Source organism: Tetrao urogallus, assembly GCF_951394365.1.
Source record: "Tetrao urogallus genome assembly, chromosome: 23".
Classification (NCBI taxonomy): domain Eukaryota; kingdom Metazoa; phylum Chordata; class Aves; order Galliformes; family Phasianidae; genus Tetrao; species Tetrao urogallus.
Window position 1 is genome coordinate 231,558 of NC_136836.1, and position 70,588 is coordinate 302,145.

Below are 70,588 nucleotides of genomic sequence, written 5' to 3' on the forward strand. Positions count from 1 at the left end.
AAATCAAACAGAGGCACCCTGCATTCTCCCCGGTCCACACAGAACGTCAAATGCAGAAGAGTTCGTATGTTTTTCCTCTTTTTTTTTGTTTCCCCCCTAAAAGAAAAGCACTTTTTAAAGCACATTGAAATCTTATTTTTACTTTTTAGGTTTCCTCTTCCTTCTTCTATCAGAGATGACCTAAATTTTGGGCTGAAGCATTCACAAGATGCTTGCTGGGAATATAAAACAACAACAAAAACATCAGGCTGCAAAAGAAGCAAAATAATAGGAGGGAAAATTACAGTGAAGACCTCCCTGAATAACAGGAGGTCACAAATACTGCAGAAATAGATGCTGAAGTAGTACTATCTAGAGACAGCAGACACCAAGTGATTGCATTTACAGAAACGAAGTTGAAGACAGGTGGGAAGGATGCAAAGCTGGACTGAGTGAACGGCGACGGTTCTGGGAACACCCGACATTTCTCAAAATTTCCCCTCAAATACATCACTCTACTCCTTGTACAAAAACATCAGAGACAACACAGGCATCCAACAGGCTGCTGGTGAAGAAAACAAAAAAACAAACCCCACAAAATTTGAAAGCTCACTGGAAAAGTAATGGAATTAACCAACTACAGACGGGGGCGGAAGCCACACATCTGTATGTCATAAGCCAAGGAGAAAAATGTACAGAATGAACACACGCAGCCAGGTAATCAGCACTGCAGGCTGTGGAAGATTCATGCTGCTCACTATTTAAAAAAAAAAAAAAAAAAAAAAAAAAAAAAGGCCATTGCATCTTTGTTTTTTGTACTTTGTTTTTGTCAATTCCAGCCTAAACAGACAACAGAAACTAAGATTATAATCTGTGCCTTTTTAAAATTACATTCAACAGATGTTCATAAACAGACTCAAGCCAAATTTCAGTTCCCCAAAAGGATATTCAGCTGGAGAACTTTTACAAATGGATGATAGTCCTGCTTTTTCCCTTGTAATAATCACTTTTCTGAGATCTCAAATCCTCTCTCAGCCTCATTACAAAGTTCCCATCAGCATAAAATGTATTTTTAATTTCCATTTCCTACAATATTTTTTTTCCAAAAGCAGCACTAACTTTCCCAGCACAAGACAACTCTCCTTCAGTCCCTTTCTATGTCACATCCTCAATCCAGTATGAAGAGACTGTCTCAGCAATAAGGCTCTCTTCTTTAGAAAAAAAAAATCCAACTGATACCAATAAATATTTAACTTAATCTAAGGAAAGAAGAATTCAACAATTAAATACAAAAATTCCATTGGGAGGAATAAAAAGGGGGGTGGGGGTAGAAGACAAAGCTGTAAAAATTCAGTCTTCTTCTCCTTTTTTTTTTTTTTTTTTTTTTTTTTTTTTTTTTTTTAAGAGAGTGAGTGCTCAGTAGCTCCTTTTGGGACACAGTGAGATGATTTCCTTAAAAGTATTGTCTAGAAATACCCCCAAATCACGCCAATTATAAGCCTCTGGAGGTCTGAAGATGCAGTACAAAATTAAGAAATATCAGAACACATAATGAAAACAGTTGCATTTTCTTGCTTACATTAAAAACGATAGAGAGGGCTGAAGTGAAAGGTTTTATTTTTTACTTAATTACCCTCCGTGTTCATCGGGGACTGCTTAGAAAGGGGATCTTACATTTGGACCAAAATGCAAGCAAGATTCAGCCTTGATCTTTTTTCTTCTGGCAATGTGTTTCTTAAATTAGAAGTCCCACAACTAGAATGTTGATATTACAGCACTGTGTTCCTCCACCACCTGAGAGTCTCTTATGTATGACCGATTTATTCATCCAGGAAGCAGTTAGCATAGGGAAAAAAATAAAAAAAAAGCACCAGAACAACATCCCAACAAACAAAGGCATTGTTTAAAATGAAAAACCAAGCCAGAAAATACTGCTTTGTAGGTTTGTAGCGTCCTTCATCCAAGGATTTAAATATATTTTGAAATATGCCACCTTACAAACATTTGAGAAAAACAAAAAACCAAACCCCCCAACTTTCACGTATTGTGAAGATGCTAACATTAATTGAGTGAGCATCCACCTGTGATGCAATTACAGGAGTCTCCTACTGCAGCATTTCACACATCCAATCCACCTTCTGGTTACAGCTGACAAGTTTGTGCTATGTACAAGGAACAGCAGAGCTGGTTAAAGATTTTCTCTTGCTTCACATACTCTGCAAGCTTCTCATTAACTCATACATGACTTTAATCAGTGCTGAAGCACACACTTCTTCCAGCACGCATCAGGACTTATCTGGGGGGAAAAAAAACAACTCTCACTCAATGAAATGCGATCATAAACATAAATCAGTGAAGAATAAAGCAACCTTTTTGTACAGTGACCACCGATTTTCATACGTGAAGGGTTAAACTGACCTCCACTGATTCACAAAAGGCAATAAAATAGAACTTTAAGGACAAAAATGGAGCACTTGAAGTGGTTATTATCAAGAACGACGATAGAAGACAAAACCTTATTCTTAAAGCGCAGATGCTTCTAAAAGGAGAGATCACACGTTTATAAAAAGCACACTGACAAGCCCTTATAATGAACAAGCAAAACAAGGGGAATCGGCTCAGAGGAAAGCAGGCATTCAGCCGACGCGCTCAGAGCCAGATGCGCGCTCTGCACTTCTGCAGGGCCGGTATCGGTTGGTAGGGGGGAGAAAACAGCCTGAGAAAAACCCATCAGAGCCGCCGTCCTCCCCTTTCAGCGTTAATGGGAGGGAGAGGCGGCTGTGGGAGCTGCAGTGGGGGATGGGGCTGCGGAGGGGGTGGGGAGAGCAGCGCGAGGCCCGGCGATCGGCGCAGCCCTCGTGGTGCCGCCTTGCGCCCGGCGGGGCTCCGCTTGGTTTTTGTCCGCTCCGCAAGGCTCGCGGGGCCGGGGGGCGGTAACGGGACGGTGCGGAGCTCGGCGGGGCCCGACCAAACCCGACAGCGGGGAGTTCCGGGCCGAACTTCCCTCGCGCCGCCACCGAGCCACGGCGGGACCCAACGGCGGGGCGGGCGGGGCCGCGAGCGCTGATGGAAGCGGGGCGCCTCGCACACAGGGCGGCGGGGCAGGAGGTGGAGGACCGCTCCGGGGCCGCTCACCTGCCGCCACGGGCCGCGTCCTATCGGGCGGGGCCGAGCCGCGACCCCAGGCCCTCCACCTCGAGGCGGGGGAAAAACTCTTCCCTAAACTTCGCCTTTTGCGGCTGCCCCATCCGCTTGAGAAGGGGGAGGCGGCGACCGCCCCTCAGCGCCGCTCCCCCGGGCAGGGGTTGGGGCGCACTTCCCGGCTCCGCACCGCATTTTCCCGCTCACCCCTCCCTCGCGCACAGCGCCCTGCAGCCGCCTCACTCTCCGCGCCTGCGGATCCCTCCGCCGCAGCCGGCGCTTTTTTTTCTAATCTCCCTTCCCCCTCCCCCCCTTCTCCTACTTCCTCACTTTTTCCGCGCAAATCCACGGGATGAGAAGAAGGGATAAACGCTTTTCTCCCTCCGCTTCTGTAATAATCTTCCGCGAGAGCAGAGCGGGACGGCACTTTATAGCGGTTGAGAGAGAGAGGTGCCGGGACTACTTCGCGTTCCTGCCACGGCTTCGGCGGAAGAGGCGCGCTGTGCGAGAGCTAAGCGGTGCTGCGGCTCCCCTCAGCGCTTCCTGGAAACTCCCGCTCAGGCGGAGGAGGGGGGAGGGGGGGGAGAGCGGCAGAGAAAGAGTCCCAGGCCGGCTGCGAGAGGGGGGGCGCTCCCTCTTCACCGCCGCGCCCGTGAGGCGCGCACGGAGCCCGGGCGGCCCCCAGCGCCATTTCCCTTTGTGGAAAGTGAGGGATGAACTCCACAGACACCCTCCTCCACCTTCGAGGGGGCCCTTTTCCCCTCATTACGCACGGAACCCCGCCATGAGGGAGAGCCCCTGAGAGAGCCCTTCCCGAGGCCGTGGAGTTACCGCTCGGGAGGAGGGGAGCGGAGTTTGTAAATGGAAATACGGTACGGGACTGCACAGCACGGCCGGGCTCGGGCTGCGAAGCTCTGGCTGCAAAGGGCTGAGAACAAAAAAAAAAAAAAAAAAAAAAAAAAAAAAAAGTGAAATCCCTCCCTCTGCTGCCCTCTGGCTGCCGAGTGGGAAAATGGGACGGAAATAGGAGGTGGGAGAGAGTCCTGGGGAGGGACCTGGGCAGGCTGGCCGGGCTGAAGCCAGTGGGATGAGCTTGAACAAGCGCAAGTGTCAGGTCCGGCACTACGACCACAACAGCCCCAGTGCTGCTGTGCACCTGCAGTGCTGAAGGCGTGGGGCAGAGCAGCCGAGAGCTGTGTGGAGGAGCAGGATCCTGGTAACTGCTGAACATGAGCCAGCAGGGTGCCCAGGGGGACGAGGAGCCCAACGACATCCTGGTTGTGTCAGCAGCGGTGCAGCCAGCAGGAGTAGGAGGTGTCCATCCGTCTGCATGGCACCTCAGTGCTGTGCTCAGTGCTGGGCCCCTCACTACAAGAAAGACCCTGGAGTGCGTCCAGAGAAAGGAACGGAGCTGTGAGGGCTCTGGAGCACAGTGCTGTGGGGAGAGGCTGAGGGAGATGGGATGGTTCCATGTGGGGAGGAGGAGGATCAGGGGAGACCGCATCACTCTCTACAGCTACCTGAAGAGAGGTTGTGGCAAAAGTGGGGTCAGCCGGTCTTCAGATAACAGCAATAGGGCTTGAGGTAGTGGCCTTAAGTTGCACCGGGGAGGTTCAGTTCGGATATTAGAAAAAACATATTTTCAGAAAGAATGGTAATACATTGGAACAGGCTGCCTGGGGAGGAGGAGGTGCAGTCATCATCCATAGAGGTGTTCATGAAAAGGGTGGATGTGGCACTGAGTGACATTGTCTTGGTTGGTGGCTGGACTTGATGATCTTAGTGGTCTTTCTGACCTTAATGATACTATTCTCCTCTTCCTGCTCTGCCTTGACATGGGGCTGTGGTTTACTCAGACATCAGAACTATTCCTGCACTGAATCCGTGGCTCCATCAGCATTGGGGCTGCACTCAGGAAAAGCAGGTGATGTGTAATAGAATGATGTGAGAGAAAAAGATTAATGACAGTAAGTAGGTGCCCGTAAATCCTGTTAACCATCAAGCATTTCCATAGAAATATTCCGATTCCCAATATCCCACACCTTTCATGAGCTTCCATTTCCTTATTGCCGTTCCTAAAATTTGTATGTGGCTTCATAAAATCCAAATGTAAATCTAGGGTGAAGGGTTTTCAACCTTGTGTCCCTGATCTGTGGGTCTCGTGAAGTTCTGTCTCATTTATTGGTCAGCCTCAACCTTCGTGGTGCAGGGAGATGGGTATCCTGGTCTTGGGAATCTTTAGGACAGAGAGAGGATGTCCAATGACTCTGAGCTACTCCAATCCTGACCAATTACAGATGATCTGTTCTCTGCTTTAGGCCTCAGGTCCCTCTTAGCATCTAGCTTTTGGTTGCTCTCTTTGTGACGCTTTCATTATTTTGGTCTCTGTACTCTAGTCAATTCCGAATGTTTTGTAGATATCTGTTTTTTTTCTGTCAGCCTTGTACCGCTTCTGCCATCAAAATATTAAAACATTGCTTGCTGATTATTCATCAGCAGACCTTCGGATTTGCACACGGGCTGCTTTCTTGGAGCAAGTCAGCAAATTAAAATCAAATTCCCCCAAAAAACCTTTTTCTGGGAATAAATTGCTTCCAAATCCTTTTGCCCCTCAGTAAAAAAAGCAGGCCCTGGGGAAGGCCAACAGCCACTGCTGAAAAGCAAATAGCACGCCAGATTCTGGTGCTGGTTATGTTTGAGAAATTGCCATTCTCTGTTTAGCTAGCAGGAGATTGGAAAATGTCACTTTGTTTGCATGTCCCGTTAGAGTAAATCTTCCTAGATACTTCAGGGGGATAAAGTCTGCTAGCAAAGAATTGACTGAGGGATCTGGACTGAAAAGCTTTGCGTTGCTTGGTAGATACTTTATCATGGGAGGATTGTCAAAAGCCTAAAAAAACCAAACACATCAAAATGAAGTACAGAAATTTGTAGTGTCCAACTGAATAAATACAAGTATTGGAAAAGGGAAAAATAAAACCCACGTCTCCTGGATTTTGTGAGCTCTTAATCAAGGAAAAATGCTTTATTCTAAACATCCTCTTTTTTGTGCTCTGGTGTAAGTTATTGCTTCTCTTTTTGTTTTTATAGAAACAGTATGGACCATGCTAATATTTGTGGTCTGAGTGGTTCTGGTGGTTCCTGAGGGCTGTTTCATGAAGCCATTCATGCCTGTAGCCCAACAGAGCAGCCCTCAGCATGCCCATGAAGTGGGAAGGTGCTTCTGGCAAAGGTTCAGGCTCTGTCATTAAGTATAAACCAATGATTCTGGCTGAAGTTTGTTCAATTAATGATGCTGACGGCTTGGCCAGCGGACAGCTTAGGGTTTGGAACTGTTTCACAGCTGAGAGGTAAAGGCTTTGCTTAGAAGTAAGAGATGTAAAAGCACTATTGATAATAGATGCAATATGAATCCCTCTCCTGCTGTCATGTTAGCTTTCAGCACTAGGTAGAATCACAGAATCACCTGATTAAGTAAAAAAAAAAAAAAAAAAGAAAAAAAGAAAGGAAAAGATGATATAATTTTCATACCTGTATTCCTAATGTTCAGGCTTACATTTTTATGGGTGAGCAAAGATCGCTCTGGACCTGAACTGGCAGCATCCAGCAAAGCAGAAGGCTGCTGCTCCCATGCTGCGTGCGCTGAGCAGGGGAAGCTGCGGGTACCAGCGATGGCAGTGCTCCCCTGGAACACGGCTGGGTGACGTCACTGAACCGCTGAGCAGGAAGCTCTGCTCGTCAGCTCTCGAGCCTCCCACTAGGCCTCTGGCAGAGGATGAGGGGAATTAAAGGAGCTTCCCAAATGGGAAAGTCAGTTAAATGATTTATTTGTGAGTCAGCAGCTGAAGCAACATTAGCATGGGAAGGGAATCCCACTATTAATGAAAGAAGCATTTTTGTGTCTGCACGCTTAAGTGAAATCCCATGCAATACTGCAGCCCAGTCACAGCTCCTAAAACGTGCAAAATCACACAATTTCCATACTCTGGGTGTAGACAGCACAAACCTGGGGGAGTCAAAAGGAGGTGGCATTGTTTGCTCCCATTTGCTGCAGCTGAGGCCCTTTCCTCTTCCCCGGCTCCTCACTGCAGAGTGCACCATGCGGCACAGAGATGTGTAGCGGCAGCGCAGTGTGTACCGGCTGTGGGGCGAGCCAGGCTGATTGCAGAGCCGTGGAGAAGAAGAGGTCTGCAGGTGAGTGGTGGCAGTGACAATGAATGGTGAGAGCAAAGCTGAGCAAACCTTGCCTGGGACAAACTCAGATCATGGCACACCTTTGTGCTGCAAATGATTATTGCAGACAGCGAGGATCCAGAGCACAGCATAGTCATGTGCAGGTCACAGCCAAGGAAATATAAAGTTTCAGCTTCTCCGAGTTGTGGAGTTAAAGAAATATAAATGTCCTTGCTGTAAATGCAAGGTAAATTATTCATTCTCTCTCACCCCCCGTTCTCTCTCTCTAGTTCAGTTTTTTCTTTTCATGCTTTAATCGTTTTGACACCAAGCTGTACAAAAGTAATTTAAAATTAATATAACTGACACTTGGTAGATAGCAGGACCGGAGCAGAACTCCACCTCCTGCTCAGGACTGCTGTGCAGGGAATGGGATTGGCTCAGGCAGCTGATGGGGACGAAGGAAAAACACGACAAACAATTAATTTGCTAATTTAGTTTTCTATTTAATTTGAAACCAGAAAATTGTCAGCCCACAAGTGAATGGACATAGGGCAGCACTGCGCTCCTGGTAGCAAAGAGGGGACACAGTAGATTAGATGGCAGAACAATTTCTTACACAAATTCCAATGGCAGTTAGGACTTGCCATCTTGCAGGACTTGCAGTTAGGACGTGTCTTAGCATTTAAGTTCAGGAACACTGCATTTTTGTGCATGCGGTAACTGTCTCTTTGATGGGAAGGAGGCAACACACACATGTTGCAAAGAATCCCAGAGCCTCTGCCAACGCGGCAGTGCCGCGGCTGTGTGGCAGAGTGCAGGGAGAGCTCCAGAGCTCGCGCAGCACTGGTGAAGCATAACAAGCTGCATAGAGGCTAATGTGCTCTGATGGAGAAATGCTCTAATCTGATTTCCTCCCTTCAGCTGTGAAGGAGAATATGTAATTTCAGATCTGCTTGGAGTGGGTCTTTTGAGCTCATGCGCCCTTTATGCTTGATTTTAGGCCTGGTTTTGATGCAATCATTGAACTGTGTCTATTTATTTTGTGTGTCCAGTTCCAGATTTCACTCCTGCCTCATCAGAACTGGTTCATCAGGACCAAAAATTTGAGCTGCAGCTCAAATTTCCATCTCACGCATCTGCCTGGATTTGCAGCTGTGCTTGTGGGTGAAGTTGTGAACACATTAAGTAAATTGGTTCATTACCAGCAGAGGGAGCGTGGGTCAGGCTGGGTTCAGCGGGGAGTCAAGAGGCCAAAGCGGGGATCGTCTCCCAAGGAAGTGTTGTTTTGCTTTGCTGCCCAGATGGTTCCCTAAACCCAAATGAACCCAGAGATAATGCACATGCAAGGCTAGGGCCACTCCTGGGCTCCTCAGCCCACTGATCTCCTCATCCCCTTCTTAGAAGATGCTCCGTAAGTCAGAGTCACTAGATGGTACTGTTGCTGTTTAATATTTATGCCTCTGTGGACTGGCTGCTTGAGGAACCCGCATTTCTGCTAAGAGATGAAGAAAGGCCTCATAACTCATCAGGCAAACACAAGGAAGGAGCTGAGGGAGGCAGGAGCTCAGTTCTGCTCCTGTAATTCCGTGGTTGGAAGAATGGCAAAGGAGCTTCACTCTGGCTGCTCTGCTTCCTGAAGGGGAAATGCAGTCAGGCTGGCCCTGCCCATAAAGGCCCAAAACACAGCTCTTGGAGACCTCCATCTGCAGAAGGTGGAAGCTTTGATGAGAGGATGCCAGCTTAGGGAGCTTAGCCTGCACAGGTTCTCCAAACCCTCAGAAATACCACAGTGACATTCATCACGTGAATCCCAGCATTGCAGGAAGTCAGCAACCTTCCTACAGCAGCCAGTGGCAACAAGCAGGTCATTGTGCTCTGCATAGTCCTAGCCAGAATGTGCTCATCCCAGCCCATGGAGCTGCTACAAGAGGGGAAAGTCAGGCCAATTAAATCAGGCAGCATTAAATCCCTAATTGACATAAATGAGGCAGACAGACAGCTGGGAGGGATGGAGCAGGTGTCCTGGGTGAGAAAGGGCTGGAATGCACCCTGGGGTCCTGCTGTGCCCTGTAAACATCTCAGGCAGGGGTAGAGCTGTGGTAGAGTTGATGGGGTTGTTCCTAAAAAAACTACAAACAATCCCCAAAGAACTCTCAAAAATGTCTTTTATTGTGTGCGTTGCATAAAAAGTGTTTTTGTTTCATGCAAGTTGCACGTAAGGCCCTGCAGCTGAATGATGGCAAAGTAATTTTAAATCCTCTTTATTTCTTTTTGTACATCTGGGCACTGCCAGACTGGGTATTCCCCCTCTGATTTATCAGGGAGTATCCTTTCTCCTCGAGGAGACCCTTCAAATATGAATTCGTGCTGTACCAAGTTATTGAAATCTGTGCTTCATAGAGGGATGAGGCACAGAGGCTGAGGAGGCACCGCTGCTGCGCTCCATGCAGAAAACCAGAATTACCAGCCCATGGCACATCCTCACGCAGGGCGTTGTTCTGATAGAAACAAACACTGTGCCATTTTCTGGAAAAATCTTACCTGTGCCATGCAGAGAACAGATGGCACCCGCAGGTATGGAGCACTCAGGGTCTGCCTGTAGAAATCGGAGTGGAGAAGTCCTAGGAGTGGTGAGCAGGAAGAGAGTGACATTTAGCAAATAATCATTAACAAAATCATTCTCCGACGACTTCAGGCAGAGGAGGAAGGGATCTGCCTTGCAGCTCTAGAAATGATGCTCACAAATCTGTGCTGGCAGAGGCTCCTGTAAGTGAAGTCTGAACTCAGCTCTTGTTGTAATTCCGTAATTTGAATATCATTTTCACAGACCTTGCAAGATGCAGATGAATGAGAGATTCCTGGCTTTGAGTCAAATGCAACAGTAATTAAATGTTTATAAAACACTTTAAGCTTGTGAAGCGCTATTATCATATACAGGAAAGCAATAGGCAGTAGAAGAGTGGAGCAGGGTTTGAAGCACACAGTGAGCACAACACACTCCTGCAGCTTTCTTCTACAGGTGCTAACAGAGCATCATGAAGAACATTACCAAGCTCCTTTTATTATAACCAGAATGTCAACTAGAATTGCTTTCTTCCATATGAACATGACTGCAAAGTTTTTCCCTCTGCAATAAATCTCCCTGCCGATGGGCAGCACACAGTTATCATCTTGGGAAATGAGGAAGTGCTGCCACTTCTGATCTCTCCCATCACGCCGAAGATGTTCCACCTGCTACAGGTTTCTAACACCATCTGCTGTTTAAAAATAAGACAGCATTGGAGATACCATCACAGAGTCTGTGCTCTCTTGATAAGCCAGAAGTAACGCCAGCTCATCTAGAAGGGTTGGTGTAATTGGCACATTCCACTTTTGTTCCTTCAGCCCCAAACATATTTCAGCTTGTTCCTAATTAGGAAGTGAATAATTTGTTGGGGACCCAGGGACCAGTGAGCAGCAGCTGAGAGCCAGACCCCACCATTCTCCCACTGCCAAACCTGACACAAAGAATCATAGAAGCATAAAACTGTTTGAGTTGGAAGGGACATTACAAGAACTTACAGATGTTTTTTTAAGAGAGAGACACAGGCTCCGCAGGGTGTGGGGAGCTCAAAGAAAATCTTTATTTTTTCAAAAATACCAATATTTACCTCTTACTGTCTCATGCTGCTGCTGTGTGATGGAACAAATGCTCCAATCAAGGATTCTTTTGTTGCTTCCTAACTGAAAGCAATACAATTTTTGTCCCAGGAAAAACAAGAGCACCTTGGACCTCATTAAATGTCCGAATCAAAGTTCTCATCACCAACGCTCTCAGTTTTTGTTGCACAGTGCTTTTTCAAAAAAAAGGAGTTTACTCCAAATGCGCTCTAAGTGGCTTCACCCAGAGTCAATGCAGTGCTTCTATTGCCACAGATTCAGATGAAAAAAAAAACAACACCCCAATTCTTCACCCCAATTCAAGTCTAATACCAAACAGAGAATGCAGCTATGTGACCCTTCTCGAGTTGCTGGCCCATTTACAACATCACCCCCATATTTAACATTTATAACCCCCTTCACATGCATCCTTTTAAGAGTCAGTGGCTCCTTTTGTAAGCGATCGGCTACTTACTCCAGCATTTTACATGCACTTCCCGACAAAAGAGACCTTTTACATGTCAATTTATTTTCAGACAAGCATATCTGAAACGGAGTTTCTCTCCAGAGCAGAATTAGTATTAATGGCAGGTGTTCCGGCACCGCACAAAGGAGAAAGGCAGCAAGTGAGCTGTGCTGAGTGGTGAGACAGCTTGATGTGTTAATAACCAGAGCAAGAAAACGGAGTGGCAGTAGACCTCCAGCCTCCATAGCGTGAATGAAGGTTTTATTCACTGCCTCCCCCTGTACTTGAAAAAGATGTTGATATGTTTAAAATGTTGTCTTTGCTTTCAAAGGGGGATTAAATTGTTGAATATTACATGAAAGCACAGCACATGACCCACATCCTGGCGTGTGCCCACAATCCCAGAGCATCGTGAAGCCCAGCTGGGGGCTGGTTGCACCCTGAGGCCAACCCATCCTGGGCTCATCCCAGCCAGTCAGTGACTGGTGGCAAATCTGCAGGAAGAAGTTAAAACTGCATGAACTGATACAAAGAGGGTGCATGGAGCTGTGCTGCATTTCACTAAGGAAAAAGGATGATTGCTTAGAGAGTTGCCAGACTTCAGTTTCCAAACAGCCCAAGAACTCTTGGTGGGAACAGCTACCAGGCCAAACTGCATTTATTTATGCTCCATTTAATTTGACAGGTCAGAACCACATCATTAAGAGGAAGGCATGGCTGCTTTACACAGTGGGAAGAAGGAAAACAGTCTCTCAGCTGGGTCAGCCCTTCTACAACAGAAAACATTGCTGATTTATGCTCCCAAATGGGAAAGCTCAGCCTTTCCTACACAGAAGCTGCATCTACACAGAGAGAGATGCTCACTGCTATCTCCAGGCCGCTTGGCTGCAGGTAAACACAGTGCCTGGGCACAGCTGAATAATTCCAGGTAGACTCCGTGATTAGAAGCTGGATACCAGATTTCAGCTTGCCAAAGCTTTCCTACGGCCCTATGGGACAGCAGGTTGAAGGAGCCCCACTTTCACTCCTTGTAATGTGACCTCCATTCAAATGATAGCAATTAATCCCTCTATATCCTGGGAAAGGTTTAATGCTGTCAGAGAAAACCACGAAGGCAGCAAGAGGCTGCCTGGCCACACAGATTCCCACAGCTCTCATACACAGAGATCAACACGTCCTTTTTTATTGAGCACTGGAATTAAAAAAGTAACAGCACTTGGTTGATTGGGAACTAATAACCAAAACTTGCCCGTAGCAGAAATTTGCACAAGGACTTTTGCTGACTTCAGTCACACCCTCGTGCATCCGCAGCCTCTGCGATTCTGATCTGCCAGCACTGGGGCAGCTCCAGCACTGGCCTGCAGGTGAGAGTGGGTCTGGGATTTACTTCTAGCACAGTTCACCTCAAAGCATTGGTTTCGATTAACACTAAAATGCCCTGAGAGAAGGAGTTCCCCCCACAGCCCACATCCTGCCACCCTTCCTGTTGATTCCTGCCTTGTCCTAACTAGGTCTCATTATTTCCCACTGCAAAGTGGTGTAATACACCTGAGAGGAGGTGGCCTGATATGCAGCCCTGCTACAGTACTGCTGGTTTGCCTGTCACAGGGCAAATTACACAGCTCCGTAGATCTGTGTGCCCTGGTGGCCAAAGAAGGCCAATGGTAACCTGGCGTGAATTTAAAAAAGCGTGACTAGCAGGACGAGGGAGGTGATCCTGCCCCTCTGCTCTGTCCTGGAGTGGCAACATCTGGAATACCACGACCAGTTCTGGGCTCCAGGCCCTTAATCATCTTTGTGGCCCTCTGCTGGACTCTCTCTAGATGATCCCTACCTTATTTGAAATATCATAGCTACAACAAATATCTGGCCCTACATGGGAAAGGGTGAATCAGAGCTCCTTTTTAGTGCCACTTGACATCAGTTATACATTCTAATTCTCATATACACAGATGGATGTCTTTAAAAATCAACAATTTACACTTCAAAAAAGTTTTACAGTGAAGTTCTCTCAGCAAAGATCAGTCCACACAAGGAGGAGCCAGTCTACTGCAGGCAGAAGGCACTTGGCCTTGACGTGGATTTGAGAACAAGTCCTCAAGGGGCAGGCACCAACTGCCCTATGTCCTGCCACACCTCAGTAGTTGTGCAAAGTCTGGTGTAACCACCCCACACTACCCCATCCTTACAGGGTGGTGGAGGGGAGCTTCTTCACCCGCCGCTGCGCCAGGATGGAAGACTCGATGGGCTTCAGCTGGGGGCTCGGCTTAGAGCTGTTCAGTGCAGAGTATGTGGCAGCCATTGCCCCCTTGGAGAGAAGACACAAGAGTGATCACTCAGGTACGGGAGATGCTTTACAAGGGGAGGGAGCAGAGCAGCCATAAACAAAGCCAGGACCATCTTGTTTCTCTTCTTTAAATCTCCATCCCTCATTGACATGCCACTCATAGAATGACAGAATCAGCGAGATTTGGAAAAGACCTCTAGATCCCCAAGTCCAACCCCAGCCCATTCCCACCATGCCCACTGACCATGTCCGTTAGTGCCACATCTCCATGTTTTCCAAACACCTTTAGGGATGATGACTCCACCACCTCCATGGGCAGCTTCTTCCAATGTATTACCACTCTTTCTGACATTTTTCCAAATATTAAATCTGATCCTCTTCTGGAACACCTTGAAGCCATCACCTCTCATCACCTCTCATCCTATCTCTGCTACCTGATAGCAGAGGTTGACTCCCATCTCATTACAACCTCCTTTCAGGGAATTGTAGAGAGTGATGTCGTCTCCCTGAGCCTCCTCTTCTCCAGATAGAACCATCCCAGTTCCTTCAGCTGCTCTCTATAGCACTGTGCTCCTGATCCCTCACAAATCCATTTCCTTCTCTGGACATGCTCCGGGGCCTTGATGTCTTTCCTGTAAAGGGGGCCCAAAACTGAACACAGCACTTGGGGTGCTGCGTCACCAGCATCGAGTACAGAGGGACGATCAACCCCTGCTCTTTCTGGCTGCACTACTGCTGACACAGCCAAGATGCCATTGGCCTTCTTGACCACCTGGGCACTCCACTGGCTCATAGTTGACACTTGGCTGAACAGCACCCCCAGGTCCTTTTCCTCCTTGCAACTCCCTGCCATGCTGCTCCAAGCCTGTAGCACTGGCATGGGGTTACTGCGACCAAAGTCTTGCTGAACTTCATCCCATTGGCCTCAGCTCATCAAGGAGCCTGTCCGGTCCGTCTGTAGAGCCTTCCTACCCTCAGGCAGATTAACACTTTGTCCTAACTTGGTGCCATCTTCAAAATTCCAGAGGGTGCACTCAATCCCCTCATCCAGATCATCATGAAAGATATTAAACTGGGCTGGCCCCAGCACCAACCCCTGGGGAACATTATCTGTAACTGCTGCCAGCTGGATCTAACTCCATTCACCATCACTCTCTGGGCCTAGCTGTCCAGTCAGTTCTTCAAAGAACCCTTGTAAGCTTTCCTGCCTCAAACACTGGCATTGCCTCCCCAGCCCACAGCTCTACAACCTTCCAGTCTGTTCTGCCCACACCAGGACGACTGCTTTCCAAAGAGCTCAGGGACAAGGAACCCGGCCCACTCTGTACCTTTACCAGCTGGACATCCTGGTGATTCAGCTGGCTCTGGGGTAAGCTGTCCTTCTGTGTTATCCATGGGTGCTGCAGGACCTGCTTGGCTGTCAGGCGCTGGTGAGGATCTACATGAAGCATCTTTGATACCAGGTCCTAAGGGAATCATTTGGAAAGTCAGACATCTGAAGACTTCATACTTTAAAAGAAAAAATGCCGCCCACCTGTTCCCATATTGAGATTTCAGTTCAGAAGCCAAGTGTCAGGACCCCAGATATCAAGCTCCTTTTGTATAAAATATGTTTTCAGTGGGCCTGGGAGGTATAACACAGCAACAATCCCAGTGTGAGTCAGGCACGAGGTTGTTGCTGCATGCAAATTTTCACAGCCTGAGCTAGAACAAAGCAGGCAAAGGCACACTGCTGAGCTGCTCATGAGGAAGAAGCCACTCTACTGCTTTTATCCACTCCCCTCTACCCTCCCCCCCAACCTGCTCTGAACCTGCATCATATTTGCCTGAGCCCACACTGTAATACAATGCAGACAGACTCCACATCGTGCCTTGGCCATGTCAGAAACAGTGTCCCAGTTGCCTCCATTGACAGAGAACTTTCCCCCGCCTATTCGAGTCAGGATCTCCTCTGGAGTGTCAGTGGGTCCGTTTGCGAATGGAGTACAGCTGAGGAGAGATGAGAGCAAGAACGACGTTAACTATCCTATATCCAGGCCAGGGAGAGGTTCTGGACAGCAAGAAGCCATGAGGAGAGGCACTTACCCTGCCAGCATAGTATAAAGGAGAACTCCCAGGCTCCAGATGTCACAGCCCTCATCGTAACCCTGTCGCTTCAGTACCTGGAATAAGCAAAGAAGAAATATGCTTGGTTCTGGTTGCTGAGCTTGTTTCAGCTTGCGAAGAGCAGCATAAGCCCCCTGTGCAGGCTGGGTGCAAAGCTGCTAAAGCCCCACTGAACAGCAAAGGCATGGAGTAAATGTCAGCATTCATATCAGACTTCAGTTTCACAGAACAGAGTAACCCTCCCAGCTCTTCAAAATGACAAGTAAGAAAGAAGCTGTGTTCCAAAGTGATGACACTGCATATATGCTCCACTGCTTTCCATCTCTTTTCCTTTCTTCCACACCAAGATAGCTGGAGGGAAAGTAATCCCACTCCTTTTAACAGGTCAGTTAATCAGGAAGAGAAGCAGCCTATGAAATCATTGGGAATTTAGCATCTCATTTCCCTACGCAGAGCCCCAGCCATATGGACAGCACAAGCTGGAGGACTGCACTGGGGATCCCGTATTTATTCTGTACTGTAGCTACTGTTATTTTTTTAATTAACAAATCCCAGACAAAATATGCAGGAACAGGCACAATTAGACCAATCCGTGCAGAATTAGAACACAGTCTGGGGGAGAGGAATGACAGCTACTGAAGCCTCAAGTCAGCAAGGTGCTTACCTCAGGTGCCACGAAGTTTGCAGTATAGCAAGGAGTCATGAGAAGACCATTCTCAGCTCTCAGCTGCTTGGCAAAGCCAAAGTCACATATACGAATGCTTTCTGGGTTTCCTGACTCATCCACATAGAGAATATTGCTGGGTTTCAAGTCCCTGTGAACTACCTGCAGAACAAAAGGCATTCATGACCCAAGAAGGACTGAAGCTGCATCAAGATCCTCAGCCTCTGCTCTGGCCCCCTATCTGCCTTGCCAAAACATCAACACGAGGCATAACATCAATACAAAGCACCCAGGGAAGCAGACGTAACCATACTCACCCCTTGAGAATGCAGATATTCCACCGTTTTGCAGATCGTGTGTAGGACTGAACTGGCCTCCCTCTCTGAGAAGAACTTCTGTCTCAGGATTTTATCTAGCAGCTCCCCTCCTCTCATCAGTTCTGTCACCAGATACACGTACTTCCCATCATCATAAACCTACCAAAGCAAACGTGGAGGGGGTTAATTAAAAACTGCTTCCTGGGTTCCCCGTTGTATTTCTACCACCAAGAAGAAAGAAGTCAACAACAGAGAGGTGGTACTGACTGGATGCTTCCCCACCCCAGAGTGATCTGATGAGCAGTGCCATTGGGGTACCCATGCTAGAGTGGCTTTCTCACCCCAATGTACATGAGAAATCATTCAAGGTACACTCACATCTTTCAAGGTAATGATGTTTGGATGTTGCCCGTATCGCAGGAGGATCTCAATTTCCTCAGAAGGGTCCCGTTTGCTCTTGTCAATAACCTGCAGGGGTACGAGTAAGGGTTATTCACAGCTGGATGGGACAGTGGCTAGGACAAAGCAAACAAGCTGAAGGCTTCATCACAGAAGCACAGAATGGTTGAGTTGGAAGGGAGACCTTAAAGACCATTGCCTTAGTTTCAGCTGGGACAGAATTGTTTTCTTCAGAGTAGCTGGTATGATGCTATGTTTTGGTTCTAAGAGAAAAACAATGTTGATAACACACCAATGTTTACAGTTGTTGGTGAGCAGTATTGTATTGCCAAGGCCATTCCAGTTTCTCGAAGAAGGGATGATGAGGCCCAAGGAGCTGGGAAGGGACAGAATCAGGCCTTAATCAGCTGTCTTAAACTGGCCAAAGGGATATTTCATACCATCATGTGAATGAGAGTTTTGAAGGGAGTTGGGAGTTCATCTTGCTCTGTTGCACTCACTGAGTGGCAAGCTGGGCATCAGTTGGTAGGTTGTAAGCAATTGCTTGTGCATCACATGCTACATATATTTATACACACACGCACACACACACACATATTATCCTTCTCTGTATCTTAGTAAATCACTTCATCTCAACTCATGAGTTCTACTTTGGTGGGTTTTTTTTTCCAATTCTCTCCCCATCCCACTGGGAAGGGGGCCAGTAAGCAATAGATTGTGCGGTGCACAGCCACCTGCTGGGATAAATCGTAACAACCATCCAGTTCCAACCTCTGCTGTGGGCTTGCCCCCCATCCAGTAAGGCCCCAACCAGCCTGGCTTTGGGCAGCTCTCGGAATGGGGCATCCACAGCTCCTCTGAGCAGCTTGTGCCAGTGCACTGCAGACATACTGTGCTATATCCATTCCCTGTCTTTTGCCCCAAAATTGTGTAACTGTATAAGTCCCAGAAAATCAGGGAAAATGATTTCATTCCTTGCTACTGATTTGATCATTACAGGGATGAACAGAAATCTAACAAGGGAGATCAGACTGAACTCATCATCTCAGACCTTGACTGCATACTCCATGTTGGTTGCTTTGTGAATGCACCGTTTGCACACAGAGTAGGAGCCCACACCAATCGCCTCCTTCACCACGTAGCCATCGCTGAACTGGATGTTCTTTCCATGCAGCTGCTGCAACAAGAGAGCAGGGAGCAAATGAGCTGGGAGGGTTCAGGGAATGCTTTGTGCAACGTGATGAGTTAACTGCGATGCCAAGTGAAGTGACAGACTGCTGTCTGCTACATCCCACAGCCTCTCCTTCCTGCTGGGGAGAGAGAGGAAAGGAGAACATGGCAAATATAGGTCAGTAGGCTAACACTATCTGCATGCAGCACACTGCATTCCTGCAGCACCTTACATTGACACAGCCTGAGTCCACATGGCAAGAAGGAGGCAAACACTCAGTGTGCCCTGCTGACCTGCACGTGACAGTCAGTAGAAACAACAGAACATTAGGGTGCAAGAATTCAAACCAGAATATCTTTCCTTTAGCTCCTGCAGACCCACTGTGGAGTTACTGCAGTCTCAGAGCAGCTGTTCTTCTGTTCCCATGTCTCACCTGCACCACGGAATGCAGAGGGGGCTGTGCAGGTTTCACCTTGCTGTCTTCCATCAGTCCGGTGGCCACAAAGCTGAAGCCGCGGAAGAGCTGATGTGCACCTGCACTGGGAGGGATGCCTGGGGAATCTGCAACAGGAGTTGAAGGAAAACTTGAAAAGGAGTAGCAGCAGAAGCAGAAGCCTTCCCCTCGTGGCTGTGGCTCAGACAAGAGCAATATCATGCAGCACCGAACTCCCAGTAACATCCTGCATATGGCTGGGACTCCTTCCTGAAGCAGCTAGGAGGAGGCAAACCTTGCTCTGATGGCACAGGCAAGCCATTATTAAGCTGTATTATTTCACACAGGCTTCAGCTGAATTCATAAATTCATACCAACCTTTCGGTGTACGTGATGTAAATTCTGTGTCAAAATAAAAGGTGTCATCAGGCTGGCCTACAGCAGGCTTGAAGGGCGGCTTGATTTCTCTTCGGTACAGCTTCTGCAAAATATAGGTAGCATGGAAGTGGTGTGATAGTTGACCATGCTCAGAAGGGTGCTAATAACTGCTAGGAATGAGAGGCTGGGAAGAAAGTTTACAACACTAGAAACAGTGTTGAGACTGCAACTCAGCAGTGGGAGGGATGGCCTCCTGGCCAGGAGAGTACCTTTCGGTCAGTTGGTGGAGAAATTCTATAAGTTTCTACCATATATCATACATTAATGAAGAAAAAAAGAGAGTCTGCGGAGTACAATGCAGCTCCTTGCCAGAAATGCCTCCCTGAGCCCTTTCCTACTCTGTGCAAGGCAATCCTTGTGCCAAAACCCAATTAAAACCTGCACCTTAATTCTGAGAGATCAAACCAGGATGAGGTCATAGACAACTCAGTATGAAACAGTTACTTGCATGACAAACAGCACTTTAGTTTCGGGAAGGATAATTAGGAAAGATGGAAACATGGGTTGGTAGCACTTCCACAGCTGGTCAGCCTGCAAGCGTCACCATTGCGGTCAGCAGAGCTGCATCACTGTGCTAAATGGGGTGAAATTTGCTTTTGTGTTTCTAATACTCACATTCCAGTCAATAGTAGAGTAGAACGGATGACGCTTTATCTCTTCTGCCCCATCTGGACCAGAACCTGAAAGATGCACCCACAGAGTGCTTAACATTTAATCAGGATCACCAACAAAGCGAAGGCTATCACAAAGCATGCAACATAATCAGGTATTACAGAGAGCCTATTAACTTAGCACAAGTGCCAGCATGCTGCCAACCCACTGCGATGAGAGAGGCACAGCTACAGCACCAGGTGGATTCAGAAACAAAAAATGCCTTACCTAATCTGTTGGCTGGGTTCCTTTTGAAGAGGGCTCGCAGGAGGCTCTGTGCCTCAGCGCTCAGGAACTGAGGCATGCCCAGTTTTGCTCTAGGGAAGAAGTTATGCAATCAATTGCATATAGGTATAAAGAAGCCAACCCACAAGCAGCACCTCCACCTCTGAAAGTACAACAATCTGGCATTTTGTACTGAACCCTTCAAACTGAGTGTTGATACGAATCTACCTTCCAAGTAATCCCATTACATTGTGAACACCAATTGCAGCATGCTTAGAGAAGGAGCAGCAGGCTTGTCTCTGTACACACATCAAATCTCCTCTTACTTAAGGATGAGGGTCATCGTTTCCTTGCGGTCCTTCCCCTGGAACGGCAGTGAGCCAGTGAGCATCTCAAACTGGGAGGGAGAGAGAACAAGGGGAGGTCACATATACGAGCAAGTCTGAGGACTGCACAGATCTCCTTACATCTTGATTTGGGAATTCTCCACAGCTAGCAGAAGCCTTGCAAGCAATCAAAAGCCTGGCTCCGGAAAAAGAGAGCTGGCATCACATTCTCAGAAGGGAGCTTTGTATCACAGTGTAATGGGGATGAGTTCCAGCAGTGCCTGCTCCTGCCACAGCCCTTGGATCCAGCAGCTGCCAGATGGTGGCACCAGATCTGCACAGCAACCAACAGCCTGCTCCAGGGCCGACACTGGCACCAGCACCTCTGCTGGATGCAGAGTCACCTAATGGTATTTCATAGCTACACCCTGAGCAACTGCTGAGGTTTCCAAGCCCACCAGTTACGCACCATCAGCACCCCATAGGACCACCAGTCTGCGCTGTGGGAGTGGCCCTGACGGTTCACAACCTCTGGGGCCATATATTCCACTGTCCCGCAGAAGGAGTAGGCTTTCTTTTCATGGTCTATTGCCTCCTTACTCAAGCCAAAATCTACGAAAGAGAAAAAGCATCAGTGTGTGCCCACCTGCTCTTCACAACGGCCCAGAGCAGGGAGGTCTGAGAGAAGCTCCATGTTTCAAGAACCAAGGTTCTTATGGAGCACCTCACCTGTGAGTTTGATGTGTCCTTCTTCATCCAGGAGAATGCTACAGCAAGGAAGAAAAATACAAGTTATTAGTGGCAAGAAAGGCTGGTGAGAACCAGCGGGTGTCTCAGAGCGGTCAGAGATGCTCCAGAACTCCAGAGGAGGAACGTATCCATCCTTCCAACCCCTGTATTTCAAGCTCCATCACCATAAATGGGGTAAAGCAACCCCCTTCTGTACACACTGAACTTCACATTGAACCAATGAGCCACACAGATTACATCAACTTTGATCCCTCGCATGTCTCAGGTAGGAATAACCCAGTCGTGCAGCTGCTGTGTCTCCTCAGAGGCCTTTTTCCTCTGAAGGCTCTCAGTTGCTTAAAGCTGGAGCCCAGCACTGGCTGAGAATTAATGCTCAGACATGGTACACACATGCTGCCTCCACAGAGCTCCTGGCTCTAACTGCTGGTGTGAGGAGCAAGAGCCTTACTGATCTGCCCTGCTGCCTTCCATTTGCTTGGCCCAAGGCATTGTTTTGTGGAAGAAGGTTGTGCTGTGCTCTGACTGCAGGCTGAGGACTGAACACAGACCTGTACCACACGTACTTCTCTGGTTTGAGGTCTCTGTATATGATTCCCAGGCTGTGCAAATGGTCAAGTCCCAGAGCAAGCTCTGCTAGGTAAAACTTCACGTCCTCCTCTGTGAACATGACCTGCAGGAAGAGACGGGGGTTATAATCCTTGGAGCATGACAAGCAACACCCTTCACACTCATGTTGCTCACTCGTGCCATTTTAAAACTAAGCTTCCCAGGCTTTGCCAGGGGACAGGGCTCCTGACATTCCCTCCTTTGGGCAGCAAGTTGGAAGCTCCTTCCAACTCTGTCAAGGACTTTCTGAGGGTCAGTTGTTCCTCCAGGCAATTAACACACAAACTGAGAGCCTCAGCAACCCACCAAGATGCCAAAGTATACCCACCTCTTTGGAAAGCCGAGTGAAAAGGTCACCTCCTCGGAGGAAATCCAAGATGAGATACAGCTTCCCCTCTGTCTGGAATGCTGAAACACAAGCCAGAGCAGGAATCAGACCCCTCCACTAAGAGGAAAGCTCGATGGTGTGACATTAATCGCTTAAATCCCAATGGCTTCAGTTGTGTAAATGCCGAGTTGTTACTAGGTTAAATACAAGTAGGGTAACTATTTGAGGTAGATCAGATCTCCCAGCCATGATACTGAAAAGGACGCAATCCCCTGGCGCTGCAGAAAAGCATCACTTTATGTGGGATTTGTTCCCTTTCAGCCACTGATGCCCTGCTGGAGGGGCTGTTTCTCAAGCAATATACTGGGGGCAGAAGCTGTCCTCAACTCCCTCAGAGTCAGATGAGATGCCCTCATGGCATCCTGCCATGCTCTGACTTGACCAGTTAACTCTACTTTCTCCTGAAGTAATGTTTTAATCCCAAGGATTTGATGTTTAAACTTCTCCTGGTGCCCCATTCAAGGGTGAACAAAAGACCAAAGGCCTTTCCAGGAAAGGATTTGTCTTAAGGGGACTGCGAAGGCTCCAGCACAGCACAGCACAGCACAGCCACCGAGGGACATGGACTGACATACAACACTGGCAGGCACCCCTGTCCCAGCCAGCCCCGCACTCACCGTAGTGCAGCTTCACCACGAAGGGATGGTTTACATCAGCTAGGATGTCCCTTTCTATCTTTGTTCTTACACGATCACGCACTGTGCAAAGAGAGAGGAACAGTTCAGACGCTGGAGAAAGCAAAGAGCCCTGATGTCAGCCTCACGCCTAACCCTAAGCATTCTGGGATCAGCAGCTGGAGACAGATCTTTCCAATCTCCATCACCCCAGGGCCAGCAGTGACTGGTGGTGACATTTTCCCAGTGCAATTTCCAATGGAGCAACAGGACTCTGCAGTAAGGCTCCCCTACCTTTCAGTGTTGCCTTTTTGAGCACTTTCATGGCATAGAGGTGGTTGCTGTCTGGTGGTGTTATTTTTCTCACCAAGAAAACCTGGGGCAGAAGAACACATGGTTTTAGACAGCTTCAAAATCCTCTATTCATTGCAACAAAGCTGTTGTTTCACATGCACAGCACCACTGCTGCACTAGCCCTTGCTGTGCTGGTGGCTGACTGATGTGAAGTTGAAGTTTTAACATGAAAGCAGATGGTCTGCAAGAGACCTGGGTTATTTGCACTTTGAAACAGATACAAATTACAAGCTACTTCCTTCCCCCTTCGCAGAAGGGAAACAGCAAATGGGCCAAACCGAGTCCCTGGCACACAGCATCACCGTGAGATGAGAGGCATGCCCCAGCCCTGTGCCCCACACGGCACTGCACTGCACGCTTCTTTCCTCCTGACCAGCTGCATAAAGACCCCCAGGCAGTGCTGACACACAGACTTTGATGAGAGGCATTTCCACAGCTGCCCTTCAAATTAGAAGCAGCCAGTTGCTAAGTGAGCGTATCAGATTCTCACTGTCTGCGATCCGACGAGAATCAAGAAAGAGGTTATGCTGGGGACAGTCCCTTTGTCAGCTCTTCTTTCAACACCACTTATATGCGTGACACGCAGGAAGGATTGAGCTCACCTTGCCAAAAGAGCCCTGTCCCAGAACCTTCAGAAGCTCAAACTGAGAAGGGTCAGCCTTCTCAGAGCCCTCCTTCACATGGTGCGTGATGTTGATTTCCTTCACAACACCCTCGCCCTGGAAAAGAGGAGACATGGTTGGCTGTGAATATACTAAACAAGGAGAAAAAGGTCTAATTGAGTCAAGGAAGAAGGATTGCAGCTTCAGACTCACAGGAACCACATCTGAGAGAGCCATAAGGGCTGGTCACATCTATCTCCTGGCTTCAACATCCGGAACAAAGCAGCCCCCAGTGGGCTTCCACCAGGCAGCACCATTACAACCCCACACTCTCCCCAACACCAGAGGTGTTGCACTCTTTTGTCCTGCATTTTAGATGAGTGCTTGAAAGCACCTTCCTTTTTAAGGCACTGGTGGCAAAAACAGGAGTGTTTATGCCACTAAAAATCCCACAACACAAAAATATGGTGGTGTTGTCAAAACATGGCCAGGGCTGGCAAAAATCAGACATGTTGGAGCCCATCTGCTCGGCAATCTGAGCAACTCCGCAACATAAGCCTTGGTGCATCTTCAGCACATACAGATGATGCTTTTAACAGACTCAAGCCTTCAGAAAGATTGAGGGGAAGCCAAGGTCTCTGGCACATGTTTTGTTTAAAACACATTCTTTTACTAGTTACTAGCTAGATTTCCCCCTTGCCGAGCAGGGGGAAAATCAGAGCTTGTTTTCCAGAGCTACTCAGATACTCACTCCGGAACCCACCTAATCAAAGCTTTTAGAAAACAACAGGAACTGAGCTGCAGACTCTGCCTCCCGCACACACTGAGCTCCCACCCTCGCTCCTCCTCGCAGAGCACACGGATGTGGTTGTTGCCTGCAGCACAACATTGAGCACCCTTCCTTTCCCACTCCTGTGCTTGGCTTTTCACTACGTAAGGTAGGGCTTTGCTCCGTGTCTGTTGGTAGCTTTGCTCTCTCGGGATCCTGCGACATCCAGATACCCAGATCTGGCAGAGAGACCCATGCACAATGCAGTCTGAGCGCACGGAGAGGGTGATGAGACAGAAGCTCCTCCTGTGTCACAGAATCATGGAGCCATCGAAGGTTGGAAAAGACCTCTAAGATCATCTAGTCAAAGTGTCAAGCCACTCCCCCCATCCCCACTTGTAGAACCATAAACGTTGGAAGACCTCTAAGATCATCGTGTCCAACCATCAACTCATCCCCTCCCTCCATGCCCACTAAGCAAATCTCAGTGAGCACAGCAAGGGAAGATATTACAACCTCTATGACAACAAGGTCTCACATTCCATGTGATCTCTCAGCTTCATTCAGCCATCTTACACCTCCAGTTTTGTTTGGAGGCCCATGGCGAACAGCTGTTGGTCAGGAACAGCTTCCCAACTCCAGCCAACAGTTGGCCTATAGGTCTCCATGGCCTCCAGGTGCCAATGTGGGCTGTGTGAGATTACATGAACCGTTAGGCACAGTAAAACAAACACCCTGCAGGCTGGCTGTGTCACAACAGGGCTGTCTGCAGGCTGCTGGGCTCCTTCCCTCCCTCCTGCCATCTTCATGAAAACTCAAGAGAGAAAACAAACCTACATGTTGCTGCCATGTATTTCACCCTGCAGCTTCACACGCTTTTGCAGAGAGGAACATTCAAAATGAACACTATGTCTACCTCCAAGACACCTCCTCATACCACAGCTGTGGGAACTCTTTGCCTTGGCCAATGGCAAGACCCACCGTGTTGAGCTGCAAAGGGTCTCCGAAGCCCAACCTGCAGCTCTGAGACCAAGTCCTACACCACGACACATCTCCAGCACAACAGCCCCCACGTGCCACTGAGCCTTCACTGCACCACGATGAGTTTCTTACAATGGCACCACAAAGCAAACCACCCCACAAGGCACAAAGACAAAAGCAAACCAGAACATTCATCTAAAGCATTGACCCACCAGGATGAGCAGCAGGCAACACAACCTACATACTGACCGGGCTGGGGAGCGGGCTGGGGGCTGGCAGCTGCAGGCTGCAGGGCTTCGCTCGGTGCTTCCTGTGCAGCCACAGTGTGAGGAAGGCGCAGATGCGGGGCAGCTTGGGGTCCCTCTCCATTCTCCCATCCCGCTCAACATTGCAGGCTCCCAGTGACCACCTCGGGGAGCCCCTGGAGCTGGGGAGGCTCTGGCATGGGCACACAGACACCAACACACCGCCACGCTGGAGGAGATGTGGGTGATTAAAGCCCGCTGGCAGATGTGTAGCGGAGATGAGCGATTTGGTCACACGGAGGCAGGTTCATGCTCCTTGACGGCACTTGTGGTTGGGGCTTTTTTTTTGTTGTTGCTGTTTTGCTTTCAAAAAAAATCTCACAGCTCCGTGTTCACATTCGATTTCCCTTCCCTGGCTCAGAAAAGATGCTCTCTGACAGAAAACGTGCATGGTGTAGGTCAAAGTCTGACTTCCATCTAGCACCATGTGCCATGCTCACACTGTGGGTATTTCCACAACAGGAGAATATGCTGATAAGCCTCTGTCTCTTTTAAAAGGAAGAGAAAAATGAATGAACCCCCACGCAGAAGTCTGGCAGCACTTCTGTTGGCTCTCCCACAGGGATGATGGTCACCCTCAGTGAGATGTGGTGGGTGCCAATTCCATGGTGAACCTTAGAATCATAGAATCATAGAATCACCAAGGTTGGAAAAGACCTAAAAGATCATCCAGTCCAACCGTTCACCTATTCCCAATAGCTCCCACTAAACCATGTCCCTCAACACAACATCCAGCCTTTCCTTGAACACCTGCAGGGTCAGTGACTCCACCACCTCCCTGGGCAGTCCATTCCAGTGCCTGACCACCCTTTCTGAAAAGTAATACTTCCTAATGTCCAGCCTGAATCTCCCCTGCTGTAGCTTGAAACCATTCCCTCTGGTCCTATCACCAACCTTCTGCCACCATCGGGGTTTACACCTACCCCTTCATTTTTATTTCAAACCCAATCCTTTTTGCTTCATTCCCCCTCCAAACCCATATTTTCCTTTGACCTTTTCATGGAGTCTGGACTGATGTCTAATGCAGCAGCACCCTCTGAGTGTAGGTAAGAAAGAAAGCCCTTGAGATGGGTACAGTGACGCCCACGCATCTTTGCAACTAGAAATAACCCTGTGCTGGTGTTGACTTCTGAATTTCTGCAGAACACAGTCTGACAAGGGGACTCAGAGAGCCCATTTATGACAGTCCTGCCTCTTCCACCCCTGTACCATGCTCTTTGATAACCAGTAATGAAAGAATCAAATGACTGAACGCCAGCAAGCCAGCCGGTGCCAGCTCTGCAGGGAGAGCCTCAGCACCTGGTGATGATCCCAAAGCAAGGGGCTGGGAGCACAGAGCAGCATGGGACAGCACTGCACAGTCGCTCCATGGTTCTCTCCAGAGCCTGAGCTCATTCTGACACCTCCTTTGCTCTGCAGGGATGCAGATGAGCATCACCACAGGAGCCGCAGTAACAGCTCTCTGCAGATGCGCCTGGAGCTATTTAGATCTGATGAATTTTGTTCTGACCACCACAACGTTAAGTGTTGAGTTACCACCACTCAGCTCCCTGAAGAAGCCACCTTGTGTCCACACAGCTCAACAGCGGAGCCCTGCAAGCCAACAAGATCAGAATGTGGCAGGAGACGAGAACAACAGCACATAAAGGGGTTTGGTGTGGGCAGGAAGGAGGAGGAGGATGAAGTCAAGTCTGGAATGTCACATGAGCAAGTGACTAAGCGCCGCTTACTCCATGAGCACTTCCACTGAGCGGAGACAGGTCTGCAGGTAAATCTGCAAGGCAGGCATGGTGCTGGGGTCCCTGCAAGCAACAATTCCCCCTCATACATGCTACCACAGGACAAATGCCATTAAGTGCACCACTCTCCCAGAGGCTCTCTTACCTTGTCTGCAGGGTCCACCAGATCTTTCTCTACCCAAGTGATGTCTGACTTTGCCTGCAGAACAATAAGTAAGTGTCAGCACAAAGGGTCTGCAATACTCTGCTAAAGCTTTCCCAGCAAACTCGCTTAGGCAGAGGGCGAGCTGCTTGCAGCCCCTGGTCACGTCCCACTGCATGCCCTGATCTGGTGGTGGTTCCAGGAGAGCAGGAGGAGCCAGCTGCTGTTGGAGCCTTGGACAGACTCCGACAGGCAGTGGAGAAGGACGCACGGTGCTGGCAATGGGATCCGTGCTCCCCGCGATCCAAAGCACTGCTGCCAAAGAGGGAGGCCCAGCACTCCTGAAGCAGCTGTAGGAACATGTCCAAACACTGAACCTCACTGCACCCCTCCAGGGCAGGGCAGGGCAGGGCAGGGCAAGACCAACGCAGGCCTGAGCAGCAGCAGAGATATTGGTGTACACTTTGGGACCAGATGCAATGCTGCAATACCTTACGGTGAGACTAAGGAAAGTTTAAAGGGAGTTTAAAAAATAAGTGCTTCTCAGCTCGGATACGGCTCTTTCTCCTCGGAGGAACTCAGACAGGGAAGAAGGTTTGGGAAGAAGGTGTGGATGGACAGAGCTTAGATCCTGAAGCCTGCTATGTTTTTATGAGTACACGTAGATATGCTATCACATGGGTGCTCTTTGGTTTGGTTTTGAGAGAATGAGCTGAAGCTCAGATAGAAAAAAACACTCAAAAAAAATCAGATCAGAATAATCCAAACATATTTGCAATGTTTCCCCCAGGATGCAAGCCTTCAGCCCACAGGTCTGTGCAGGAGAGTCCTGAGCTCCTGCTGCTCCTCCAGCAAGTCAGAAAGCAGCACAGGAGCACCAGTGGGGAGAGAAAAGGTGAACCCCAAGGGAAAGGAGGTGCGGCAAAGCTGCAGATCAGCGCTCAGAACTGACAGATTTCAAGTCCGGAAGGACTGCATCACATCAGAGGGGCCCTTTGTTCACCTCTTCCCCTTCCTCCTTCGCTGCATCTCCCTGGGGGTGTGAGGAAGGGCTGTCCCACCCCGACACCTTCCGCCAGGCATGAACCCATTGCACAAGCGCAGGTCCTGTGGTCCAACCCCATCAGCACAACACCAGCCATCTCCTGCCCGCAGCCCCAGGGGAGGCCATCTTGCAAATTCCTGCACGCTGGGGAAATCACCTTCGCGCTCCTGGAAAAGAAAAGCGCAGCCATGCGTGCCCGGCAGCTCTGAGCACAGCAAGTTGCAGAAGTGGGTGCAGGAGATGACTTCTGGTGAACTTCTCGGCACAGATGGCTCATCCCATGCCAGGGCTGGGGGCACGTGCTGCTTCAAATACAAAATCCGAGTCCTCCTTCCTGCTTTCTCCTTTTTGAGGAAAGCTTTTGCGAACCAGAAGCCAAGAGACAGGTTTGTTTTTGCTCGCGTTCTGTCACTCTGACGGTTGAGACAGTCACATCGAAATGCAAGAAAAAAAAATGCAAAAGCTAAAAGCAGATTATGCTTCTGGCATTTCGCTTCCTATTCATCAACAACTAACCAGAAGCTGTCGTAATTTCTGTTGCTTCACACATGCTCCGGTCCCCAAATTTTGGCAGCACCTAGGAAAGACTTCTAGGAAAGCAGCTTTACCATCAGAAATGCCTTTTGCGAGAAAGAAGTCGTTAATGCAGACAGGACCAGGGCCGGCTCTCTGAGAGCAGGAGGTTCCCCAATCCTCCCTGCATCCTGCAGAGCAGACAGCGCCGGGCTGTGCACAGCAGATACCTTACAGCTAGACACTTGCCTCCTGGATCCTTGGCTTGGTGCGGAAGAGGAGCCTCAACATCTCCAGTGCTTTAGGCTGCTATTCTCCCATAGTTTGCAAGCTGGCTTCTGAACCCAGAGCTCTCTGCAGAGCCCAGACTGCCACGAGAACCCCAAGTAGTAGTTACGTCACTGGGATGTATTTTGGGAGTTTTGCTGAAAGGAAACTGCGGTTTCATGTGGGGAAATTGCACTGTGTGGTGATGGCTGCACAGCACCATCAACTCGACGCGAACACCAGATGACTTCTGGGTGCTCTGTCATGGCTCTTTCCACCAGCAAATCTCAGCAGGCTTTCCAAGAGGACACGTACTGTGGTCCCACGTCACAGACAGAGCAATGTGAGGCAGCATATAGCAGCTGAGCCCCTTCAGCCCTAAAGTTACACTGCTCTTCTTCTGAGCAGCACAAACGCTGTTTTCAGCATCAGTCCCCCAGTGCTGGATTGCAGCTCTCCAGGGAAGGGGTCAGAAGGAGCTGTTTTCTGCCTCTGCCCCATGCTGGAGTCTCAGCTCGGCCACCTGCATCCTGCTGCATCAGGGCTTTTAGAAACTGCTGTGAGGCCCCATGTGAGCCCAGCACACTGACATCTGGTGAGTATTGTGCAATGCTGCCTGCTGGCTTGGGGTCAGCTCCTGCACCATGACACTGCTCTCTGACATGGAGATATCCTGACACAGAAAGGAGGTGAGGAGATGGGAACTGGGAATGCTCATGTGGGGCAGCACAGCCACAGGCCCTGGAGGGGCTGCAGGAGGGCTTTAGTCCTACGGCTCTGAGCCAATCCTCTCCCAGTGTCTGCTTGTAAGGAAAAAAGCGAGCCATGTGCTTACTCCTAGCTCCCTTCAAGAGGCCATCTGCATTTCATCTATGCAAAGTAGATGCCGTATATGGCTTCTAAAGTTACCCAGCTGCTTCACCAGTATCACTGCCATGTATTCACAGGAGCATGCAGTACAGCACAAGAACACGCGACGGGCAGGAGAAAGCCAGGCTGAACCAGCCTTCCCATATCACAATTCCAGAAGATCTCAGTTTGACCTCTGGGGAGATCTCAGCTGCTTGTAAACCTTATTCCATATTAGGTACATGGTGCTCCCACTGCAGAGCTTGGGGCAAACGGGAAGTAGGAGGTGCACAGGAAAGAAATGCACTTTTTGCTGCTGTGAAGACTAAAGAAGCAGTGGCAGCTCTGTCTGGAACTGTTTTTTTTTGTTGTTGTTTTTCTTTTAAAGTGGTAGTTCTCAAAAAGGGGAACTTACAAAGCGAAGAAACCTCACCAGCCACTGCCTTCCCTCATGCACAAACCTTATTTGGACAAGGCTGATGGCTGCTGTTGTGTGCAACCAAAGAACTGAGCAGAACCACGTCCGTTTGCCTCTGCTTCTCTGGTGGGTGCCCCCAGGAGCTCTCTGGGAGCAGTCAGGTACATTCCCTGTCCTAGGAACCCACCAGGCAACCATCCCTGCTGCAAGCCAAGGGCTGTCCCTGCCCACAGTCAGCACTGGGCACAGGCTGCCAGGGGCTGAGGAGGCACCAACAGAAGGAATGTGGCCACAAACACACTCAGCCCTTGAGACAGAAGCCATTTTGATGCAAAAGGAAGCAACAAGTTGGTCACAAGCAGCTCACTGTCTTACTGTCTATCAGCTCCTCAGGGGGGTGATGCTGGTTTCCTGCACAGGACGCTGCACCCCAACACTTCCCAGCATTCCTGCAGCTGCTCCAAGCCCTGCTGGGAGCAGTGGAATGTCACCACATGCCCACACCGTGCCCTGTGCAGCACAGCCATCATATCAACCCCGCACCTCCTATTGCCCTAAGCAGCAACAACAATTTGAAACCACAAGCAGGTCTAAAACCCTTCTGCCTAAGACCTCTTCTCTTAGAATCACAGAATCACTGAGGTTGGAAAAGACCCCTAGTATCCATCAAGCCATCACCGCCATGCCCACTGACCACGTCCCCCAGTGTCACGTCAGGAACCCTGGTGTTTGGGATTGTATTTGTCACCTTAACACATTAGCTAAACAGTCCACTTTTACCCTGTTTGGTATTCAGAAGGAGCAGTTCCACCCGTGTTTTTTTTTTTGTTGTTGTTGTGGTGTTTGTTTTTTTTTTAGTGGGTGCTTTCTTTTAGCACAGCAAAAGTTCACTTCTTTTGTATGCCAGAAAACGATCCACACCTCCTTCTGTGGAGGTGGAGGGAGAAGTAACAGGAAGGAAATGCTGCAGAATCCTGGAGGACACAAATAGATGTTGGTGCTCCTGGGCAACGAGAGGAGCAGCAGGAACAGTGTGGGACCTCTGGCAGGGCAGTGGGCAGCAGGTACCAGGGGTACAGCACAGGCTGTCCTGTGCCATTGTGCTGTGCCACTGTCCTCTCCCATTGCCACGTCCCGATGCAGAGGGAGGAAGGCAGCGGGCTCCCCGGGGCCAGCTGGGCACACTCCAGCAGGTGGCACTCGGAGCTTCTGCAAAGTCCTGAACAAGCAGGAAGGGCTCATTTTGTAACGGCGCCCCGAAATGGGGGGTTAGGAACTGATAGAGGGATAAAGCCTGAGGCGGAAGAAAGGAAGAGGTAGAAATTGGCCATGGCAAGGCAAGCCATGCTCTATAACGTCCCCATGCATCCGCTCAGCTGGTTCTTGACTCATTGGAGCAGGAGCACCAAAACATTGGCCTGTTGCCACGTTTTTCTAAATGCAGAACGTTACCTTTAGGAACCAGCACTGAGGCACAACCCGAGCGCACTGCGCAGCCACGCTGCCCTCACACAAAACATGCAGGCTCTTTCTGGCTGAATCTGAGAACACAGCACTGCTTTCACCACGAGCTGTTTGCTGCCCCTGGAGCTGCCGTGGGATGTGGAAACTATTCTATCACGTTGATGCAGGAATTCCACACTCCTCCCACCACGCAGGCTGTGAGGAGCTTTCTCCTTGCAAGATGTGCAAGAAGACAGCACATTTTCAGACTGTCTCTTAAGCAGCTTCTTTTCCCCCCTGTGCTTGCAGAGCACCAAGCATCGCTCTGCCCGCACGCAGCAGCAGCAGCCCCACACACCCAGCACATAGCCAACCTGGCTCAGCGCACCTCCCTGTGTGCACACACCCAGCACACTGCAACGAGCCCAGCCAGAGCAGTGCAGTGAAACACACCTCTTCTGACAGCAAGGAAATCGATAGCACCCCATCTCAGAGCGCTTATGGAGCACAAAAAAGTTCCGTTCAGCCAGTTCAGTGTTCCCAGACCTGTGTTAGAAGCTGTGCTGCTTTCAAGTACAAACAAGGGACAAGCGCTCTCATTTTTGGTACCTGAAGGTGAGGACTTTTCCCACATGGCACAAAGCTCATTCCTTTGAACTTTGGTGGGCAGATGGATGACACAGGTTTCCTCCATATGGCAAAAGAGGTTTTGTGTAGTTGGTTTTTTTTGCCAGTGAAAGAGGCTTCTGGGAGATGGACCTTGTGGCAATTTCTATTAATCAATGAGGTGGATTGGAAATGGAAGAGGAGAAAGCAGAGAAGAGTTCTGATCGGTCAGATATCAATGTGCGGGAGGGCCATTCCCAGCCCTGCCTTCCTCACATGCACTCCTGCAAAATGACCCCTCTTCAATTATTCATTAGAGCCTGCAACTTATCAGAGAGGCTCTGCTTCTCAAGCAGGCATTTCGTTGCTGTGTTTTTGAGGAGCTCAGACACTTGCTGTTAACCATCGCCTGCCCCGCTGAGCACAAAGAGCTGTTGGGCACTGCACTGAAAACAAAACCACTTGATGATTTCAGCTGGCATCACAGAGCAGCCAGCTCGGCCCAGAGCTCTGCCACTGCCAGGCTGAAAGACTACACATGGAAAGATGCAATCCCTGCAGCCGGGCCAGAAGGGTTTGCAGGCAGGCTGTGCTGTTCTGCACCCAGGGCTCAGGGACGCAACCAGCAAGAGCACACTTTGCTGTGCAGCTGGAAGGAACAAGGAGGGGCACTGGGCAGAGGATGCCTTTGCTGAGATACCTGTCTCTTCCCACACTCAGCAGCTTTCTGACTCTTGCAGAAAACTGCAGCAGCTGTGCAAACACAGCAGGTCGCTGCTTCAAAGAAGAGTGCCCCATTTGTTTGTTTTAAAACGCTTCTCGTGAAGAGGCTGCGATCGGAGCCGCATTCTGTGTGAGGATCCCTCCGCCCTCCTGTTGGTGCTCAGCCTCCAGCTGGAGGTCCCTGCGGTGCTGAGCGCACAGCTGGGCAGAGCGGGCTGCTGGAGAGCACAGCTGTGACCAAGCACCAATGCACTGCGCTGCGATGGAGCCCCTCGTGCTTGGCATGACAGCAGCTCCCTGCTCCTGTCTCAAAGGTCTCTTTTATGGCATAAAGCAGAGCTGGAAGAGGTTACTCATTCACCTCCCCAGGTTTCACTGCGCGCTGTGATTATCACCCAAGAACAAACTGCTCAGTGCTCCCAGCGTTACCTCCAGAGAGTGGGCACACTCAGTGCTGTAAATCCACTCCTCTGCTCTTCATTATGAAGTGATTTCACTAATTGGATGCTGTACTTTCATGTACAATTCCTCACACTCAGCACCTTCGGGGAGAACGTGCTCACCCCTCAGCAAAGCTGGCTGTAAAACCCCAATGACGACAGGTTCTGTTTTTCCACTCAATTTGAGCCCTCTGTTGCCATTCGCAGCTGAACAAGGACCGATCTTCAGCCTACCTGACAATTAAATCTAGAGAACATAAGAGAGAATGAGGTTTGGTCCCTGGAGAGCAGCGCATGGCGCTGGCAATTAGCCCCTGGCACAGAGCAGCCCTGGGAGCAAAGCAAGAGACCTTCTGCTGCGCTGGGGAAGTTGCACTGAAACTGCGTCAAGGGCACTGCTGATGGCTGAAAGCCAGTGCCGAATTGTTTGAACACCACCATCAACAGGGAGAAAAGCAAAAGCAGACACACTTGCACCCATCTTGTCCAAAGTTCTCCTGCTCAATGCAGTTGGATCAGCAATCCGGTTCTAGGGATGCTGCCAGGAGTGCCTGGCAGACTGCAAACTCTTACAGTGGGAACAGCCAGATAAGCAAGGCATTAGCAATTTAGGATGTTGTCAGGTGAGGGTTTGGCTTGGAAATCCCAGTGCCGCACTGCTGGAATGCTGCTGGGATGGCTCTGACCACGCGAGGGGGGGGCAGTCACTCCAGATAATGCTCTGCACGACCTGTAGGATCTTGCAGGCGTTTCCAAGATACTCAGATGAACACAGTGAGGTACAATGCTTGCAAGGACTTGCGCACCACGGCTGTTCTTGAAAGGTGGGAATCCACGCAGGAATAGAAGCCAGGAGTTGTGAAATGCCCGAGCTGTCTTTGGAAGGAGGCTGAGGGCTGCCCAGCTGTTCCCAGACCACAGGCAGCCAAGCCCAGACCTCCTCTCCCTTCATCTGCATCAATCGTTCTGCTGTGCTTCATACCCAAAAGCCACAGTGCACAGCAACAGCAGGTGGGATGGGAGGGAGAAGATGAAGGTGTCAGAGCCCTGTGCTGCCAGCTGCCAAATTCCCAACTCTTTTGAGGAACCCTGGGATTTCCTTCGTGTTTCTCTGGTTCTTGCCCAAGCAGATAAAGGTTTTGTTTCTGGCAGCATCCCGCTGACAGGGACAGAGGGAGGGATGGCACTTCGTGTGGGCGTTGAGGAATCTCCACTGTTGCTGCTTCTAGTTATTTTTAGCAGAGATCACAGAATGAGCCACCAAAGGATGAAAGCACAAACCCAACATGGAGTGCCTCCTGCACCCCAGCTCGAGAAGGGCAGCAGCAGAGCTAGAACAGACAGGTATGGGAGAGACCCTGAGCAGCTTTCCTCTCACAAACACGTAGCCTCAGGTGTTTGCTGCTGCTTTCTTCTCCTTCTTTAGTCCTTGCTGTAGGTAAGAGGAGGCAGTGCCACAATCTGCTGCTGACGTCAGCTCCCAAGCAAGCAGAAAAACAGAGATACTGAGTTTGCTGCCTGCTTGCTTCCCCATCCAGAGCACCAGAGCTGGTGCAGAGTGCCAGAGTTAAGTGAAAGGTATGTGTTTATAGCAGGGATTTCATTTGTCTTCGTGCCTGTAGAACGTACACCTTGTACAAACTTGGAAAACGCACCAGAGGTTATTTCAGGAGGACTCTGCATTTAAAAATGACTGAAAATGGGGTTGTCGGCACAGCACACGGACGCAGCAACTCAGCAGAGGGCAAAGCAGGACGCTGGCACCCACAGTACCAGGAGGGCAGTTCATCCAAGTACTTGATGATCAAAGAGGCAAACGCTCAAGCCTTAAAAGCCCAGCTGGAATCCAACCACAAGAGACAGATATTCTCTTCCATGCCAGAGATGTGGGAATGGTGAGGAACCATATAGCCACCATCTCAGGGGAGAGGAGTGCACAGTGTCGTTGATCTGAGCTCATCCAGCTTTCCTGTGATGGGGTGCCAGTCCATCAGCCAGCCCAGAAGGGCAGAACAGGTGGCTGAGATGTAACAACAGCGCTGGAAGTTCAGTGTAAGTTTCTGGAAAAGGACAAGCTGAGAAGCAGCCAATTGGATTCGGCTTAAATTTCCTTTACTAAATGTGTAACGGTGACCAACTGGGAAAGCATTGCCATAACTCTCCAGGTCCCTCAGCACGAACAACAGACCAGGGTGCTTGCTGTGAGGAGCAGGACAAGCTCCAGACAGTCCATGCAGCAAGGGCTCCCAAGCCAAAGCAAACACGCGGCATTGCTCCCCATAGCTACAGCATGTGTGCATCAGAGAAGGAAATTCTGAAGGGCTTCTGCTTTTGAGGCACCAAAGCCTTTGAGACACTCCAGCGATTCTCACCTGAGCCCTCTGCTCTGGCTGCTGTCCGACTCCAGTGTGCTGCTTCCTGGCAGTGCTTTGGGATGGCCCAGGTGAGTTTGGATAACCAAAGGGGTGGGGAAAAGAGGGTCTGCCTGCTCTCCTCCCCCACTCCAGCCCCCCATGCTCCAGCACGCACTCATCCAGATTACAAAGCAGCAGCTTACAGGATTTAAAAATAGCCGTCCTCAGCCCATTCACCCGCCAGCACACACTGCATGCAGCTCAGAGTGACGGTGAAGGACTCGGCCCCGCTGCGGCTTTACCTTGCACGGAGGGTTCCCGCCTTCCTCTGGAGCAGCCTGCCCATTCTGCAAAGGAAGAGAACCCGCTGTTAGCACACACCAGGCACTGGCACTGCCTCTAAGAGCATTCCAAATGGGACACACTGGGGATGCCACTTTCAGATGGGGTATGGAGCACTCTCCACGCATCCAAAAGATGCAGCAAAGGATGAGGCAGGGAGAGCAAAGCAGTGCCAGAGAGCGGTTTGCAGACTCACGGCCATTTTGCTCTACACCGATTTTAACGGGAGATTTTAGTGGTTATTTATTACCATATCAGAGCTGATAACACTCCTTTCCTGGAGAAGCAATGGGACATCAACCTGACATCAACCTGACATCTGCCCTAGGAGCACAAGTGCTTGTGGCTGACAACCGGCGTGAAGGGACAGCGCTGCTGCGGAGGCTCAGAGGAGTAGAGCCCCAGTGTTTACATGGAGCTATTGGTGCATCAGCACAGAGAATAGCTAAGGAGTGAATCAAGATTTTGTGTTTATGTATATCCTCCATGAAGAGCTGAAGATAGCCAGACTTGGAAACACGCTTGTGTTTACTGGCTCAGATGTCACCCATCAACAATTATTAAGTCACTGCTAATCAAAACCATAGCGCTGAGAGGGCTTTTATGTCCAAAGCAGCTCGAGTCCCACGAGGAGCAGAACCTCTGTGCCAGACAGAGCAGCGCGTGGCACACAGCTGGGAGCAGATCCACGTGTCAGCAGCTCCTAGAGATGAAGTCCTAATGTGACCGCCATGTTCTCCAGCTGACGTTGGGCAGATTGGTGAGAATTGCAGTTTGGAGCCAAGGGCTTTCCTTCTACCCCGAGAAAAAGCAGAGCCTTTATGTTCTCGTATGGGATCCGAGAGCCACTTGGGAGCACCCAGGATGGAAGAGCAGCCTGGCAGCAGGGCACAGTGCTCAAGGAACAGCTCCACATGTGAGGAGGGGACAAAAAGTGCTGCTCCACATGCTGCTCTCAGAACTTTTCTTAGAGACAGCAGAGGAGTGCACTAAAAGGAAGTGCACTCAGTTGCGTAACCGCCAGCATGGCTGAACTTGGAGATATTTCTCTTAGGACATCTTGCATTTTAAATCCCTTTAATTCCACGTAATCTGAAGCATGGGGAGGAGCAACTTACAGAACAGGGCACCACTGCTCTGACACATAATGAGGACAAGTGTCAGGGCGGGCAGCACCACACGGGCCGTGTGCTGCTATCAGTGCTGCCAGCAAACACCGCCCCGCAGCACCGGAGGAAGGACATAACTGCAAAAACAAACATCTCCAGCCCTTCCCTCCAGAATTCCTCACACACAGGGAGTCAGAGCTCAAAGTGCATCATGGACAGAAGTCTCTTCCTCCCCTATCTTTGATCATCGCTGTCTTCATTTTTCAGCTAAGGTGCACACAGAAGAAGACAGTTACTCGTGAATAGCTTCTGCTCAAAAAGGGATGAGCAGATGCATATACACAGGCAAAAATAATTAGCTTGAAGTGGTTGGGTTTGTTGTAATCCCACGTCAGCTGCGTTGCTCTGTGTTTGTAACACGACAAGAGTTCAAAGGCACAGCCGTGATGGCAGCTCCCATCACTACGGCAATGCAGTCATTCAGCTCCGCTCCACCACTGGTGCTCTGCCCCACACGGGTTTTTCATAACACATAAGCAATATTCCGAATGGGCAGGAGAAAGAGCAGGGAAAAAAAATAAAATAAATGAAATGAATGAAATCATAGAATGGCCTGGATTGAAAAGAACCACAATGCTCATCCAGTTCCAACCCCCTGCTGTGTGCAGGTCACGAACCAGCAGACCAGGCTGCCCAGAGCCACATTCAGCCTGGCCTTGGATGCCTGCAGGGATGGGGCATCCACAGCCTCCTTGGGCAACCTGTTCCAGTGCCTCACCACCCTCTGATGAAAAACTTCCTTCTAATATCCAACTTTAAACTCCCCTGTCTCAGTTTAAAACCATTCCCCTTGTCCTATCACTATTCATCCTCATAAACAGAAGAAGGGAGCACGATGAAGTGAGCTCAGTCCCCAGGACGGCTCACTCTCCCACTGCTTTCCCAGCACAGCTCTGGGACAGTGGCTGCTGGCTGTGACCTGCGCTCAGCAGCTGCTCCTGGAGAGCAGTGGAAAAACCCCCAGTCTGACACACCGGGTCGGGTGCCTCCGCAGCACAGTGCCAGCACCTCTGCTCCATGACTCAGAAAGCAAAGGTTGGAGGAAGCCGGCTTTACACCTCAATGGCAACGATCCCAGGCGATTTACATAACGCATTCCAGAAAGGTCTCTTCGGTCTCACTTTGGTGCCACCCTGCCCCGCAGAAGGTAAACCTTTCTGCCCCTGGCAAACAGAACCTCGCAGCGTGCAAAACTCCCACCAAGTTCCTCTCTGCCATTCACAGGTGGTGTCGGTTCCGGGTGCCGGCAGCCGGGCCCAGAGGTGCAGAACTTCTGCCCGTGCTGCCGAGAGCACCGCTCACCTGAAGCCCGAGGGAGCAGAGCTGCTGCCGTCCCACCTGGCACAGCACTGAGATATGAAGTGCCTGCCAGCACTGGCACGCCGTTCCCGACCCCGCCGCCGACCTCCAGCCCGGCCAAGGTGAGCTGGGGGAAGTCAGCCTGCGGCTGCAGTTTACACATTACACGTCCATGACTAATCCAACGGGGAGAGCAGCCCTCGCTGCTGCCACGATCCTTCGGAGGGACTCCGGCTGATGAACGCAGCGCCCCGTGGCCGATTCCAGCCAGGGGAGAGGTTGTGGTGTTGGCACAGCTGCTACCCAGCACCCGGAGCTCCAGGATTAAGTGACACACTGATCCTGCCCTTGGCATCTATCGCCCCAGGCACCAGCATTAGTTTCCTCCCGCTCCGAGTTTGTTTTTCAAATCACAGCTAAACTCCAGCTCTCACCCCCCAGCACACCCAACTTTCCCTGAGCACATTATGGCCTCAGAACCATGACCTGGTCCCTGCAGGGCCCAGGCACATCCCCACACCCCAAGTGGAGCTGAGTGCACAGCACAGGGCGCAGCCGCCCACCCCCCCACCTGGGCAGCTGTGACAGCTGGGCAACCCGGCCTCTGTTCCCAGCAGAACTTCTTCAAGAGACAATTTTAAGTGGGAATAAGCGAATCTGACCGATTAACCATTGTAACACCCCTAGGCGTGATAGGAGGGGTAAGAGGCACGGGACGGTTTAAAACGGGAGAGCAGCGAGAAGTAAGCAAAGCGGGATGAAACCCACACGAACTGCAGCTGGGCTGTGTTTGTGCGCGCACCTCGGCTGCCCTACAGCGGAGGAAAGGCTGCGAGAGGTCCCGACGTTCCGCGGCGGCTGCGATGCAACGCGCGGTGCGGGCAGCGCATACCTGGGCTGGGGGGGCCTCGTTAAGAGCGAAGCGCACGCACCCGGAGGAGAGACGCAGGACGCGGCGGCCGGGGGAAGCGGGAAGCCCCCAGCGCAGAGCCGTGCTCGCATTCGCCGCTCGTACCGAGGAACCGAAGGGAAGCAGCGCAGCCGTCAGCCCGGCAGCTCCGAGCGATTCGCCGCGCCGGAGCGCTTCCCAACCCCGCGGGGCTCAGCCGGAGCAGCGGGGCAGGAGGGGAAGGAGGGAAGGAAGGAAGGAAGGAAGGAGCAGGCCGGCCGGGCGCTCCTTTGTTCCGCGAGACCCCTGGGGTCGCCGCCCTCCACCCCGCTCACCTCCGTGTCCAGCTGCACCAGCTCCATGTTGGGCCAGGGCTCGGCCAGCTGCGCGAGCGGCATGCTGGCGGCGGGCAGCCCCGCGGGGCGCGGCACGGCTCGGCTCGGAGCCCCGCGCTGGGCACCGGCTGCCCGGGCCGGGCCGGGAGCGGCGGGGCGGGGCGGGGGGCGGCGCGGCTCCGCCCGGCTCCGGGGCGGCCCCGAGCTGCTCTCCGAGAGCCGCCGTTCCGCTGCGCTCGCTGCCCTGGGCGGTCCGCTGCGGGCCCCCCCGCTCTCCGGTGCAGAGCCTTTCCCCGAGCACCGCCTGACCCCCCCGCCCCGCGCCGTTCCTTCGGGCAGCGACGTTGATTGAAGGACGGATCGTTTGTGTACATCCACGCGTACCTTTGGATTCTTCGGTAGGAGATGAGGCGCTGCTCGAATACGGGTAACAAATCCCTACCCGCCTCGGGGTTCTCGGGGATGCTCGGAGGAAAGGTCTTGTAAGCACGGCTGCTCAAAACACACCCAGAGCTGTTTGCATTTGCCAGGTTTATCATGCAGGAGTTGTTATCTTCTCACTTTTACTGAAATCCAAAGCACCGCGTTTTCAGATTTCTGTTTAAAATGATTTGTCATTTAAAAAAAAAAAATGGCAAAGGGTGCATTGCTAAGGGCTGACTTCACCAAGGTGTGGCTGAAATATCTTTTAACGAGCTGAAGGGAAAGCACAGCATAGCTCTACTGTTGCATTCCGAGGGCAATGTCCCATGAAGCCTCCCTGTCTGCCCCGAGTGCCATGAGCTGATCAGAGGTGGTGAAGGTGAAGAAAGCTGAAGTAGGACAGAGCGCAGCACATTGAGAAATTCCAGTTGATCTTCGAAACTTTCAGCGCTAATCTGTAAGCCGTCATCAGGGCCATCTTGTTCACATGTGGGGAATCCTACGTAAGAAATTCCCACAGCGACAGAAAGTGTGTGAGCCCAACACTGCTGTCTGTGCTCAGAGCACCCGTCTGTGCCGTAAGCGCCAAGTCGCAGATGAAGGCATTAAATAACACAGATCCACCAGGCTGGTGCTAAGCGAGGCCAATTAAACTGATGTCACTTACCGTTGGAGCAAGCTGAAGCAGATCTTGCGGAGAGTTATTCATTCAGCTCCAAAGCTGTCCGTAATTTTCCCCTTATTGCTCGGTACATGGCATGCCGTCTGCTCGCATCCCTCCTCCAGCTGCTGCAGATTGCAACCTGTTTTAAATGGCATCGATAACACGATGATGTCAGTGCTGGCATCCTGCTTACCTTCTACACTTGTTTGCAAAATGCAGCTCCTGTTCCAGGTTTCCAGCTTCTCTGCATGCATCCCGACCAGGTCCAGGCTGGGAATGCATAGAGGAGTGTGTGTAGGAAGGAGAACAAAATGAGACACCGCTCTCGGTGACCTGCTGTGCTTTCATGCCAAGTCCCACGAAGGTGACCTTTCTGTGCCACATCCTGCAGCACTCCCAGCTCTGCTGCCCGGGGGGGGGGGGGGGGGTGGAGTTCCTATCCCTGGAGATGTGACACCAAGGGGCACAGTGGGGGTGGGCTGGGGCTGAGTGCTGGGAGGTCAGTGAGGGAAGGAAGGAAGGAAGGAACGCACTGCTGCATCCCTGCATCCCCCCAGGAGGTCTACAGAAATGCAGAAAGTCCTTGGTGTGTTGCAGCAGGATGCCAGGCAGGCTGCCCTGGAGCTCGGCTAATGCAGGAACTGTGAGGCTTAATGGAGCAGTGACGTCCTGCTTGGAGAAATGGAGAGCTCTACACCCACGGGTGCCATTGCACCGAAACAAAGGACTATCCTGCCCAATTCTTTTCATACAACAGCAAACTAAAGATACTGGGGAGACTACAAATAACTTGTGTGTGTCTACTCCCTGCATCTGTGCAGTTACTTTGGTTAAAGGCCAGCAGAGAATTTTGCTGAAGAAGCTCTAGGGAACCCACAAAGTTACAGAAGCATCCCCCAAAAGACCAGGCAACAGCACAGCAACTCAGCAGGGCTGGGTGGGCAAGCTGGGCCTCTCAGTCCCCACCTATGGCACTCAGAGCAGCAATGCTATCGATTTGCAGACTGACCTTCCTTCAATAACTGCGACTCGAGTGCAGGAGATGTACAGGACGTGACATGTGTCACTGCTGTCTGGGTGAGCAAAACGAGGTGGTGGACCCTGGTGTTTATTTTCTAGCCAAAGAGCAGCTATAAAAGCAACCCCCACCCTGAAAGCAGGGTACAAGAAATGCTCTGCCTGCTCTTTGGGTAAGCAGCTAAACACAGTGATTAAAACCTATGTGCTGACACTTTGGAGAAGGCTGCTGAGCAGGATTTCTGCACTGCCATGTAGACTGCTGCTATGAGAAACAGAGTCCTCCAGCTAACCAGAGCCCCGCTAACAGTATCACATTCAGTGAGAATCCAGAACTCTGAAATGTTTGGTTGGTTTCGTTTAAAAAGAATTAAATCCTCCTCAAATACAGTGGTAGCTGCATTTTGCTCTGCAAGCTGGCTGGCTTTTGGTTTGTAGCATTCTCCTCTTCGGGGAGGCTGGCAATGTTCATTAAGCCCACTGTCCCCAAGGAAGCCCTTCCAAGGCAGAAGTAGTGAGGCTGGTCCTTACCCACACAACCAGACGCTGATTTTAACTGCTTACACTGAAAGATGTGGCAGTGATTCTCCACCCAGCTGTGCAGTGCTCCCACAGCTCACAGCATCCATTTGTTCCTCCTGGAGCCAGCGAGCATCTGTCTTTAACTGTGGGCTTCATGCTACGCTGCTTTTACACATATAAGGAGATGCAAAGAGATTGCAGGCATGAGAACACACAAGCTGAATCCCAAATGCCTGCTGCAATTTACAAAGACTCTTGAAATCTGCTTTATGTATACACTCAGAGGGCCGTTTAATTAGAGTTTACAGCAGCCTTCTTTGCATTTTTAAGATTCACTCATCAGTTCATTGTTAGCCCTATCACTAATAGGGAAACTGAGTCGTGTTTTCAATAGGTCATCAGGACAGAACTTGAACTCCACGTCCTGTCTTCTAATGCCCAGCTCTCTGTTCAGGCTCTCATTTCCTCACCTCTTCTGCTTTGTTTTTCCAGTGCGGAGGAAGAGATGATAAATCACCTTGTTTTGATCCCAGGGAGGCATTTTTCCTTACCGCGGTTCAAACATCACACTGAAGATATAAAGCAGGAGCCCTGCAAACGAGGAGCTCTGGCTGGATTCAGCAGCAGAATTGATTTTCTCTTTTGTGACAGATTTCTTCCCGATGCTCACTGCTGTGCACTGCCTCCCATGGCAGCGTTCTCCAGGGCAGGTCTGGAATACAGGAGGGACACTCCAGCAGGTGTGGGGCAAGGAAATCTTCGGGGACTGCAGTGCAGGCAGCTCTCCTCCCGGAAGAACACGTGCAGACTGAAGCTCTGCTCAGTGAACAACATGTTTAACTTCTACCAACGCTTCCAGTGGAGGTGAGCATCGTGCTGCCTCGCTCAGCTCACTGAGTCCTGCATTTGTTAGGGTGGCTGGCATATCTGAAATGCTTTCGGGCTGCATGCTGCATTTTGCCTGCATCTGTGCGGTGTGCCTGCAAACCACGACTATCCTCCATAGACCAGATTTCCTGAAGCCTCCTTTGGGGCTGCCAGGGAGCCCTTAGCAGAAGCAGATACAACTCATGTTGGGGAAGAGTTCTGCTGATGGACGCAAGAACTGATTAAGCTGTTGCCACATTTCATTTGGAAATTTGGCAGCTGTCTCTCAGGAACACTGAACTGCACCAAGGGGCGCCTCAAGGAGAGGGACCCATGGGAGCTGGGAAGGCAGAGGAGACGACCAGAGAAGAGCTGGCAGGCAGGAGGGCCGTATCTGCTGGTTGTCATGGATACAATCACCCCGGCGGTCTCCCTGATATCAGTTACCTTCCGTTTCCTGGATGCAAATCAATGAGTGGGGGGTCTGATCCTGCTTCTGTGCAGAACAGAACGCTTCACGTTCAAACAAAAGGAGCAAGCTGTCTGTTGCAAACCTGGACACGTCTTCTTAACACTGGCTAAGATTGGAAGGTGACTCGTTCCTTTGGCATTCCAACTATGCGATCTGATCACGCTCTGACCAATTCCATTCAGTGCTGCTGCACACCAGGAGCTCAGAGGAGCTGCTCCAGGCCGTTCAGCTCAGCTCAGCCTTTCCAAGCATCGCAAGCTGCCGTGCAGCGCTTGTCATCAGCTCTGCTGCTCTGAGCTGAAGGCAGGCACACAGCCGGGCACTCTTGGATGCCAGCAGCTCCAGGTCTGGAAGAACAACTGAAAAAGACATTCACAAAAAGCCACATAAAACCAAGCAGTTGCTTTATTTTTCCTTTGAGGGAGATTTTTAAAGCAGGTGTACGGCACATGCAGTAAGTTACTCAGTGTGAGCAATGCTTCAGTACCTTTTGTTTTTAATTAGCATCTGGATGTGTTTGTAGTTAATTTCACTGCAGCTATTCGAGGAACCAACAACATGAAAGAGAAAACTCTGAGAAACTGTAAACAGAAGGGAAACCGTCCGGCCTGTTCTTGTTGTGCCCCAGCCAGGGAGAAAGATGAGTGAGCAGAGCTGCTGTGTGCAGCCCGTCCCTACCGTTCTTTGGGGTTTAAGAATTTGCAAGGCAATGAGGGGTCCTTTAAGTGCATACAAATAGATCCCCTCTGCTTCGTGTGCCCACAGAACAAACGGAGCTGTGCAGATCCCGGTTTCTCCAGAGAGGGAAGGGGAATCTGGCAAGCAAAACCACATTTCAACAGAAACCCAGCTTTGGTGAGAGGAAAGCGTCACTCCTCTGTTCTGAGCCTTCACCACGCAGCTCAGTGAGTCTCATCCTGCTTAACCCAGGGCACACACAGATTGCTGCTCCTCATAACTCCGTCACACAGTTTGGGACGCCATGATGCAAAGTTAGAAACAAAACTATTTCTAAACTGGAAGTGCTTTTCAGAAGTTCTGATGACAAACCTGAAGATGAGGAAATTATAAAGCAGCTTTATATCGGATTTATTCAGAATCATGTTTGTCACCATTTAAGCACTCCCATTCAGCCCCAAAGCACCAACAAGCTGCCTGCTTTTGGGTGCGTGCGTCCCCTCGTTGCCATTCTATAACTGCTCAGAAAAGATCATTTCAGGTTTTCTAAGATGAAAAGCAAGAAGAATACTCTTATCTTCTTTCCTTCAAACTCTGAGGGCTTCCACATGGTAAGAAGCAGCCTCTGTTATGCTGTGTTAAGCTGGGGCTGCATCTCTGCGGCTGCAAAGAGAGGAGGGTGGTGCTGCTCAGCTGTAAAGTCGTAATTTGTCACCCGGGGGGTAAATAAAAGCTTCAGTGCACACTGCTTCCTACCGATGAAGGTGTTCTATACCAGTTTTGCTAGAGGCAGTCAGCACTTCAGTGTGTTCCAGCTCTGGAAGATAGTTTGTGTTTTGCTGCTGACTTCAGTGACAGCAAAAATGAGGCTTGGTTCTTGCAAGGTAGGTAGAGGCTTCTTTCAGCCTTCTCCTGCAGGAAATCAGGTGTATGCTCCCAGCACTGCTCCCCAGAGTCCTGGCCACACCTCATTCGCCCGCTCAAAATCTGCACAGACTCATTTTCTATCCCAGTGTGAAAAGCTGCTAACACAGTTAGAGATGAACGACCTGTGGCAGCATCCCAGCATAAGGCATGGAGGAAACAAGGCCAGCATGCTGGGAATGGGTAATAAATAACACTGCACAATGTTATTTAACTTAAAAGTCTTCTATCAAGTACGAGGACACTGGAGCACCAAGAACACAGTGCTGTTAGCACCCAGTAACACCACATGCTTGTTGAAAGGCAATATTGATCAACAGAGATGGGAACAGCTTTTGGCAGCTGTTGCCCACTCCTTGGAAATTAATACAGGAGTCAGTTTCTGCTGGTTTAAGGTCCCTCCTTGCAGAGCACTGGGGCACTCTTGGCACGAGCTCTTCTGCTGCTGGGAGCATTTCAGGAGGGGCAGATACAGGCCCTGTCAGAAACACAAAAAATCAGCAGAACCAATGCTGGTGAGGTGGCAAAAATGGGAATAATCCCTCTTGTGAGTAAAGCAGGGTATTGCATGGAGACTTGCGCAACTGCTGGGCACGGGAGCTGCTGCTGCACTAACGGTACGCAAATGCAAAGAGGCCACAATTCCGTCTGTGTGTCTGGTTCTGAAACTGGTGCCCTGCTCTGTGCCCAGGCACCATTTCCTCTCTCCAGGCATGAACTACACACCTTGGATAGCAGAAAAGAGGTCACTGCATTTCTCACTGCACAAAGGCAGCGTGCCATGAAGCTGAGCACCGTGTGAAGGACCTCGGGGTCACACTGGGGCAGTCTATCTTTGCAGTCTGGTTACTCACCCCTGCAAGTCAGGCACTGTATATAAGCTAAGCTTGCAGAGGCCAATGCGCTCTAGCCCACCTACTATGCCCACTGAGGCAGCCGTGAGGCTCACCACCTCAGTGATAGGAAGAAAAGGTCTATCTGGTCTGAGTTTGCTTTTTTTTTCCCCTTCCCCCTTCAAACTTGTGGCTGGCACTTCCTTGCTTTGTTGATAGCAATAGTTCCTTTCATGAGTTCATCAATAAACCCAACTTCTTAAGCATGCCCACACAAGTGGTGAGGGCTCTGGTCTGGTCGTTTTGCACATCATTAAGTAATCACTGTAGGTTTATTATCTAGGAATTAGCAGGGAACTGCGACAACGCCAATTTAATGGAGACATTAATAAAATCTTGTATTTTCCAGCATGGTGCTCACTCAGATGTCTCTGAAACAACTGATCTCAGTGTTGCTGTATCTTCATTTGTCAGCAACTGGAATCCTTGCCTTCCTGTAATTCTGGGTGGTACTTTGTCCACTATATCCAATAAATCCACTGAGCACAGTAATCTCTGTCCAGATCAGTTACTGAGAATGGAAGAAAAAGAACTACAGGGCTGGGTAACCAGGGGCTGATCTTCAAGGAAATATCACGAGCGTGTTGAGTGCTGCACATGCCATCTCTCCAGCTCTTGTAAGCAGCTGCTTCCTTTCCAGCTTCATGCACCGCTCCTTGTTAGAAGTAAACATCGAAAGCAGGTGTTAGAAGGAGATAACCCAATAACTGAAGTGTTTCACAACGTACAAGGTTAAGGACAAAGAGCTCTCTGCAAGTGGCAGTATTGCTTCAGCCCAGTACATATGGGAGGATGTCATTGTTAGAGCAGACAGGGGCATTAGTGCAATGCTGCTAGAAGTTGCTAGATAGCAAAGTAAGCTCTGAATTTTACAATCTATCCTAAATTTAGTGGAGAAAATTCAAATGCACTCGGATGCTGGCATACAAAAGCAAAGGGAAACATGACAAAAAGTACAGGAAGCTTTGTGATGAAGTATTGTTTCTTAGTATGGTACAATCATCTCAGGTTGAAGATTCAGCACATCTGACATAAAACAGTGCCAACAAGCCTAAAACTGATCAGGCTTATACAATAGCTATTTCAGTCCGGGTTTAAGATATAAAGTACCTCTTGTCCAGCTGAGGATAGGTGAGATGGATAACCAGCTTAGGCTTACGTGGTCAGGACGTGTGTCACAGCAGCTGCATTGCTTGAGGAATAAAGGAACTGCCCAGTGACTGTCGAAATGAAATCTGAGAGGCCTGTGTTCATGTTGCTGCCTGTGAGACGCCAGCAAACCTGCACCCCAGCAGCAGACTGCTCTGTGTGGGCACCGAGCAAAGGCGTAACAAAAACTGCAAAGCGTGGTTGGATGGAAACATTTGAAAGGATGCAAAAGGAGACTCGCTGCTCAGGTGATTTCCGCTGGCCTAACGCGGATCTTCTGAAGCTGGACGTGGCCGAGGAGAGCGGTGGAGAAGCGCTTCTCCCGCTCCCAATTAGCGCACGGAGGGGCTGCCATCTGTAGGCTTCCAGCTCTGATTCTGTGTTTCCTGGTACCACCTTGTGGCGAAGAGAAGGAATGAGTCGTCCACCGAAACGATAAGGAACCGAAGGGCGCTGCGGGAATCCCGCTTGGATGTGACAAAAAGGAGAGGCTGCCAAACGCCGCGTTCCCCTGCCAGGTGGCTTACCTGGAAACCACGGCTATTTTCGCAAGGGAAATGAACTCCGTATCAATGGAATTTTTCTTCCTGGATTTCTGGATGAATTGCCCCCATGGAGCTAATTGGGTCACGCCACGACTGGGAACTCTGGGCATTTCCAGCCCAGGTGGTCCAACAAAACCCCAAATCACAGCGCCAATCTCACGCATTACCTCTAGAAAGAAAAAACAAGCAAATTGACTCAAAAACGCAATTTAGTGGGATAGCTGAGCAGCAGCAATTGAAATCCACTACAAAATCTGCCATCTAGAAGAGGAAACGCGGGACGTTGGGATTTTGAGCATTTGATAGAGGAGCACCATGCCTGGTACCTGTGGTGGGTCAGAAGGTGGAGAGCAGAGGACATCCCTGTGACATCCGGGCCACCAGCAGCCACTGAGGACCTCTGCTTCCAACACATTTTCTTCTCACATTCTCCAGGCTGTTTTTAACACTGAAGGCATAGATCTCACATTCAGGAAGTTTCCCTGATGTATTCTTGTTTCTTTCATCACATCCCATGTTCTCTGGTACCCTCAAAATTCTGTTTGCAAGAAGACAGTTAAAAAACCCCAAAACAATACCCACAAAAGATTTCCTTCATATATATATACATACATATGCATACTATATATATAAAGACCATTCCACAACCGCAGGGTTCACTTCATTCCTGAGAATCCAGACTCAGAGGGAAATCCCAGACTCCAAACTCTCCATCAGCCCTCACTCAGCTGAGCTGCTCTGCCCACAGCAGTCAGACCCTCTTTGGGAGGACGAGGCAGCGCAGATCAGATCCATGTCACTGTGATCCGAGCGCCTTCCTCACAAATCTGTAAATCCTCGAGCTCCTTTCCACTTGGCCCCAGCACCTCAGCCCCACACTCGTGTCCCAGGTCCCCAAGTAGCACCTCTTGGAAAATACATACATACAAATATATACATGTATTTTAAGGACTGCACGTCAAAAATGTTCCTAACCTCAGCTTACCAAAGCTCTATTGGCTGGTATTTCTTCCTCAGCTTCTACTGTCACAAATCCTTCCCACCCACTGCAAAAGAAGACAGATGTGTTGTAAATTGTCTGCTTAACTCCATCTCCATTTCATCTTTATGAACTGCAGGATAAGGAGACATTTCTCAAAAATTATAGTTAGTGGTATTAATCCCTGGATATGGTGTCACCATATCTGGGATGATTTAGGGACAATGAAATCCCTGTGCTATCAAGCTCAGTGATTCTTCTGACACAAACGATCTTGCAACTCAATATTCACTGTGAGCTCCTGCTGAAACGTGGCCTCTTTCCCATCCTTGTTCCTTTTCATACCACCATGGCAGGGCTTGGCTGCAGTGCTCCTGTCTCTGAATATAATTAAGCTCTTGAACACAAGATGAGAACTTTTGCAGGACTGCGTTATTCTGAAACTGAAGGCTGTTAGTCCAGGGGCACTGCTCTGGGAGGAGCAGGGTACGGGTCTGTGGTTCTTGGGGAGTCCTCCCAGCACAACCTGGTCTACTTCTCATGCTTTCTTTAGCCCACAGCCCACTTAAAAACAAATAAATGACAAAAAATGGAGCTTGGTTCTGTTTCCCACTTTCACTTTGGACTGAAAAAATAAGCTGAGAAACGACTTAGCAGCACAGCTACTGATTTTATAGGACTTTACGCCACATGGGTGCACAGACACTACTGCAAAGCCTGAGCCTTACTCAGAAGTGCTGAACCTTACTTTGCCTTCCTGTTGTCCATGGTGAACGTCAGGATCCTGGATGCAGCTGTTCCCCCTTGCAGGACAACAAATCCAAGCAACAGGTTCAGCCCTGAACCATAAGAGCAAACCAAGCTCTTCTGAAGATGAATAAAACAAAGGTGGGAAAGGTATCAAAGCAGAACAAGAAGAATCCTGCGAAGTGACAGAGGATGTTCAGAACTTGGGTAATTAGCAGGGAGACAAAAAGCTTTTGTGCCGTATTCAAAGCACGGGGCACATCCAATGTACCCAGCACTACTCTGACAACACAGCACACATTTCAAGACTCAGCTGTCTGAAGTGAAGCGATGCAGTATTTGGATGTTACCAGGGCTCCAGCCTTCCAAAATTCCATTGCTGGCCCTCAGCCACCCAGGAGAGCAGCACCCAGCCACAGTAGTCAGTGCTCCACATCACACGCACTTTTCCACGTAGAACAGTTATGATTTGACAGAAAAACTTATTTTTAGCTTGAGGCATTCTGGCAGCTGGAGATGCAGATTTGTGGCTATTCTAACCACTAAACATGCACGGCTTGCAGCGCAGCGTTGTCTGCTCTTTAGCTTTTAATTTATAGAACTAATTAGTTGGATTTACCATCTTCAGTGTCTCCTACCCTCTATTTGCTTAAGGAGAAAGGATGAGCTCTGCGTGTCAAGTCAAGCCCCAAAAGACAAAAGAACACCGCTTTCAGCACGAGGGCATGCCAGCGGGAAACAGCTCAGATGCAGCAGGAGATTGCGACCCTGCAGCACCAAATGTCGCTGTGCAGAGGGGCAGCTCCCCCCGTACTGAGGTGCAGAGCACCCACCGGGCTCAGGACCCAACGAAGCTCCTTCCAAGCACAGAGGCGTTCGTTCCCACTCGACATCCCGGCCAGCAGCAACCCCTTCACAACTCATTTGGAACTGCTTGCTCCCTGTGCTCAGAGGACAGTGAGGCACGGGTAGGATAGCTGAAGATTTCTTCAGCCTTGCATTATTATTAAAGCATTTAATTATTAATCTAATTACACTGTTATTGGGTAAAACCTTAATTTTGTTGTCCAGAGAGCACTTACAGCATCATCCAGGTTGTGATTGAGACCATTTCAAAAGCTCAGGGTTCACTTGGCACCCGTGACTCAGTGGGAAATCCAACTCCAAACTCTCCACCAGCCCTCACTCGGCTGAGCTGCTCTGCCCACAGCGATCAGATCCTCTGTGGGAGAACAAGGCAGAGCAGATCAGATCCTTGTCACGGTAATCTGAGCACCTTTCTCGGGCATGAATCTGTAAATCCTTGAGCTCCTTTCCACTTGGCCCCAGCACCTCAGCCCCACACTCGTGCTCAGTGCTGAAGCAGAGAACTCCCTGATGTTACCCATCTCTCTGCAGCCTTTCACTGGCTGCATTCTACTTTTCAGTCACTTAAATGAGTTGTCAGGAGTTTTGTCACTCCCTTCTGCACTGCTGCTACTGGGTGGGGTACATACAAGATTATTAAACCTTATTAGCTTACTTATCTCTGCTAAGGCAAATGTAAGATGTTCCAGCCATGGTAATGCAAGATGGAAAAATAGCTCTTATCGGCTCATTTTTCTGTTTTCTGTGCTCTGGAATACCTCTGGTACCGCAGACACAGGATACTTCTTGGTTTGAAACTCCTCCCTGCTTTTGTTGGATTCCCTTCCGGAAACAGCACAGGTTGGAACAGGCACTGCTTCATCAGGAACTGCCACTCAGGTCCCAGGGAAAACCAAGTCAAGATAGAACGTTTTTTCCATCTCCTAAAGTTGCTGAAGGAGGCGTTTGCACATCAGGGTTTTGGTGTGGCTCTGCTCTTTACTGTAAGTAGCGACCATAAAAACGCTGCATTTTTACTCAACAAATCTTACTTCCTGCTTAGCCACTGCCACAGCAGTCTGCACTTGATTAGCAGAAGCAACAATGTCTGAGCTTGAGCATGGAAATCCAACACAATCAGTTCCACGGAAACCATCTGTTTTCACCAGGAAGGAAACCTTACCAAAACCAGTTGTCTCTGCAGCAACTGGAAGACTGCAGCTTTTCCCCTTTCTGTGCAGTCAGCACAAGGTAGATGCTATTTTTTAAACAACAGCAAAGAGAAATTGTCTCAGCAGACCCACACACAGGCTTCAATCCGGGCCTCCTATTAAGTCAAGACTTCCAAAACACCAAGCAACAAAGGTACCTTATTTAGCTGCCGGGTATAAAAACCCCGCTTCTCACTGGTGAATTAAAACAGAGTTAATTATCTGAACGGAAATACTTCAATTCTTTTAACCACATTAGAGTTCAAACAACGGCAAGAGAAATTAGGGAGGCATTAAGAACAGTCCAAGCCAAACCGTATCCAGCTTTATTAAAGGTACTTTTCATAAACAATCATGGTAATTTAGGCAGGACATGGGCTACAATCTGCAACATTTTACAACAACTGTCAAACTCCCCTCCCTTCAAGGACTACCCAAACATAGAGGCTGCTATAAAACCGACAAATCTTCATTCTGTATACTTGCAGAGGGAAATGTTTAGAGTGAGGGCGGACACTTTCACATTTAGCGTGTTGTTTAACAACTCTTAACAAATCTACCCTGACTTTGCGAGGAAAAATTAAAAACTGCAGATTCCTTAATCTGTAGATCCACAATATGAAAGAGGAAAGCAGCTCCTTTTAGAGCTATTATATCCCAAATTGAACACCAGAAGTCCAGATCACCTGACAATGCATTTAGAGCAGTGAGTCCCAACATGCCATTCCTGCCGTGAGAGGCTCTAGGCATGAAAGGAAACGCAGAGGGCACCGCAAACTGCAGCTCTGAGGTTGGCAACAGGCATCTCGGGAGCTTCCGTTCACTCTGATGCGGTCCAGAAACGGAAGAGGTGTGCAGCACAAAGGAATCCCTTCCTGCTCCATTCAGGAAGAGTCCTAAAAACTGGGAAGGGGTAAACTTGAAAATTTAGGTTCCAAGAAACAGATTAAGTGACATTTGTCCCACTGCCCCCCCCAAAAAACACAACAACAAAGCGGTCTGTGTGCTAACAACATAGCTTAAAAAAAAGTAAAACAAAATTCTGCATTGTTATAAAACTTGATAAAAAATAGTATTTCAAACTGTACAGTCACCAGAAGTACACAGTTATCAAAAATTCACACATTTTACTTGGCATCACCAGCACCTTCGGCTTTCTGTGCCTGAAAGAAAAAGGGGAACCAGTCAATACACACCACACACGCACCAAAAAATAGTAATTTATTTTCCTGAGTAACAATTCTCTGAATAGCTGAAATTTTGTCACTGTAACTTTTAACCAAACCAAATTCAAGGTTGCAAAAAGTAACCTGAAGCTACTTTAGGACCTGCTAAGTTTACACCACCTCAGAAAAGACAGAAGGTAACTTTTCACTCAAGTACTTCAACCAGTAACTTGTTACCAACTGAGCAACACAGCTCCCTGCATCCATAGCTATGCTGTCAAGTCATAATCAACAGATCTAAATAATTGAGTGATAATTCATCTTCATCATCACAAGCCTGGGCTTGCCTATGTTTGATACAGGGAACAGTAACTTGCTGATATACCACACTCTGCTAGAGCTGCTGTTGTACCTGGTCTGTTTTGGCATCTCCATTTTCTGCAGGGTTGTTTCCCTCCTTGCCAGCATCAGCTTTCCCCTTCTTTCCCTTGGGCACTTTCTCACTCTTCTGTCGAACGCAAACGACACACAGCATTACAATTATCAATAGTCATTAAGCCACAGGAATCCAAAACCTAGCATGGTAAAACCAACATGGGATGTCAGCCTGAAAATGAGCACAACACCCAACGTTCACAAGTTTAAGACTGACAACTGCCAAGTGCCATCCTGAACTGTATCGGGTCTTGGGTTCTTTTAATGCAAGTTTGAAGCTATAGCAAAAACTTTGTAGAAGTGACAATATGTCCTGATGCCACCACTCTGATTCCAAGTTCTAGGGTACCAAGACCAATCAGTGGACAAGTCTAAAGCTTGTTTCCCACTTACATCTCAGGAGCAGCACAGAGCAACTCACCTTTGGAGCTGACTTTTTAGGTTTAGGCTCTGGCTTCGGAGGGGCAGGTTTCTGTAAGAAAGCGTAAGAAAACCCAATCTATGAATGTTACTTTATGAGGAACACAAATACATTAAAATATTCACCCCAACTGGTCTACTTTTAGGAAAGGAAATCTAAACACTTGAAATCGAAGCACTTTCTGGATTTGCCAGTGATCTGCCACTCCCCCAGCACACACAATGGGGCAGTTTGTTACACCAGTCTCTTTCTTCCAGCCCAGCAAAGCGTCTCTGAAAGCCCACAGCTCTCACAGCCACAGTACGTAATGCACAAAGCTAAGAAATGCTGTGCCATCCCAGAATACTCACAGCAGATAACCTTGCCGACCTCCGCTGTGGCTGAAAAAGCAAAAAGATTGCATTTAGTGTGAGGAAATGTAAACCATTGAGTCTGAGTTCAAAGCAACGGAATCCCAAAAGTCAATGTAAAGTTTCCAATTCTCGAGGAGCATGGGAACAGCCTGCTGACATCTCTGCTACCAACTGGCAGAAGTTAGGCAGTTTTTCCTGGGTTAAAAGCAACAGGCAACGCTTTGCAGGGCAGCATCCAGCAAAAGGAACCCCTTCTGCCCCTGCTTCCTGGTGAAAATATCACTAAGCATCACCTCCCACCCGCAAACGTTCCCCGATCCAAGTTTTCTCAAGACGCCCAACTTCTTACCTCATCCTTAACTTTGGCCTTATCGCCCTTGGTATCTCCTTCAGCCTGCGGGGCGAGACAAGAGCCGTGCCAGCCGGTCCGCGGGGCGGGGAGGGTCGCGCCGGTCCGCCCCGCCGCAGGGGGGCGCTGCCCCGGGGGTGACTCTCGGCCCCGCGCGGGGCAGGGGGCAGCGCGAGGCCCGGCGGAAGCGCGGCCGCGCCCCCCTCCCCGCCTTCACGGGGGCCCCTTCGGGGAGGCCCCGCGCCCGCCCACGGGCGGCGGTTTTGGCGGCAAAGCGGCGGCGGCGCGCGGGCTGAGAGAGCGCGACCGCTTCCCGCCCTTTCCGCGCGTCCGAGGGCAGGGGCGAGCCGCCCCCTCCCCCCTCATCCCGCCCTCCCGCCAAAAGCAGCCGGCTCCGACCGGTCCGCGCCGCGCCCCGCCCCTCCCAGCCGTTAGCCCCGGCGCGCGCGGCCGGTAACGGTCCCGCCGCCCGCCCCACCCCCCCGCGGCCGCCGAGGCCGCGCGGCCGTTACCTCCCCGAAGGAAGGCGGGGGTGGGGGGAGCGCGGAAGGGAGAAGGGAGGGGTGAGGCGCGTAGTCCTGCCCACCCCACCCCCCCCCCAAACGACGGCGGGGGGAGCGGGCCTCGGCGCGGGCCCCGCGGTGCCACGTACCTTTCTCTTCGGCATAGCTCCGGGCGGCGCGTGCGTGTGTCGCGCGAGGAGAGAGCGAGCGGAGGGGGCGGGCGGGGGCGGGCGGCCGGGCTCGCTCGGTGGCGGCGAGAAGCGGGGGAGGGCCGAGGGGGAGAGCGGGGCGGCGCGGCGGGGCTGGCGGCCGGCTCGCTGCGCTGGCTGCCGACCCCACTAATTTGAATCGGGTGTTTATAAAGTTTTATATAGAGCCGGACGCGGCCCAACCGGTTCCAGCCGGATCCCCGCCGCCCCGCCAGCCCATTGGCCCACGCGGGTCACGTGGGGTGGGGCCAGGCGGGGAGGGGACGGCGGGGAGCGCCGAGGAGGTGGCGCGCGCGCAACTGGGCCTCACCGCCCCCCCACCGCGCTCTGCCGCCGCCTTCCCGCGCGCCGCCTCGCGCTGCGCGCGCTGCCCCACGGGCGGGAAACGCGGTGGGGAGGGGGCGGCGGCGGCGCAGGGCCGCGCGAGGCGCGCGCCGCGGGATGCCCCGCGCCCTCGGGGCTCTGCGGACGGCCCCGCTCCGCAGCGCGCAGCGGAGCTGTTCCTTCAGCACCAGGCGCGGGGTCGCGGCTCCGCGGGTTCGGGGCCCCGACGCTGCCGGCATCCTACGGAGCGCTCCGGGAAAAGGAAGGGGGAACTTCGCACTCCCCCTCTCCCGTCTTCTTCGAGGAAGAGCTGAAACAGAAGGGAGACGATGAGGCAGCGCACCTTTGAAAGAAAAAAAACAAAACACCACAATTCAATAAATTTTGCTCTAGAGAGATTCGCACAGGTGGTGCAGCAGAGCACCTTTCTCTCAAGGACGGATGGACAGACACACAGACACACAGCCACACACCACCCCAGCCCTACAGCTTTCCTTCCACGACAGTCAGTGCAAGGCTGATCGGAAAGATGCGCTCCTGAAAACTCAGCTTTTGCCGTTATAGCTCACACTGACCTTATACTGATGCAAAACTTACAGGAAAATTTGCATTCACTCCCATAACTGACACAGGTGGAATAAAGCTCAGAGGCAACAAGCCCTCCTACTGCTTGCAAAAACTCTCATGCCCTGCCTCACCCCCATCACAGCAATGGCTTTTACGAAATGGATTAAAACTGCCCCTGCAAACCTGGATCTCACACCCTGCAGTTACCACTGCAGCCACAGTTACACTCCTTTGTCAGGAACGAGCACTGGAGCCTTGGTCACTTGCAACATAGCCAAAAAAATTCAAGGCAAAAAATACATCCTTGGATAGAAACAATCTCCCTGCGTCTGCCTTGCAAAGCAGACTGGAGAGCGCTTCATCTCATGGAGAATGAGTTATTTCTCCAGAGAACTTCCCAAAACATGCAGAGAAACAAAATAAAATACAGCAGAAGTTTAAGTTGACACCTCCAATCATCCTCCATCCAAAGGACTCCTTGCTACTTACACGAGAGGATGCATGTGCACAAAGCCTCACTCAGCCCGGTCCTGGGATAGCAGCTCATTGCTCACACAACTGGAGTAAGAATGAAGCCTTCAAATCTTTCCCAGCCTAAAGAAACCAGATGAACAGTCTGCCATAGGTTAAACAACATGGTAGATCTGGATGCCAACTTTGTTGCACTTAAGAATATAAAACTATGTGGTTTTAAACGTTAAGCATGTTTTTAAAATGATTTGATATGAATATACTTTATTCACTGCTTGACAATGTACTTATCCTCTTCACAATCACATTCAAAATGCTGAGTTTGCAGTATGTAAAAGTCCTTTAAGTTTGCATTTTCTCATTTTCACCTGGAGGTAAAAAAAGAACACTTTGAAAAGAGCAATAGCTGATACTGCTGCACCTGTATGTGCATCAGAAACACTTCCTGTTGTTTTCCACTGTAGGGACGGAAACCAGAAAAAAATTAGTGACAATCAATCTTAGAAACTAGCTAATCCTCCTCCCTGCTAAAAGAGATTGGAGAAATAGCACCCACAGCTGTTCTGGCCACTCCCATTGAAGTCAGCCGTACAGCACTTAGACCATTTTGGCTGAGGTCAGGTTTTGGCTACTGCATTCCTGTATTCCCAGCCTCATTCCCTGGAAAAGGGTGTCTGAAGTCCTTGCTCTCGAGATCTCAGATGATTTTAGCATAATTTTCCTATCACCTAGTTTTAGTCAACTTTTCCTTTGTAAGCCATGACATTAATTCCTAAGTAGTTGTTTCTCCTCACCTCTTTGGATCATTCCCCCTTTTTCCTGAACACACTGTTTCAACATCACCTTCTACATTTGGGTATTCACCCCCGCCAAACACACTCACTCTGCTGGGAAAGGATTGCAGGACCTGATCCAGTTCTTCTTTTTCCTTTATGGCAAGGCTGACAACATCTCACTTTACCTCTTTGGAAACCAGGAGCAAATATATCAAACCCTGCTTAGTGAGGTGGGGAAAAGGCAAGATGCTATCCCCAAGCAGGCAGTGGGGAGTATCTCTGCCAGTGCTTGGCACAGGGCTGTCTTACACGCCCTTCTGTCTGTTGAGGAAGGAAGTTGAATGGGAACACAGAGGAAATCTCACTAGATTTACTACTACAAAATCACAAGAAATTCAAGTCCAGGCTGACTTTATATGACTGAAACGGTTTGCCTGGGCTAATCCATGAGGAGCCCGACAGAATGGGAGGCTTGTTTTAGTTAATTCCTTGTCATCAGTACATCAAGCAGTGGAGATACAGTGAGGTGCATGTATTCTCCCTCCATCATCAGCGACAGGGAGGCAAGATAGAAGGACGGCATTACCTCCCTCAGCAGCATTCACAGAACTAGAAAGGTTCACAGTACTCTGTCCCTGCCCTTAGACAGGGCCAGTGGGGACTCAACATCCTATGGCAGCCCTGCATCCCCACAGCAGAACTGCCCCAAGTGAATTCCTCTGGGCAGCAGCTATTCCAACACGATTAAATACTGCCTTCCCAAGAGCCACCCAGCATGTGTGTCACGCAGACACTGTACATAATCTTTCAAAGAAGTCCGCTCTCTTGTGCTCTAGTGCCTGTAGAAAGCCCTGGATTCTCTCCTCCCGCATGGCAGTGCATTTTTGCAACAGTGTCCGTCGGCGCCGAGAGTCTCCATGGGATGCAAAACCCTCCTGCTGCAGCTTCTTTGTCACATAAGCCTGATCCCTTTCCATCTGTTGTTGCTTCCTTTCCTCCATGTAGGAGTCTCTGGCCTTCTAGAGTGAAAAGCAGTAGAACGTTAGCACTTTACCAGGCCTTTCAGCTCACCTGTATTACAGATACAGGGCAGCACAGGCTTTGGAAGAAGCAGCCTCTGCTTGGCCATTGAGCTGCAGGACATATGAAGAGTGGCTTTGTGTGTGCTCCTAGGCAGTGTGCTCAACTGGTTGGAGAAAACACGGGGATATCCTTCAGGACCTTCTACTCCAGACAGATGTCTGCTCAAGGCACTAACTGCTTGCTGAAATAGGTAGAGGTCATGACTACTTGTGGAAAAGTCCTCAGATATCCATATCCGGAGGAACAGAGTACAAGAGTACTTCAAACCACAGATGTACACACAAGCCTGCCTGTGTCATCACAGAATCTTTGCTATCACTCATGCAGCAGCTGAAAGGTTTTAGGGGATTGAGAACAGTGATTTATAGGGCAATTCTTTTAGCTCGTGATCAACTGTAGATCTACCTAGCTTTACAAAAGAGCAAGAGTGGTCTCAACATTCCTAAATGTCTGTGTTCTAATAATTTATGAGCTCAAGACAGAGCAGGATGGGCAGCAAAAGGTAAAGGCAGTAGCTCTCCTTGCCTACCTTTCAAGTACTTGAAGTATTTCAGCAGAACATAATTTTTGGATTTCTTCTTATGTACATCCTAGCCTGTAGTCTTTAACACACAAACTGAGAAGCCCTCTACTGTTGCATGAAGGGATATTAAGGGGAAAAACTGGGCTTTCAGATGAGGAAGGAGTAGTAACTGTCTGGAGCTAAACTGGCTGATTTTGCTCCACAGCAATGAAGACTGTTTACTTGTTCTGTCCTGCCAGATGAGAGAAGATGTTTCCAACTGGTACAGTGAAAATAACCAGTAGAAACAGCAGTGACCTCAGATAATTTAGTTGTTCCTGAAAGCAGAGGAATCTGTCCACATGCTAACACATTGTAACAAGACACAGGAGATGCAACGCATCTCACATTGGCTGCTGGTACTGCAACAAGGTCTTAACTAAGCTCACTAAATGAACAATTCCTTTGTTCCACTTTGCACACTCTCACTTGATCTCCAGCTCCCTTACCTGTAATGCATTATAGTTCATCTGGAACCGAAGGATAGCCTCACACAAGTTCCAAAAGGAATATTCTGGCCACAACACTGACTGAAACACCAGGCATGAATGGGATGTCTGCAGAAAGCAAGATCACCAACAATGTCATCATCTAGCAAGGGAAAAAGAAGTCATCAAGATGCAGCTCTGATGCTCAAGCTACGCCAGCTTCCCCACAAAGATTTTACCTAGGCTGTTTTAACAGAACCTACTTAAAATTAAATAAATACCAGCCAGGATAGTTTGAAATTGCACTATGTAATGTCTATCTAATAACTATTAATGCTAGAACACAAGTTATTCATTCATGTAAAAATACCTGCAGAATTCTCTCCAACGTGATCCTGGCCTTTATAGAGGCATTTTTAATAGCTTAAGTGCCACAGATGTACAACAAAACTAAAATAGCAACACTGGACTATCAAAGGTTGAGTTAGGGGAATAACATGAACATGATCAGGACGTAATTTAAGCCATTTATCGAATAACATCTCATGATATTCCTTGCTGTCCACTCATGGCATTTCAATTGCTTTATGAATCTATGAGTTGTGGTATGCTGTAGATATTCTAGAGCTGAAAAACCCAAGCTTTCAGCTCTAAACATATTTTTGCCTCTCAGTATTTCAGGTAACTGCATTCATAGAACTACAAGAAAAAGACTCTTTAGAGGTGCCCCTGCACTCAGTCCATCCAACAAGTTATCTAAACTCTGGCAGAGAAAATGGAAGAGCCATCATCATCATCACACCCAGAGACATAACACTCTCTGATGCAAAGATGGAACACTTAATGGAGAAAACAAAAACTTTTACCTGCCAGAGCAGGAAATCACTCAAGCGGACCTCTCCAGAGGTTCGAATCAGGAGGTCTGGGTCAGGGGAGTTGCTGGTATACAGACACTTATCAAGCAACGATTCAGACACATCACTGAAAGACAGATGCATCTTGTTAAGGCCGCTTTCCTGATCTAACAAAGATAGCAACAAATCAGAATTACTAAGCATTTTTATTAAGACAGAACTACAGATTAAAATCAGGTGGATGGGACTGTACCACTGCCCGTCATCAAATGTTTCTGACAGACTGGGCCAATTTCAAACACTCTTTCAGCCCCCTGAGCATCCCCCGATGCTCCGGGAAACATAAAACAGTGGTAGAAGGACTGTGAAGACTTCCATCTGGAGCAGAGCTAACTACTCCTTCTCCTCCAGGGTAGACGAACAGTTCAGTACTCATGATTCATCTGTTGTTTGACCTCACGGCTGAAACTGCCAACTGAGCAGCCCAAAACTGCAGTATGAAATCTGTCTTCACATCTAAAGTAACTTAAGATACAGACCTGCCTTCTCTTCTGCCTTAGTTGTGTACCTATCACCATGGTAACTGCAGTAATAAAAAAACCAAACATTGCATAGTAACTTGAAGTCATTTGTTCCAGCTGGACTGGTTCAATTGGATCTATTTAAAAGCCACTTGGTTTCTGAGAGGTTAGTATTAAAGCGTAGGAGGAAAGACAGGCAGCCTTTATCTATGAAGCCTCACACAGAAAAACAAAGAGTTACCTGGGTTCAAGCAGTCCTTGCTCTACCCCCCAGGCCATCTCCCTGACAGCATTGCTGATTTCATGTCTTGATGTGTATGCAAAGCAGACATTTAGAAAGCACCTGAAAAGAGGGAAAAGATGTGGAGAACCTGGAAGTAAAGAAGGTCCACCAGGTAACAAGGAGTCTATCTAAACTGTTATGTGATTCTCGGACCAAGAAAAGCTACACCATGTCTGACAGGTGTACCTGACAAGCAGAAGACAGCATGAGGTACCTTGAACTCCATGTTACTTACTTGTTGTAGTTCCTGGTTGCCATCACAGCCTGGGCAATCAGCTCCTGAATATCCAAGGGTAGAAGTGGCAGGTCCCCGAGCACACGGATACACACACCATGCTTCTTCAGGTTCTCCCTACACCCAACAACAAGAGTGAGGACTGCAGAAAACAGATCAGCCCTGATTGCATGACTGCCACATCTTTGCATAACATCCATCAAATGAAAAAAAGCAGGCACGTAGCAGGCATAACTTCAGCAAATCTCAGAATCAGACAAAGGCATAACAACTAGATGTTTTATGAGTGTTAAGAATTTGCTTGGGTTTGATCATCCCAAATCCTTCCCTAAAGGAAAGATGATCATTCCCCATACAGGTTTCTCAAGTGCAGACATAACCAAAGGACTAGATAATGATCACAAATTAGGCATGCCTATCTGAAGTTATGAAAATCCACATACAGAAAACTTAAAATAAAACCATAGGCAATAAAATAAAACTCTAGGCAACTAACTAATAAAAAAAAAAAAACAACAGAAAAATAGCAGAATTACTGATTAACACAGAATAGCACAAATACTTTCTGATCTATCACTCATGAAGAGCTTAATTGGGTAGAAACTGGGCAACTGGCTACCTTGAATCGTGGGGCACTGCAGTGCTCAAACAGAACTTGAGACAACCAGAGCAGTGCACACGTGCTGTCTTCTCCCACTCATGTGCCCGGCTGTATACCCTCACCATTTACTTCAACCATATAAACGACTATTTCACACAGCACTTATCTGTCAGGCATGGGGAAACAATTACAACCAAGGTACTGTGCAACACTGCACTGTAACGTCCCTCCCTGCTCCCTCAGACCTGTACTAGTTCCATCCACATGCTCCACGTGAACTAGTTCTCCAGCTCTAAAGTGGGTCAACACTTGATGTGCCCGTATGTGTAAGTCTCAGATTGAGAGCTCTCCCTTAAATATGTCATTCTGCTTCAGTTCCACCTGTAGGAAACAGCCACCAGAGGATTCTTACTGTTCTTCCAGTAGGCGGCTAAATTTCTGCCTTGCCAGATCCATTAGTCCATCCACCTCTTCCTTGGATCGTTTAAAGTTCTCAATACTAAAGGCATAAACAGTGACCTCCCGAATCCCCAGATTTAAACACCACCGCAGTGTCTGCAAGAAAACAAAAACAAAAGTGAGATCAGTAGTAATCAATTGTAATTGTAATCAAATAGGCCCAGAAGGCCCGTATCTGCAACTGCCAGAGCTGCCGTTTCCCACTATGCTAACACTGTATTAAAAATAATAATAATAATAATAATAATAATAATAATAATAATAAACAAACAAACACAACCATCAGGACCTGACAATGATTCCCGTTTAAGAGAGTTTGATTCATCTTAAAGAAACAGATGGAAAGTGTCACCACCTAGGATGAGACTCCATGATAGAGATGTGACTAATCCAGACAGCAGAAACAATTCCTGTAGACAACGTGATAGATTATGTAACACCACGATTTTCAAAGCCTTTTCAAAGCAATTCAACTTGCTTCTCAGAATTAAGCTTCAAGATCTCCAAGGCAGACATTCTAATCAAGTGTAAAGCAGAGGAAGAACTAAGCAATCAAGACGACTCAGCAAGGTAACAGAATGAGAGAGCTGAAGTCAGGCCCATGATGACTAATATCAGCTGCAAGCACAAGTCTGGCTCCAGTCAGGGAAGAGAAGGAATATAATGCATCAGTAAAGCAGTAAAGGTCAGTTACCAAACACATCACAACTTCAGTACACAACTCAGAGGCAACAAAAACTCTTCCCACCTGTGCCAGCTTATCAAAGCCCTGCGAATGTCCTTGCTGCCTCTCCACGTGACACTTCTGGGCATAACGGCGATTGCCATCCATGATGAAGGCAACATGCTTGGGCATTGGACCTGCCTAAACACAAGGAGAAACAAGGACAGCCGACAGGCAAGCGGGCATCTTGCATCACAGAGCGTAGTCCCACCACTGCGGAAGCACCCTGCACCTGTGAGAGTGCAGTGAGTTTCTCCCAGCTTAAAGCCTGGAGCTTTAAGATTAAGATGCTGAACACCAATCTGGTAACTCCAGCTTAGGCTCCCACTAAAGATGTCAGCACTGACAATGGCCCACACTGAAAAGGCAACTTTGCCCGCCTCGTTTCTGTTTCATGACAGAGAACTGCAGTACTTCAGAGGGAGAACAGCACTGTCACTGCACACCTTCCTCCTGCAGCCACAGGAGAAGGTGCACAGAGCTGCATGTTGCAAATATTTTTATTTCAGAGTTCGGGGACATTTTCACAGACAACTCACGCCTGTGAAGAAAAGTGAAGTCATGAGACCTTCCTCCCTTTAAGGTAAGCAACTCTTTTCCACTGACCTCATTAGGCCTGCACAGATCCTTCTGAGAAAAGGACAGCAGTGCCACTTCCAGGACTCTGCTGAGCCAGGACAGAATTTCCCAGGAAGTACTGGGTTTTTATTCCAGTCAGCAGAAACTCAGTTTCATTTTTTAGATCTATAATCCAACTACCTCACACTCTCCCTCCTCCCACGTCCTGCCTTCATCAGCAATGGCTTAGAACCTGGAAGCCTGGATGTGTAAGCTCAGTATTGGCAAGCACAGCCTACTGCATTGCTCATTTGCAAGACCATGCTTAAGTAATTTTCCATCCCTGAGTACTACTTAGGGATGTAAATGCAGTGCCAGCATTAAAACCTACCCTTGCTAGCAACACTTATCTCTCTCCAGCAGATCAGTCAGAGATATTTGCCAGGGTTCCAAGTGGCACTCTGTTAGCTACTGTTTACCATAGGCAACCAAAGTTCAGTCCTTACCTTAATTATGTTGGCACAAAACCTCTCAATGATGGTCAACTCGCCTTCTCTGATCCACGACATGTCTTACCAAGAATTCTCTTACAGCAGGAAGATGAAAATAAAGGGTTAGAGGTACAAAAGACTCTATCTGAGTCCAAAGCAACACTATATGGGATCACCTTGGAAAAATAACCTTTGACTATCCTAGAGCCCTTTTTATCATGTGGATCAGCAGACAATAGGGGAGGTGGAATGAATGGATCAGAAATTAGCTCTGGAATTTCTACCTGTATGTCAAGATTCAGTGCTCTACTAACTGATATAAAACTAAAACTCTTACTGCTTCTACCTCAGAAACAGCTGCTGAGCTTGTACAGACACACAGCAAACTCTTGCATGACGTTGGACCACCAATGAGCTGGTCATGGAGCAATGATTGTGAAATGACCTTCAGTGCTTTTGTGCTGAAGTTGTTGGAAACCCTGCAAAGCAACCATCTAAGCCACCAACCAGCCTGCTTTACAGATATCACTTTACAGTATGATTTCTTCTCTTTTACAAGTAGAACAAAATCAGCCTTTAGAGTTTAAAAAGCTCGCTTTTCACCAGATCAAACATAAATATCTGCTTTATGCAAACAGGACACAACAGTCTCCTGACATTCCACATTCACCTCCATTGCGCTCAGCCCTGACAGATGTGTGCAAAGCAGTGCTGTGGGGCAGCAGGGCTGATGCGACCGCCTCATAAGGAAAGCAGAGCCAAACCGCAAAGTCAGCACGCCTTCTCCACACGTGCATTCTCTGTGGTGCCCTCAGAAAGGGCCGGCCGGCCACAGATACGGCCGCAAAGCACGAAGGACCCGCTGAAACATGAGCTGCATCCATACCACTCTCGAATAACTCGTCCTAAAAGCACCTCTTCTCCCAGTGCCGTTAACAGCAATCCGTCTTCCACAGAGATTTCGCACAGTCACCTTTAAAAACGCTCCCGCAAAGCAGCCGCTGCCCTCCAAGCCGAGGAAAGCGGCCCCAGGAGGCCGAGCCCGGCCGCAGCAACACGGCTCCGCCCCCCCGCCAAGGACAGCGGGGTGCTCCGGCCCACGGAGCGAGCGGCGGGAACGGCTCGGGCTCCACGAGGCGCCCCTCAACCTGCCGCCGGCTTCCCGAGGGGAGAGAAAAGGAACGAGGCGGCACAAACGCGGCCTACTGCAGAGAGCAGCCTCCCCCCAGCCCTCGGGGTACCGCTATTGCTGCCGCTACTGCTATTGAGGCCCCGGCCCCTCCCGGCCCGCTGCCCGCTACCTGCCCCGGCGGCGCCGCCTCAGCCCCTCAGGACACTGACGCGCCCTTCCGCTTACGTCACCCACCCGCGCATGCGCAGACACGGCGGGGAGTGTCTGGCGCGCATGCACACGGAGAGCATTGGTGGTGGTTGAAGGAGGGGTGCGGGGTGATGGGCGCTGAGTGCTTGACGGCCTTGGGGCGGAGGAGCTTCGGGAGCGTAGAGCTGAGGCTCTGGAAACGGGCGGCTGGTAACAGAATCACAGAATCGCAGAATGGCCAGGCTTGGAAGGGACCTCAAGGATCACGAAGCTCCAACTCCCTGCCACATGCAGGGCCACCAACCTCCACATTTCATAGCAGCCCACGCTGCCCAGGGCCCCATCCAACCTGGCCTTGAACACCTCCAGGGATGGACCGGGCATCACAGCCTCTGATGAGGTCTCTGGTGAGCAGCTGTTCCAGCACCTCACCACTCTCATAGCAAAGAACTTCCCCCTGACATCCAACCTGAATCTTCCCTCCCTCAACTCAAAACCGTTTTCCCTTGTCCTGCTGTTTTCTCTCCTTTCAAAGAGTTGATTCCCTTCCTGTTTGCAGGCTCCCTTTAGGTACTGAAGGCTGCAGTGAGGTCACCCCGCAGCCTTCTTTTCTCCAGGCTAACAAGCCCAGCTCCCTCAGCCTGTTTTGGCAGGGGAGGTGCTCCAGCCCCCTGATCATATGGGAGCTGCAGGCCTGCAGCAGGTGGAAGAAGCTGTGGTGTAGAACTGGGTGGGGATCCGTGGACCACCATTATGTCTGCTGTTAGCACTGCTTTGGGGATGAGCTGCTCAACCCATAGCCCACAGGTAAAAAAAAAGAGCCAGCACACAGAACATCACCAGCAGCATTGCCCATGGTTTTTGTTTATTTATTTTTTCCAGAAAAGAAAAACAACACAACCCCACATTTTACATAGTTGGTACAAAAAAAAAAAAAAAAAATCACAAACGAGGAAAGGAGGGGGTAAATCTGCAGCAACAGGAACTCAGCCCTGGCTGCGGGGATTCCAGCAGGAAACCTCATTGGGAAGCGCAGCCGAGCAGAGCCACATGCACCCCTACATCCTCTCCACTTCATACAATTGAGTTTGTCACAAACAAGCTTTGGTTGCTAGCAGTAAACATGGAGTTACATTCTTCTGTCTCCTTGTAGACAATTGTGTGACTTGAGGCATTCACACCAGTGGAGACACCACCTGGGAAGGGCCATTTCTCCTCATACATTCAAACGCCTGGTTACAGCAGGACCCTGAGTGCAGCCTTGTCCGCCTGCGGTTTGCTGTCCCGCAATGCATAGTGCCCAGCATGAGCCGAGTGTGGGCATGAGCGATGCAGCAAGTTAATTATTGTCAAGACACAGGAAGAACCTTGGCAGCAAACACAAGAAGATTCAAGTCAATTCCATCTTCTCCAGCTTGGCTTCCCTCTACAGACTAAATCCCTGTTTTCTTGGATCCCGGTGCCGTACTGGCCTCGGGGAAAACCTGAGTGATTCTCTAAGCCATTGGCTCTTTGCTTTAGGGACAGGGATGGCTACAGAACTCATATCCCCACAGAGTTGCAAGGCAGAGTACACAAAGAAGATCCTGTCTCCCTGGTCCAAAATCTATTAGATGCTTTGGCTATTTTTTTTCCTTTTTTTTTTTTTTTTTTCCCCTCTTACTTTTGTAAACAATAATCAAAGAGAATACTGAGAGAAAGAGGAAAGATTTACAGAGATATTTACAGATACTAGGCAGCTAGCTGAAAATCACCAAACTATTAAATGGGGCGGGGGGGAACGGTCCTACACGACTCTTCAAACAGATACAAGAACCAGGGACTGGCAACCAAGGTGGGCCAGCAGTCCCCACATAGGGACTGAAGCCCAGGGTTAGACACGCAGCCTGGTGTGTTCTATTGCATTTACCCCGTTCAGACAAAAGCAGTTTTCCTGAAGTGGGTTAGTCTAAATCTCATCACTAGTCGAGAACTTGAGGTCCTTCCCCCACCCTCCCAAGAAGAGACCACCACCTCACCATAGGAACTACTGGAGCAGGGCAGGTTCAGCTAGGAGCTTCTCTCCAACCCCACAAGCCTCATGGCAGGGGTAGATTTGGGGCAGAAACAAACCCCAGAGGGGTCATCGGGTGCAGTGATTCCTGCCGGTGAGGTTGGAGTAGATGCTCTCCATCTGGTCCAGCCTGCTCCAATCTAAACCTACATTCTAGTAAAGAACATCAGAAATCGTGCACATGTCCTGAGACACCAGCATGGTAAAACTCCCTCACTGGGAAGGCTCCAGGCAGCCCCGGGCTGTGGAGTATTGATGGCCCAAAAGAAGGGATGCAGAGCATCCCCCAGCCATCCTGAGCCCACGTCTGGGGAAAGCCAGGAAGGGAGCAGAGAGATAGAGCGGTTGCCCTCCTTGGCCATGAGTTGGGTCCACCTTGGCACCAGGCCCCTTGTACCAGCAGGTCCCAGCCTGGGGACGATTGAGGGCTCGGGACAGTGCTCAGTCTCTCAGCACCCTCCTTGGCTGCTGTCAGCTCACACTGCATGCCCTGGGATCCCCATTCTGGCTTTTAGGTCACCATCCCCATGGCCTGCTGGGAGCCTGTGTGGCATCCCAGCCCACAGGCGATGGGGAATCCAGCACGAGGTGGACAGAAGTGTTCCCACGGGGCAGCAGGGAGGGAGCATGTAAACAGGAGAGAGAAATGGAGGACAGTCCTCAAAAACCACCGGGCTGGGAGAAAATCTGGAGTTGGGGAGCCAACATGGGCTCTAGCAGCTGTTCCCTGCCCTGCAGCACTGCCTGGCTTCTCCATCCCTGTGCATGGACTCACAGACCCAAATTCCTCCTTAGTCCAGTAGAGAAGGGAAAGAGATTCTATTAATACAGTTAAAAAGGAAACAAAACCCAAACATGCCAAAAAACACAACCAAAAAGCTCAACAACATGTCAATCCACCTAGCGAACATCCAGTGAGGTAGATCTACACTTCCAATACAAACTTTGTCACATCTTTGTGCTGTTAGAAAAAACCCTCCTCTCCGTCCAGCACTGGGCTACAGAGGTATTTTATCCCTGAGATTGCTCGAATACCTGAGAATAAGTTGCAGGAATTAGGTCCTTTCTCTTTCTCTCCTTTTTTTTTTTCTTCTTTTCTTAAAGATTAAAATATACAAAAATACAAAACCTGAATATTTATATAAAAAAGGCAAAAAAAAAAAAAAAAAAAAAAGCAAAAACAAAAACAAAAAACCAAACCAAAGACAACAAACAAACCCAAAGATACGTCATTCACGCACATCCTAGTGCAGCTTTCACTTGGCATTGGCTTTGGCATGGTTGGGGCGTCTGGCCTCAGGAGAAGGGCTGTCACTGGGGCCAATAAATAAAGGCAAGGCTGGGGAGGGATGAGGGCAGCCACTGCTACCCCGGGTCCCCATTTTCTTGTACCTACAGGAGGCTCAGCCCAGGGTGCTGATGCAGCATGGGTAGGAGGAGCAGCAGTGTTTGTCCCACGTGGCTTTGATCCAGGCAGAAGACTGAGCTCTACTGAGCCGTGTGCTGCTCTCTGGGGAAAATATCAGCACTTCCAGCCCAATTTCAGGGGTGAGGAGCTGAGGGGGCCATGAGGCCGGCCTGCGGGCAGCCCCCCCAGCCCTGCCACTCTCGTCTCTCCCTGCTCCGGCCGTGGGGCGGGGAGCAAGGAGCCACCAGAGCTTCCCTGAGCCGTGCCTTCCTGCTCCTCTTCCTAGCTTCCCAGAGAATTAAGACGAACCTATTTATTTATTAATTTATCTTATCTGAGAGAGGTGCGTTGGATGCTCCCCCTCCTATTTTTGGAGTCACCCCAATTAAAGCTGGGCTTTAAGGGGAATAAGGTTCTGCCCTCATCCCTCCCCGTTTGCCTTGCCAAAGCCTCTCCATCCTGGTGTTAGCCCTCCCCGCCGCCTGCCATCATTCCCGGGTTTCGGGGGGCAGGGCTGAGCTGTGCATGTCCTCCTCCTCGCGGAAGTAGGCAGGCTTTCCCTGAGAGCTGGGCGACTGCTGAGCTTTGGCGGGGCAGTTGGCTACCATGTGGCTGATGCTCTGGCAGAAGTGGCATTTCTTGGGCTGCGGAGGCAGCTTGCACTCTTTGGCATGGTGGTCCAGCCCGCCGCAGTTGTAGCATCTGCGTGGGGAGGAGAGAGATTTGAGGAGGGGAAACAAAAGGAGAGGACTCACTGGGGCTGGGGGTGGCCCTGGGTTTGCTCCCCGGTGGTTTTAGATCTGTCCCAGTGGTGCTGCTGGTACCCAGGAGATGGCAGCAAACCCAAACAACCCAATCAAGAAACAAGCACATGGGGGTGAAACGGGGGGCTCACAGCCCTCTGGCAGCACTGTGGTAATAGACCCTGGGTTTGTGGAAGCTGCATCGCAGGTTACTCCATGGTACAAGCTGCCAGTGCTTGGTGCAACAGGAACAGACAGAATCCAGTTTTCTAACTCACTGGGAAACCCAAAGTTGTGAGCATCGCTCCTTCCTTTCCTTCCCCAATTCCTTCTTAACTGACTGGAAGCCCCAAGCTCGGGGGTGCAGCCGCAGCCCTGCTGGGGTGCAGAGTC

The 70,588-nt window shown here is 49.7% G+C and overlaps 4 protein-coding genes across 7 annotated transcripts in view; all 4 read right to left on the bottom strand.

The window, feature by feature from the left end:
* Positions 1-13,586: 13,586 nt before the first annotated feature.
* Positions 13,587-40,423, bottom strand: RPS6KA1 (ribosomal protein S6 kinase A1; the record flags this gene model as incomplete). Its single annotated transcript, XM_079546018.1, has 23 exons — positions 13,587-13,709; positions 15,017-15,154; positions 15,560-15,677; positions 15,774-15,850; positions 16,459-16,620; positions 16,776-16,934; positions 17,154-17,243; positions 18,226-18,351; positions 18,779-18,906; positions 19,157-19,259; positions 19,832-19,896; positions 20,096-20,184; positions 20,419-20,489; positions 20,888-21,030; positions 21,148-21,185; positions 21,732-21,838; positions 22,103-22,182; positions 22,780-22,860; positions 23,071-23,152; positions 23,733-23,849; positions 27,672-27,725; positions 36,629-36,673; positions 40,361-40,423. 23 exons carry the CDS (start codon positions 40,421-40,423, stop codon positions 13,587-13,589), a joined length of 2,259 nt encoding a protein of 752 aa, XP_079402144.1.
* Positions 40,424-53,424: 13,001 nt separating this feature from the next.
* HMGN2 (high mobility group nucleosomal binding domain 2) lies at positions 53,425-55,688 on the bottom strand (the record flags this gene model as incomplete). Its single annotated transcript, XM_079546031.1, has 6 exons — positions 53,425-53,460; positions 53,876-53,971; positions 54,320-54,370; positions 54,670-54,699; positions 55,022-55,066; positions 55,674-55,688. The coding sequence occupies 6 exons, from the start codon at positions 55,686-55,688 to the stop codon at positions 53,425-53,427; spliced, it is 273 nt and encodes a 90-aa protein (XP_079402157.1).
* Positions 55,689-58,653: 2,965 nt separating this feature from the next.
* Positions 58,654-64,748, bottom strand: DHDDS (dehydrodolichyl diphosphate synthase subunit; the record flags this gene model as incomplete). Of its 4 annotated transcripts, XM_079546022.1 has the most annotated exons (8): positions 58,654-58,890; positions 59,966-60,073; positions 60,811-60,925; positions 61,561-61,662; positions 61,838-61,954; positions 62,851-62,993; positions 63,646-63,762; positions 64,686-64,748. In XM_079546022.1, the coding sequence occupies 8 exons, from the start codon at positions 64,746-64,748 to the stop codon at positions 58,654-58,656; spliced, it is 1,002 nt and encodes a 333-aa protein (XP_079402148.1). The 4 variants fall into 4 exon arrangements, with proteins under 4 accessions (XP_079402148.1, XP_079402150.1, XP_079402149.1 ...); XM_079546024.1 differs by lacking the exon at positions 61,838-61,954; XM_079546023.1 differs by lacking the exon at positions 61,561-61,662.
* A 5,192-nt stretch (positions 64,749-69,940) lies between these two features.
* Positions 69,941-70,588, bottom strand: part of LIN28A (lin-28 homolog A) — a gene marked incomplete at both ends in the record, with an annotated part of 10,179 nt that continues 9,531 nt past the window's right edge. Inside the window, one exon of the mRNA XM_079546028.1 lies at positions 69,941-70,154. Coding sequence (XP_079402154.1) covers positions 69,941-70,154 — 214 coding nt within the window. The remainder of the gene's footprint in view (positions 70,155-70,588) is intronic.